The sequence below is a fragment of the Muscardinus avellanarius genome (genome assembly GCF_963383645.1).
Source record: "Muscardinus avellanarius genome assembly, chromosome: 14".
NCBI classification, from domain to species: domain Eukaryota; kingdom Metazoa; phylum Chordata; class Mammalia; order Rodentia; family Gliridae; genus Muscardinus; species Muscardinus avellanarius.
Genome location: NC_137800.1, coordinates 4,601,029 through 4,673,117, shown reverse-complemented (window position 1 = coordinate 4,673,117; position 72,089 = coordinate 4,601,029). Strand labels below are relative to the sequence as shown.

General features: G+C 46.7%; 1 protein-coding gene across 1 annotated transcript; it reads right to left on the bottom strand.

The window, feature by feature from the left end:
- Positions 1–26,144: 26,144 nt before the first annotated feature.
- On the bottom strand, positions 26,145–65,004 carry AGPAT5 (1-acylglycerol-3-phosphate O-acyltransferase 5; the record flags this gene model as incomplete). The annotated part of the gene is made up of 8 exons (XM_080710906.1): positions 26,145–26,370; positions 28,685–28,808; positions 33,376–33,531; positions 36,340–36,430; positions 41,281–41,370; positions 42,448–42,563; positions 49,830–49,899; positions 64,786–65,004. The coding sequence occupies 8 exons, from the start codon at positions 65,002–65,004 to the stop codon at positions 26,145–26,147; spliced, it is 1,092 nt and encodes a 363-aa protein (XP_080567032.1).
- Between the last annotated feature and the right edge of the window lie 7,085 nt (positions 65,005–72,089).

Sequence of the window (72,089 nt, the reverse complement as noted above, 5' to 3'; positions counted from 1 at the left end):
GTGGGAGGTCGAGACCGGAGGGTCGCAGGTTCCAGCACAGCCTCCGCAAGTAGCGAGACTGTCATCAACTTAGCGAGACCCCATTTCAAAATAAAAACAAAATAGGGCTGAGGGTGTAGCTCAGAGGTAGAATGCCCCTGGGATTCTAGTACTAGGTAGAATCCCTAGCACTACAAAGAAGGAAGGAAGGAAGGAAGGAAAAGAGAGAGAGAGAAAGGAAGAGGAAGAGGAGAAAAACAAAATAACACCTGCTCAAAGTCGCCAGGATGGAGTAGCCTGGACCCAATCTCCTTCGTGTTCACAGCTGTCCAGCCCCCACCTGGCTTCGCCACCGCAGGACCACCAGTGAGGGAGCTCTTTTTAAGTAAGATGCCACCAAATGGCACCTCCCAGCCTCATTGATCCCTCAGGCAGAGCCAGTTTCTCACCTTCTTTCACCCAGTTCTCTATCTCGAATTCTCTGGCTTGGGTCAATTTCCCCATCCCCAAGGTGCGGCCCCAGCACCCCACCGACTCTCCACTCCCCGTGAGCTCGCTCCCTTAGCCAACGCGCCCAGCCCTTCACTCCATCCTTGGAAAAGGTGGACGGGGGCACCGAGCCCATCAGGGCATCTCGGAAGTGGCGGAGGGTCGCTGCGCTCGCCGCACACTCTGTCCTACAAGTCTGGGCACAAATCCTCTGCTCTCCCTTTCCCAGGCTTTGCTCCTGAGATTCGGAGCCTAAGCACGGAGCCCTTCCTATCTCTCTGCAGGTCTGTAATCACCGTGGAGGGAATGTATACAGAAAGACCCATTGTTCCCGAAGAGCTTTTAAAACAACTCAGAATCCAATTATTAACTGGGCACACATGAACACTTTCATAATTCCCTTTAAATGGTGTCTAATCCGCTTTCCAGAGGGCAGATTCAGTAATCCTCATCAAATTCTTAGGCTTCCTTCTAACGTCCTGCGCACCCTGTTAGCTTTGGAGCTGGAGGAGACTTACCCGGTGCAGCAGAGTCTACTAACCAACACGAGTCAATCCTCGTGTGCCACCAGGTCAGTGGCATCTTTTTTTTTTTTAAGCCAACTCTCTTTCATGATGCTTATTTTTGCTTGGCTGCAGTACGGGTTCCCACTGTGGAATCTGGGGGCTTCTCTGTCTCGGGGAGCGGTCAGGGAAATCCTTTCCCACCAATCCCCACATAAGTCCTTATGCAAAAAAGAAAAAACAATTGCTGGACACGTTGCCGGGGTCCTAACAGATGGACAGCATGTTGACAGTGATCTGCAACGGTGTTAAGACCGTGTTTGTGATACACAACCTCACCTGCCTTCTAAGAAGAGTAGAGGTAAATATGGCCCCATTCCCCTGAAAGGCCCGGGTAGTCAGTTCTCTGGTCAGTTGGTAAGTAGTCCTGCAGGCTTTGATTTCCCACCATGTCCCCAATTTAAAAGACTTCTGAGTTTTTGCCAGAAAGACACACAAATAGGCCTTTGAGTTCCTTTCACAAAACCTAACCAAAACACCGTCCTGGTGTTTGGTGCGGGTGCTGCTGAGCTGCAGAGCACAGCTTCATTAGCAAGGACTGTAGCAGACCACAGGAAGCAGGTCCTGAGCCGGAAAAACTCTGCAAGGAGCCATCACCGTGCCAGATTGTGCAGCGGTGCCCCGAGGAGGCAGGAAGCAATGGCGGGCTTGGAAGGCGGCGCAGCAGGACGGCTCCCAAGTGGGCGTGAAGGTGCAGCCACGCCCGGCTTCCAGAGCCCTAACAGGCCTCAATGTGCATCCTGCCTTCCGTGGGCGGGAGGCGTGGCTTCGCGGCTGCTGTCTGCAGTTCTTCTGGTTCCTCTTGGCCTGGGAGATGGAAAATTGGAGCAGTAAAAACAGCGCAGGGCCTGGGTTTCGTGCCTCCGAGGTTGTACCGTGAGGAGCCTCGCGGGGTCAAGATGCGGGGGCGCTGGCTTGCATCCCAGTGGAGAGTTCATTAGTCCCCCTGGGGTAGGGGAGGAGGTGGTAAGAACAACCGCCCTTGCTTACTGTTTTGGAGGAAAAAAGGGCTCCATTACCCAGGTGGCTTAAACTACCTAGATGCAATCACGGCCATGGGTCGCGGCTTAAAGTCATCCTTGTACCTACCGCGGACTGAGCCAGGCGCTGCGCTGAGCGTACTGCACACGTCATCTTGAGGGATTTTACGCTGATCACACTGCGTCCATTTTACACATGATAACAAGGCTGCTCCTTAGAGGACTGAGGGACTCGCCCGGCATCGCAGGCACAATCGGTATCTGGCCCCGCCTGACGTCAGTTCCTGTTGCCGCCTGGACCCCCGGTGTCTCCTGGGTCCCCAAGTCACTTCCGGTGTCTCAGATACTTCTCCGAAGGCCAGGCCACCTCCAGGCCCCCACAGCCACTCTCTTCTCCAACGTCACCTGCACCTCCTCTGGCCGCAAGCACCGAGCTTTGCCTATCTTTGATGCTCCCTTAGGAGTCATCTCAACACACACTGAAGCTCCTGGCAGCCCCGATGCTCACTGCACCTGCGGCCTTCTGGGCCGCTGCCCCCACCCAGCAGGCCAAGCATGGTAGCAGGCCGCACACTAACAAAGGCCGCACAGAAGCGGGCTGTGTGTAGCCCAGGGCCACGGGCACTCTGCCTAGCAATTCTGGGATGGCCCCACTAGACACAAAGGGTGCTGGTTTCTCTCAGAAGGCTGAGGGCCCTGGGATCAACCCCAGCCTCTAACTATGCAACAGTCACTCAGCAAACCTCTCCCAAGCTTGCTGGAAGATGTTTGCTGAGTCTTACCCTGGGGTAAAGACAAATAAGACAGCCCTAACCTGAGAGGACCTCAGAGTCTACTGTGGATCGTAGATGAATAAACCAATAGTAATTGCAATACAGTTGGCCTTTCAACAGATAACAGGTGATCTACACCAAAGCCTTGGCTAACCAAAGAACTGACGAAGGCAGCTCCGTGCATTCACGCCCTTCTCCACACACCTCCAGAGAGGTCCCAAGAAAGACGGACTCCTAAGCTCACGCTGACGCCCCTCTGCATCGCAGGGCTTCACGTGAGGCCCATGGAGACAGAGGTAGCACTGGCGGGGGTCCTGCTCTGCACACCACGGTGTGTAAGGCTGGAGCTCGTCAAGAGAGCGGACCAAGCCCCAGAGGAGCGTGGGGAGAAGAGAAGCCATGCATGAAGCGGAAGGAGCAGCCACACGGCGGAAAGCCGGATCCCGTGGGCCCCAGGCACCCCAAAAAGAAAGGGCCTGGAAAGCCCTATCTGACCAGGTCAACATTGCAGCTGAGCCAAAGCACTGGGGCCAGCTGTGCAGGGGCCTTCCAGACCCCAGCAGAATGGCTAGTGCCAACCAACTTTGGGGTTGTGTGTGTGTGTGTGTGTGTGTGTGTGTGTGTGGTATTGGGGGTGAAACTCAGGGGCTTTTCTACCTCCAGGCTAAACTCCCAGACCTATTTTATACCTTATTTGGAAACAGGGTCTCACTAAGTTACTGAGAGCCTTACTAAGTAGCTGAGGCTGGCTTTGGACCTGTGTGAACCTCCTGTCTCAGCCTCCCAAGCGCTGGGGTTACAAGGTGCGCCACCACGCCCGGCTGGCGCCAACCAATTTTGGACGGTCTCAAGAACGAAGGGGAAGAGAGTGAAGTGGCCCTGGGCGGAGACAAGGTCAGGGAGATTTACATAAAGCAGGGGCAGCAGCTGCTTGGCGGGGCCAGAGAGCTTTGGGCTTTCTTCTGTTTTCAGTGTGGGGGAAGAGGTAGCCTGTGTGTGTAGATGGAGCCAGAAGAGGGTGACCAGGATCAGAGGAGAGGGGAGAGCTGCAGGACAGCCAGGGTGGCGGGAGACACACTGGAGCGGCTGGTCACTGGCCATCCACAGACCAGGCCAGGGCAGAGGACGCATGTGCGGGGAGGATGGGGCTGGCTGAGGGTTGAGGGAGTTCCTCTGCAATTGCAACAGTGTGGCAGCCGATTTTATGTGTCACTGACTGGGATGAAGGATGCTCAGATAGCCAGGGACACGTATGTCTGTGTGTCTGTGAGGGTGTTTCTGGCAGATTCGCCTCAGTTCCCTGAGAGGTCTGCCCTCCACCTTCTGAGGGCTGGAAGAGGGCGCAGAGGCAGAGGAAGGCCAAACGTTCCCCAGCTTGAGCGGGACATCCCCCTCCTGCCCGTGGCCCTCAGAGCTGGCTGCTCTCAGGCCTTTGGACCTGGACTGAACGACACCCAGCTCTCCTGGGTTTGTGGCCTGCACACAGCGAATCATAGGGCTGCTCGGCCCCCAGGTCATGCCGGCAAGTTCCCCTACTACATCTGGTACACGCATGAGTGTTTGTAGATGTGAACATGTTTTTGGTGAGTTGTAGGCGGGAATGTATGTATGTGAGTGGTGTATGTTTGTGTGTCTTAGTATGACGTGGTGTGTGTGTTAGAGTATTTGTGTGCACGAGTGTGTGTGTGTGTACATGACTGTGTTTGTTAGGTGTATGAGAGTATATGGGTGGTTGTGTGTGTGTCTATGACAGTGGCTAGTGGGGGTGAGGGTGTGTCTGTGTGTGCAGGTGTGTGTCAGCGTGAGTGTTTGGTGGTCCTCTGGACCACCAAAGCGTGGGTGTGCTGCAGAGTCTGTCTGGTGAAGTCAGGGCTCAGGCAGGGCTTCCCAGTGCAGAGCCGTGGGCCGTGCCTGGAGCCCACAAACATCTCACAAACAACGGGAAGGGCTGCTGCGGTGTTGCCCCAGAGCTGCCTGGGAGGATTGGGAGGTAATTAAGGAAAGGGAAAGGGAGAAAGTTTCCTGAGCCCTGGCCTTGCGTGGGCGCCCAGTGGGCCGGCCCTGGGCTCCAGGCAGCGGGCAGTGCCTTCCCAGGGCTTGGCCACCTCGGGCCAGGGCTGCCAGGGCCCTTGGCTCCCATGTGGGTGGCCACTAGTGGTCCCAAGGTCCCTGCTGGGCCAGACAGGGATATCCCAGGAAGACCCAGCAGGGTTTTACCACCGAGCCCGAGGCTCAGTGGCCAGGGAAGCAGGCGGCTTGCAGGAGGCAGCAGGGGGACGAGGCCAGGGTCAGGTCCGAGGGTGCTGGGTGAACCTGGCTCCGTGGGCCAGTGTCTGGACTCTGTTGCCTCCCATTCACACCGGTCTCAAAGTTGTGAAGCTGAAGTCAGCTGATCCTACATGGTATTTACAGGGATGTTAAGGTAATGTAGGAAAAAGGATGGCCGAGAGCACTCAGGGGTGCCCGCCACCCGCCTCCGTCAGCTCCCTGAAAGATCATGCTCTCGGGGATTGTTTAACACTCCCTCCATGTTGATCACGCTCTCGGGGATTGTTTAACACTCCCTCCGTGTTTGTCTCTTCTGGCTTCCATGAGTTAACATAACTTTAGGGTCGGCGGGGAGCACCATTTCTAGATGGCAACTTTAGACTAATAGCTATTCCTGCTCAGTTATGAGGACTAAATGCCCTGCGGCCTGGGGCTGGGTGAGCCTTCAGAAAGACGCACTCCAGCCAAAGGCCCGGCAGGCAGGTGCCTAGCACCACGGCATGGATTAGCATGGAACGGCATGTGGCCCTAAGAAGAGTGGAAATGCTGCTGCCCGCTATGGAAAGGACACAGATAGCAAAGGACAGAAGGCAGAGTCCCCTCAGTTCATCTTGAAGAACAAATAGAAGGTAGCCCAGCGTGGTGGCACATGTCTACAAGTCCAGTATTTGGGAGGCTGAGACAGTAGGATGGCAGGTCCAAGGCCAGCCTCAGCAGCTTACCAATATCCTCAGCAACTTGGTGAGGCTGTGTTTTAAAGAATAAAAGAGGCTGGGGCATAGCTTGGAGGTAGAATGTTCCTGGGTTCAATCCCCAGTACCACACACACACTCTTGATTGCTTCTTTTTGTTTGTTTTTTTTTTTTTTTTTTTTTTTTTGCTGTGGAACAATTTCAGAGCCTATACTAGTATGTTCACGATCTATGGGCATGTCTGTGAGTTGAGCTTTCCTGCTAACTGCATGTTGGTAAAGTCTGATCTAGTACAAATATTCTGTTTTCATAGAAAAGGTCACATTTTCATAGACAAAGCTGCACACAACATAAAGTGTTGTCTTCTCTGCAATTCATAAGAAAAGAAAACACAACCCTAAACGTGCATGGTAGACTGTCCAACCTGTTGCCTGTCATAAGCTAACTTCTTCGTCTGTAGCAAATGCTGCATTTAAAAAATGAAGTTTTATGTTGACTAGTACTTATAATAACTGGAACCTGACCAGTGACGTTTTCCCTTAGACCAGCACTTGAAGAGGATGAGCCTATAGACAGATGCAGAAAATGTCAAGGTTGACATGTTGAGCAAATTATCTCTCTGTCTGTCTGTCTGTCTGTCTGTCTGTTGTCTGTCTCTCTCTCCCCCTCCCTCTCTCTCTCTAACCCCCCCCCTTCTCTCTTTGTTCTTAGGGGAAATACTCAACAGATAACATACGTAGAGATCAACTATTAAGTGTAACAAAGTCATCTATAATTCTTTAGCAAACTCGAACCTTAAAAGCAGCCTATGTATTTTTAAAGTGAATGCCCAGTATAGACAGTAAGCAATAATTTTTAATTAATTAATTTGATTCACTAGAAAATGGTGCATGCATAACTTCTGTCACTATACAGCTTTTGGTCTGAAAGGTCAGCTTTCATGTGTTTATCTGTTTCTAGAAACACTACCTGAAAATCCAATTAACTGCATTAACATGTCTTTTCTTTGGTCTAACAAGTTTGCTACACAAAAGAATAGTTCACTGGAACTAAGAGGATCTCAACTCCCCCACTTAATTTTATTCTCAAAAGAGTCAGCATTCTTCCCAAAATTTGTATGCGTTTCCTAGGGCTGCGGTAACAACACCCAGCCAAGTGGGTGGCTTCAAGAAACAGAAGTGTATTGTCTTATAGTTCTAGAGACTAAAAGTCCCAAACCCAGGGGCTGGCAGGGCCACGCTCCCGCTGAGGCTCGCAGGAGGAGCCCTCTGGTTGCCTCTCGGCTCTTGTGGTTCCTGCAGGCTCCACTCCGGGATGCGTCTCTCCTGCCTGCCTGCTCAAAAGGTGTTCTGCCAGCGTGCCCCATATCACAGTCCCTTCCCGCGCCCGCACTGATGTGTGTGTGTGTGTGGGGGGGGACTGGGGATTGAACCAGGGGTATTTATTTTCTACCTCTGAGCTCCACCCTAGCACTATTTTTCTTTTTTATTAATTTTGAAACAGTCTCACCAAGTTGTGGAGGGCCTTGCTACGTTGCTAAGGCTGGCCGCGAACCTGAGATCCTCCTGCCTCAGCCTCCCAAGTACTGGGATTACAGGCATGTGCTGTCATGCCTGGCCAATTTTTTAAAAATATAGACACTACAAATAGAAGCCCTGTCAACACCTGCAGCTGCCGCGTGATGGGAGCCACTGTTTACACCCTGCCGCTTTCCTTCCTCAGACTGGACCAGCGTAGGTCTCCAAGGGGAGGCCACACACAGCCTCCCTCAAGAACGTCCCCCTCGGGCGGACCTCACCTCACACGTGCCCAGTGAGGTTCCGCGGGGCTGCTAGCTGCCTTGAGACAGGAGGGCTCCCATCAGCAAGGCGGGAACCAGGCCACCGAGCCCACTCGGCTCCCTCACCGAGTCTGCGCGTCCCGTCCCGAGGCTGCTTTGGTTGGGGCTTTTGTCTCCAGGGTCGCTGGCATCTGGTTTCTCCCAGGACACAGGACACTTTATGCAGGAAAGAAACTTGCTGATGCCCTCTCCCTCCCTCGCTCTCTCCCTCTCCCTCCTCTACAGACAACAAAAGTTTCTGAGAATTGACTAGAAGACTCTAGAAAACAGGTTACTTGTGCCATACAAACTATGTGGCCAGGTAGCAACCTTATGTAATAAAAAGGAATTGGGGTGTGTGCGCGTGCGCGCGCACGCGCGTGTGTGTGTGTGTGTGTGTGGTATTGGGGATTGAACCAGAGGCATTGTACCTCTGAGATACATCCCCAGCCCTATTTCATTCGTTTCTGTTTCGAAACAAGGTCTTACAAAGTGCAGAGGGCCTCACTAAGTTGCCGAGGCTGGTCATGAACCTGCCAATCCCAATCACTAGGATTACAAGCGTGTGTGCCATGCCTGGCCCTCTGCAATTTTTATGCCACCAATATCTCAACCTTTCCCACCCACAGACTCCGACGCAGTCTCTGTGTGGAGCTCCGCGTTCACTGCCTCATCTTTGAGGAATACCCGGAGACGAACAACAACTTTCCCAAGACCAGTCTGCAAACAGTATGTCAAGCCAGATCCGCTGACTCTGATCCCAGTGCTCCAAAACCACCGTGCCTGCACAAAGGCCGACTTGTACTGTTCCCCGAGCAACTGAGCCAACAGCACTAGTGAGTGGCCCCGCGCTTCCAAAGCTTTCTGACTTGAGTCAAAGGGCCGGGATGGGAAAATTCTAGTTAAACCAGGTTGACTTTGTGGCTGCATCAGGATAAATTCCTTGGTTGGACTTTGAAAAATAAACTAGGAATGCACCTGACAATCATGAGACGCATCGGGCCTGCAGCTGTGCTTTCCCCCAGCTCACCGGGGTTTTTCCGTGTGGAAATAGGTTTCGGGTTGGTGAGAGGCCCGGGGGAACTGCCATCCGGCACTGCTGACCTCACAGATGGAAACCCCACCAGCATCGCTCCATCCGGTCCCGGGAAGGGCATTCCCCAACGATTCCACCCCAGCCCCAGGAGGCCTAGCAATGTAATGACCCCGCGGACTTGGAAATTTCCTCTCATTTATTTGCTTGCTACACTTGGGAAAATTTTTATTTATGAAAAAAATACATAAAAAAATAAAAAAAATATCTCTTGCTTTGAGCCTAAAGATAGCAGTGTCCCATTCACAGAAAAACCTGCACTGATTCCCTTGCCTTTTTTGAATGAGTTCTAGTGTCTTCAGAGACTGGTAGGGGAAGTGAACACACTTTTGCCGAATGCACAGAGATCACACAGAAGATGTATTTGTGTGGGGCCGCACTAGGTTTTGGTAATATCCCATGATGCACTTCTTCAGATCCAGCTGTGTGTCTATGGTAGTATCTACCTCATTCTAAAAATGATGATCAAAGTATGACCAGAAGTATCATAGGATGGTCAGAAGTAGAGCTGCCGAGGGATGTATTCTGCACAGCTCCTGGTTCTGGGACCAAAGGGCCAGGGGCACCGCGACCCCCCACACTTTATAACTCTTAGAAAGGGACCTCTGGCTTTGTGTCTGTGGTGATTATCTTCCTTCGGATGCCCAAAGACATAGCAGACATACCTGTTTTTGCACAAATTAAATCCAGTCCCTGGAAGCTTGACTGAAGCCTATCATTGCCGGATGCCTTTTTTTTTTTTTTTTTTTTTTTTTTTTTTGGTGGTACTGGGGATGGAACCCAGGGGCCTTCTACCTCTGGGCTACACTTCCAGACCTATTTTATATTTTATTTGGAAACAGGGTCTCTGAGTCAGCTGAGGCTGGCTTCGAACCTGCGCGATCCTCCTGTCTCAGCCTCCCAAGCGCGGGGATTACAAGCGTGCGCCACCACGCCTGACCCGGATGCCCTTTTGAGAGAAGTCAGTCCTGAGCCCTCCAAGAGGCCATCCAGTCTTCATGGGAAGAGGTGGCCTGGAGCTACTGGTGTGTGCCATTGGGGAGACGCGCGGCGCTGGCAGAGAGCAGGGTCGGCCGCACCAACGCTCACACTCACGTGTGTGTCCTTTCCCCATCCACCAGGCCTCTTCCCTACGTCCAGCCGCCCCCTCTGTCAGAGCCACCTGCTAGTAGAGCAAGTCTGTAGGCTCCAGCAAGACCACTGACTTGTCTCAGGAGGAAGGAGCTGGAGAGTTAGCGCCAGGGACCAGGCCTCTGACTGTCCTCCGCTGTGGGGACTTGCATAGCATATGAGCTGCTCCCCGACAGAGCAGAGCATTCAGTTCTGTGCCCCCCACGGTTCCCCTGCCTGGCAAACGGAGAAGGCCAGAGTAACCCTGGAGCAACCACACACCCTACTCTAGCCTTTATTTAAAATAGGGCCCTGAGCCGGGGGTGTGGAATTGTGATTCCAGTACTTGTGGGGCTGAGACAGAAGGACCATAGAGTAGAGGCCAGCTCAGCAACTCAGCAAGACCCTGTTTAAAAACTGAAAACAAAATGGCTGGAATGTGGCTCAGAGGTAGAAGGACCCTGAGTTTAATCCCCAGTACCAACAGAAAGAAACAAAGGAAAGAAAGAGAGAAAAGAGGAAGGAAGGAAGGCAGGAAGGAAGGCAGGCAGGCAGGCAGGCTGACCCAACTTTTAGTCCTCCTGTCTCAGCCTCCGCATGTGCTTCTGTGACCAGTAAAACACACACACACACACACACACACACACACACACACACACACACACACACTATAAATATGTATGTGTGTGTACACAAGTAAAAATTAAAAATAAAAGGGCCTAGCCCAGGACTGAAGACTTCAGCTGAGGGTCTGGCCCAGTGGCCCCTGCAGCATCATCCCCAGAAAAGGCTCAGGGCCAACCACAGCGCCGCTGATACTGTGAGGTCCGGGTCTGTCTTCCCCGCTTTGGTTTAGTTCTGACCTTGGCCTTTGAACTGCTTATCCACAGGATGCACACCCACTCAGAACCGGCGCTGGCTGCTCGTCGCTGCCACTAGGTGGCGCCAAAGCCCCGGCCTGCAGAGGGGACCGTGGGGGGGGGGGCGCCGGAGGCCCCTCGCCGGAGGGAAGCCAAGGAGAGGAATCCAGAAGAGAATTTCAAAAAGAATGAGGGGCAAGGGCCAGTACCAAAGCACTAAATCCGGAAGCCAGTCTAGGAATGCTTTCAGTGAAAACTGTCACAATATCCCCCCCAAAGGAGCCCCCAGTCATTCGTGGGAGCCCACATGAGGGCTCCGCCTGACACCCCTCTCTCTCCGCTGGCCCCTGGCCCCCAGGGGTCACTGGCTTCTGGTTCCCATCACTGAGGCTTCTCAGGCCGCTCTGTCCCACAGGACGCTGGAGGTATTCAGTGCCTCTGAGTCCACACGGCCAGTCCTGCGGGGCCGGGCTGGGTTTATGAGGCTGGTGGTAAGTCCTTCAGGCTCACGGGGCTCCTTCCGTGGACAGAGCGCGGACAGCTCTTTGTAACTCATCCTGTGGAAAGTGACTTTTGACACGGGGCATTCCAGGGCGGATTGGGTCGGGGCTGTGGGGAGCTGGCCCAGAGCAGGTTTGTGGCTGACAGCCTCAGGATGCAGGCGGTGGGGGAGGGGGCACGAGAATTAAGGACGGCCAGCCCTGCTTTTCAAGAATGCGCTTGTCAAACAAATAACGAAGAGACACCTTCCCTCCTGCTGCCGCTCAGCTGGCAGCTAGCCCTGCCTCTGAGGGAGGCACAGTGAACAAAGACCCCCCAGGTCAAACAAGGATGCAGGGCGGCGGCCAGGGCGATGTCGTCCTGTCCCTGGCATTGGGTCATAGCCTCCAGGGAGGGGCCTGGGTCACTCAGGCAGCCAAAGACTCACTGAGCCCAGTACCTACTCAGTAATCCAGTTCTTGGGAGGCCAGGGCTGGAGGCCCGAGGTCAGCATGGAGTCACGGGGAGAGGCCGATTCTAAATAGAAAGTAAAAGGGGCTGGGGTGGGGGTGACGCAGAGGTAGAACGCCGTGGGCTTGAGCCCTCATAACACACGCACACGCACACGCACACGCACATGCACACGCTTTACATAACGTGGGAGATATCAGAAATGGAGACCCAAAGATCCAGGGAACCTGTCCGTTTGTGTGCGTGGGTCCAGTGAGGACTGAGCGTGCACCTGGAATGCCATGAGTGAGGGCCTCTGGAACGGGCCGGTGCCATGAGCGAGGGCCCTCAAGGCCGGTCTGTCTGGTTCTTCACGTCCTGACCTCTCCAGCTATCTGGCAGGACGCTGATTCGAGGGCTTCGAGGGAGAATGGAGAGGGTGTCCTGTCTGGTTTCTGCAACTTACCCCGGGGGAAGGAATTTTTTGTTTTTTATGACTCAGTCTGGGAAAGGAGAGAGGCAGCCGATGGGACACGGGAGGCCAGAAAGACCTCCTTTCTGGGGCCTTCCAGTCCCCTTGGGTTGGAAGCACTCATCACAAGACACTACACTCGGGTTCAGAGCTTGAGCCTACCGAGCTTCAACCCAACTGTGCCGGGGGAAAGCCGTCCGGAAGCCTCACTCTGACCACCTGCTGAGCATCAAGGGCCCTGGGTGCCGGTGAAACCCACCAGCAGCCTCCCAGGCAGCTCTGCTGCGGCGACAAGGAGCCACAGGCTGGGTGGCTTTCGCAGCAGAGACCTTGGGACTCTGGAGGTGGGAGCCGAGTGGGCAGGTTTCACAAATGCCCGCCTTCCTGGCGCCTTCACAGGACCCGGAGGAAGCCCTGGAGTCCCCTGTCTTGTAATAAGGGCATGAATCCTACTGTGGGATGGCCTCATCGAATCCTAATTCCCTCCAAAAGGACCCGCCTTTCATAATGCCACAGTAAGGGCCTGGCCTTCAACATAGGCCTCTGGGGAACACGTTCTGCCCATAGGACCCTGTCGGTGACTTCACCACGGAGGGATGGTTTTAAGGAAGCAGCCCAGCTTCAGGAGACAAGGACGTCTTTAAGGGAGACAACCCCTGAGGTGGGTTTTGAGAGGATTTGCCAAGAGAAAATGAATGCATCGCAGAAAAAGGAATCCCGCCCAAGAGTTTAGGTAGTATTCGTCTTCTTTATCTGTTCAGAGAGCAAAATAGTTAATGAGTGCTTCCAATAAATCATTCATTCAAAAAAGCATTTAGCCGTTACTGGCATCCCTCTGAGCAGCAGCCATCGTCTGCTGTGATTGATTTTAGATGTCTAGACAGGTGGGCGAACCCCGAGCTGCTTTTAGAATGTCTGTGATAAGAGGCTTATAGGTCCCGCAGTGTTGAGATGGAAGGTTGATTTACAGGTGTCTAGACCATCTCAGTCGCATTCTGCCTGCCACAGGCTCTGTGGAGACTTGCCCAGGACTGTGTCCTGAGCTGGGGTCCAAGTGCAGGTGTGGAGAAAGCAGCCCTGGGGCCCAGCATGCTCAGAGACGGTGGAGCACCGCAGCCACGTCCCTGCAGGAGCACGCCCTGTCCCTGTGCTGGTCTCCCTGCAGCAGTGTTCTCTGTGCTGGGGGCCAGTTCTTACTGAGTCCCGCGCTGGCTTGCTCAGGCTGCCCTAACATAAACCGGGAAGCCCACACAAAACAAATTTGTTTTTTTGAGTTCTGGATGCTGAGAGCCGGAGATCAGGGTGTCAGAGGGGCAGTTTCTCAGGACCTCGCTCTTGGCTTGCGCATGGCGTCTTCTTGTGTCCCTACGTGGACACCTCGGCGCTGGCCTGTGTCTGCAGCACCTCTTCTTACGAGGACCCCGTGCATGCTGGATTAGGGCCCACCCTGCGGACGTTATCTAACCTACTCGTCCCTGGACGGGCTTCACCTCCAACAACACACACACACACACACACACACACACACACACACACACACACACAGTTAAAAATAAATAAACTGGAGGGACGCTGTTCCTCCATTAACCATATCCGTGTCCCAGAGCCCAGCATGAGCACCAGGTCCATGTGGTGTTTGCTCACTTGGCCAACAGGTCTCACCTTCGCCGGGTGGGCACTTCGGCCCTTGGAGAGGGGGCTAGCTTATTAAGGGGGTTTGGAGACTGTGAGTTGTCGGGGCTAGGTGGGGACCGAGGCAGAGTTTGAGGGCTCCCTGGACTCCTGAAAACAGCTTCTTTCAGGGAAAAGCCTGGCCTGGGTCTGAGCAGCCGCTCCGCCGGGCTCGCTGGACAGGAGGAGGGCAACCCACAGGAGGCACTCAGGCCGTCTCCGACTCCTTCGTCCCTTAAACAGGCCACAGCCGGGATGTCACGCCTACACGAGTCTCATGTGACCTTTGCAGATAAGAACAGGCTGAGCCGCCCGCAGGGTCCGGGAGCCTGCCTGGGGGTGGGGGGTCCCAGCCAAAGGGAACAGGGAGCACGTGGGCACTACCCTCCCCTAGCTGGGCAAGGGATGATGAGGTCAAGCATGTCTGGAGGAAGACACTTGGTAAACAAAAGGAACTTAAGACAGCCCTGGGAGGAGTGGGTGGGAGGGCTGGCTCCTGCTGGGGCCCCCGAGTCTCTGCCAGCGTCCACCCTACCCTGCACAGACCCGGGAGTGGCCATCACAGGCCCGGCAGTGTCGTCGGGAGGCCCAATTTGCTCTCAGATGAAATCACCTGAAGATCCCTTTCAGCCACCTACGTGTCTGCAGCGAGAGCCGGTGCCCAGTGTGGAGGGGCCTTGCCAAGTGGAACAAGGACCAGGGCGGACCCACGTTCTCAGCCTCGGTGCTTCTGTAGACTGCACCAAGTCTATGGGGTTTGTAGGCTGGGGATTAGCAGGGTTTCAGCCCGGCTCAGCGAATTAGTCTTTCAGTGGCTTTGGGTGGGATTTTTTTTTTTTTTTTTTTTTTTTTTTTTTTTTTTTAGTACTGGGAATGGAGCCCGGGGGCATTCTCCCTTCAAGTTATACTCTCAGCCCTAATTTTTAATCCTTATTTTGAAACGGGGTCTCACTGAGTTGCAAAGGGCTTCACTAAGTAGTAGCTGAGGCTGGCCACGAACCGCGATCCTCCTGTCTCAGCCTCGCAGATGGTGGGATAACAAGTGTGCGCCACCATGCCTGGCTTTGGGTGACTTTTAATCTGGGTGGGCCTCATTTACTGTGGTCCCAATGTAAGATAGACTTCCCTCTCGCTGGGGTCGCCTAAGGAACGCAGAGCGACGTGTGTCAAGCATCCCAACAGCCCAGGAGGAGGCGGGTGCACCAGCCTGGACCACCTCCTGGCCTCTGCATCCCCCCCTTCTCATCAGCACACCCTGCCAGTGTCCTCACCGCACTGGGGCACGTCCCAGCAGGACCAGGTGCTGCGCTCCCTCCTCCCAGCCTCAGAACACTCTCCTCTGGCCTCCCTTCCAGCTCTGAACGTGGACAGATGTGCCTGGTGTGGTGGCACACTCCTGTCGGGCCATGCCTGTGATCCCAGTGCGTGGGAGTCTGAGACAGGAGGGTCGCAGGTTCAAGGCCAGCCTCAGCAACTTCACGAGACCCTATTTAAAAAAATATATAAATAAATAAATAAATAAATAAATAAATAAATAAATAAATAAAATAGGACTAGGGGTGGAGCTCAGAGGTTGAACACTTCTGGATTCAATTTCCAATACAAGGAAGGAAGGAAGGAAGGAAGATGGGGCTCTCCTCGTGGGTTGGCTTTATGCCTGGACTCCTTCACCTGCTGCAACACTTAATTTTCTTGTCTGCTGAGTGGGATTAACAATGCCTACTTTACAGAATCATGAGGATACAGGACAGGGCACCCTGGCACCCAGAGCACGCACACACGAAATGAGGGCAGCAAGCTCATTTCTGAGCCTCAACCCATAAGAACAAGGACGCTGACACAGGCCCTTAGCTGTCTGCGCAGAGGGCACAGGCAGGCCTGGGGGAGCTTGCCCAGAGGTCAGGCGGGGCCAGGGCATCGCTCCTTGTGCAGGGCTGGGGTGAGGGGCGCAGAGCCCGCCAGATGCTCAGCAGCCCTTAGGCTCCGTAGCACCCCTGGGCAGGCGTCCACCTGTGAGCGGCGGCTTGTCTGTCATTCAGCCGCTGCAGCTTGCAGGTCAGAAACCGGGCTCCCCAGGTTACTCCCCCACCTGGTCTCAGAGTCCTGGGCCTTCCTGCTGTGCCATGCAAGACTAAGTCAGGGGCCTCAGAGGACTGTGTGCCGCCTCCAACTGGGGCCCCTCTCACCTTGCACTCTCTCGCCCACTCTAAGGCCCAAGTTCCCAGGGACCAGAGAGAGAGCTCAGTTCCCAAGGGGCCTGCAGCGATTCCCACAGCACTCTGTCAGGTGTGTACTGACTTGCCCAGGGAGCACTACCTCACCTAAGAGCAGCTGAAACATCTCACAGGAGCCTCAAACATTTGAAAGAGACACTGATACTTGGAAACGCTTCAGCTGCACCACGGTGGACTCTGGGCTGTCTCCAGCCTGACTGAGCCTGGCTTGAAAGCAGTGCTCCCTGCCTAGGTTACCTAGAAGACAGTGCAGCCAGAGGGCACGGGCCAGCAGCCTACGGGCTGTCTCAGAGCTGACAGCTGCACTGCGTTTGTGGCTGGCAAGCACGGTCCAACAGGGGGACATTTTCGTGACAGGACCGAGGTGCAGAGGCGCGGGAGGGTGCTGGTGACGCTCTCAGCTCTGAGTTGAGCTAAGCCCAGTCTCTCCAGCAACCCGAGCATGAATTGGAGGTTCCCCTCTGAGGCCTCGCTCCCCTCCTGAGCGCTTCTCTGCCATTAAGTGGCTAACAGGAATGGTGTTTAGTCCTGGCACAGGGGCTACCCCAGGGCTTCCAGCCTTGAAGGCTCCAACTTCCATCGCAAGGTGCCATAAAGTAGGGAACCACACAAAAAAGAGAATTGTTTTAGATTTGAGGACTAAAAAGTCTGGGCAAAAAGGTGCCTGGCCTTTGTCATCTGGTACACCAGGTAATGCCAAGCACATGCAGAATTAAAACTTCTAATAGCTACATTAAAAGAGTAAAATAGGTGAAATTCATTTTCATATATCTTATTGAACACATTTCCAAAATATCATTATAATATCTAATCAATATAAAGATTAAAGAACTATTTGACATTTTGTGTACCTATTTTTTTTCCCCCAAAATCCAGTATGTAACTCACATTTAGAACCTGTCTAGCCAGGCATGGTGGCGCACGCTGTAATCCCAGCATTGAGGAGGCTGAGACAGGAGGATCGCGGTTCGTGGACAGCCTCAGCTACTTAGTGAGGTCCTCTACAACTTAGTGAGACCATTTCAAAATAAAAAATAAAAATAAAAATAGGGCTGGGGATAGAGCTCAGAGGTACATGCCTCTGGGTTCCATCCCCAGGCAAAAATAAATAAATAAATAAATAAATAAATAAATAAATAAAGAGAACCAACCTCACATTTCAAGGGACCGGCAGGACCATGGCTGCCACACTGGAAAGGCTGGTGTGGAGGGGGAGCTTATGGCCCCGGCAGAGCAGCTGGGGCGGCTGTAAGTCTCAGGAGCACAGACTCAGTGGAGAGACTGTGGGTGAAGGGCCGAAGGTGAGAGGGGAGGTGCAGATGGGAAGAAGCCATCAGGTGGACTTGCTGGGGTGGGTGAGGGTGAGCCCGGCGTCAGGCCAGGCGGCTGAGAAGACCTGGGGACTGTGCAGGAAGGACGAGGTAGCAGCGGTGCCTCCCCTGCGCCGTGGCGGATGCAGGGTCCCGGGAGCAGTGATCCGAGTCAGGGGACCTGGCCTGACTCCGGCTGTCCCGACCACACAGCAGTATCTTACGCGCAGTGCCGAGACTGAGCTTGGGGGTGCTCCGTTGCCGGTCAGTTTCCGCAGCCAGCCACAAAACAGACTGGAAGCAGAGCAGCTCCATAGAGCACAGTGGAAACCCCCAGGCAACCAGATGGACGGGGTGTGGGTCAGGCCGTAGGAGAGGAGCGCCAGGCCCGCTGTGCCCACAGGCAGGGCGCACGCCTCGCCTCAGTTTGGTTCTCCTCCCGTATCCTTTGTTCATTTCAGTTATTTATTTTTTTGTACTGGGGATTGAACCCAGAGGCATTCTACCTCCGAGCGACACCTCCAGCCCTACTTTTTATTCTTTATTTCAAAACAGGGTCCTAGTTGCAAAGGGCCTCACTAAGTAGCTGAGGCTGTCCACGAACCATGATCCTCCTGTCTCAGCCTCCCAGGTACTGGGATTACAAACGTGCGCCACCACGCCCGGCTTCATTTCAGCTGTTAGCAACAGTGGAGGAGATACAGAAACAAAAAGAACAGCAGAGGTGGCGCAGACCTTTGAAGAGGGGACACACGTTGGGAATTGTGGTGGTGAGTGCAATTCACTTCACAACATCTGGTTTGTGTTTCCCACCTGCTACGTTAGAGCAACACATTAAACCTAACACACAGATTGTGCCAGTACTGGGAAGAGGCGTCAAAATGTATTCATGTGCCGGTATTAGGGAATTGCTTTGATAATTTCCAAAGTGTAAAATAGTCTGAGCCTAGGTGCTGTGCAGGCACTCGGGCACAGAGGGGGCTGCAGCTGTTCCAATGCAGAGCTCCTCTCTGTCTTTGCCCTTCATTCTAATCATTAACCTATAGTAAAAGCCTTAGAATCAACTGAAGCCTTTAGCTCTAAAACTACAATAGAGGCAACCGGTGCCTCTGTTTACCTCCTCTCCTCTGGGATCCGGCCTGGGCATAGGAAAGGTAAACTTGGTGTGTGACCTCAAAGCACCCTAGTTGATGAGCAACTAATACTGCCCAATACAATAGAGCTGAGGGCCAGTAGATTCTTGACCCTTGCACTTGGGAAGTACACTGTCCAGAGACACAGAGGCACCACCTGGCTAAGGAATAAGTAACTAGCCCATTGTCTTGGTAACGCTGATGAGAAAGATACCAGTGTAAAATCTATTTAAAGGTTGGGGTCCCCAAAGGGAGCAGAGTTCCATTTTCGGGTTCTTCAGCATGCGGGTCAGCATGCTGCTTTTTCCTTCTCTATTTCCTACTGCTCTGTTTCCTACTGATGTTGTAATAAAGATTTGTTAAAGCTGCACTGAGCTGCTCCTTAGTTTTTATTTTTCTATTCAACCAATCTTCGTTGAATAAGAAAAAGAACCCCCACCATTCAAACATGACACAGATGTTATTAGCTCTAGGCTAAGGCGGAGTCCATTATGGACACACACATCAAGGAAGTGAAGCGGTCTGCAACGGAAGGCACAGACAACCGTAAGAGAACTTCAGATCGTGAGCCACCTAGTTTCCTTCTGGATTCCTGGGGCACGGGCACCACCATCACAGCACAGAATTGTTGAGCAGCCAACACCTGGGTGATCAGAATGGGCGTGGGTGTAAATGGTTTCATTTCATCCCCAGGACATCCTGATGAGCTCGACACCATGATCACCACCTCCCTTCTACAGCAAAGGAAACTTCCAGCGGGCTGGCTGGAGACCCGGCTGGCCTCTTCCCTCCACACGCTGCCCAGCGGTCCTCCACCGTCTCCTTCACAAACAGGAGACACTGAAAGAAAGGAACTATAAAGACCCTTAAATGACTATCTCGACAACAGAAAGCCACTATTTAAGAGATGCCCACGTGCCCTGGTGATAGGACCCCAGGTCCTCAACTCGCCCAAACAGCAGCAGCAACTGCTTCCACCCCGGCTGGGCTCAGCTGCTCGCCCCATCATGAAGCACAAGCTGCCAGTGGAGCCCGCACAGAGCACCGCTGTACCGTCTCCATGGAGTGTGGACGAGGAACAGAAACCAGGGTGTGTGCCTAACTGTCCTTGGAGAGAGAAGGCGGAGATGGCAGATCGGCCCCTACCGTGCGGCTCTGCTAGCCTTGCGTGGCTTGCTTTACACTGCAAGAAGGATCCCCTGGAAAAAACCGTCCGGTTCAGCACTTAAAGCAAAGCATTCGATGGATATTTGTAAAGTGAACGCACAGTTCTGGGTGCACTTGGGACAGTAACTCAATCGCAGCTCCAGTCATCTTTTTTAAAAAAGGACAACAGCTATGCTATTTGTTTTATCTGACTTTCTACTAAAGGTCAAACTTCAACTACAATTCTATACTGAAGATTATTTAGAGCAAAACCAAACCAACCTAAACAAGCCAACACGACATCATAATAAAAATCCGGCAATACTTGAGCTTATAGATGTGTTCCAGGATTTGGGATACGTGATCTTATCTTCTGCTCGTATTAGGCAAGAGTTTGAGATGAAAATTCTCCTCTAGTTATAGTTCTCCTCCACTGGTATTTGATTTGAAGCTAGGAACCCAATACATCAGTTCTTTGATGTAAACTGGGTTCTTTCCTGTTTCCATTATAGAGACAAGGATCTGCCGCAGTAGTCTAGCCAGGGACGAAACCCTGGATGCCGCTGGCTAGTAGGAAGGATATTATTCTGCTGTCTTCCTTGAAATAGACAGAAAAGACTTATAAAGGATGCATGGAGGTAAGACAAGAGAACGAAGGTGGTTTTGGAACAAAAACAACAACAATAACAACAACAACAAAAACCTAGTTAATCGTCCATAAAGTTATTAAGAAACTGACCTCTGACTGAGGTAGAAAGTAATCCAAGCACCGCCAGGGTAGAACCTGTAAGAATATGGTCCTGGGCAACGAGAAAAGTGCTTAATAACTAACTATTCCTGATAACCATGTGTTTAAGTTCCAAAACACATAGCAAATAATGAACACAACCTTGCAAACTTCAGACGAGTTTGAAATGAGGAATAATAATCTCTCGCACTTTGTTGACATTATTTATGTGACTGCACCTCCACACCTGGGGTCCTGGACTCTAGTGAGAGTCCTCTCGCTGACTTCTAGGTGGGAGATAAATATTCTCTCCGGTTATGGACAAAGGAGGCTCCACAGGGGCTCCTGAGGATGGAGTGGCACGGCACAGGCCGTCTCAGTCTGGGATTTCTCTCAGCAATGTATCCCAGGAGGGGCGATTCCGAGCAAGAATTCCTCTGATTCTGCCACAACACGTCCCCTTGCTCCCAAGGACAGGACTGCAGGTCCTCAGCCCGAGCTTCCAGTCGGTGTGGAAAGACCTGGAGATTTCCTTATAAAAGATGGGGACATCTTTCCTTTTGTAATCGCCACATTGCTTAAATTAGAAGCGAAACCTATACTCCAATTTGAAAGGCACTTAGCATGTTTGAAATACTGTGCTGCACCTTTGCTCAAACAGAAGGAAGGAGAGTTCATCGAGAGCTGTGTTACGTGGTGTGTTTTATTTGATTTCCTCCTCTGTGAAACTGGGAGAACGAGCTTTACTTGGTGTCTGCCAGGCTCTGTGCCCTGCACACAGTGCCAGCCTCTGCCAACTCATTTGTCTTCCACAATTTCTTAGAGTTAGTGTGATTATTGATATTTTACAGGTGATAAACTCAGGGTACAGAAAGTTTAAACAAACTTCTCAAAATCAAACAGCCAACTGGTGGTAGAAGCAGGACGTGGGGCCTGGCAGGCGCATGCAGACCTTAGCCCTCGGAGGCGCATGGTGGGGACCTGGGGGGGTCACGGTGGGCAGGTGGGGGCTCTGCAAGTTGCCCCACGTTAGCACATGCTTCCATACAAAACACGTCTTTAAAAGAACGGCAGTGCAAGCCAGGTGTGGTGGCGCACACTTGTAATCCCTGCGCTTGGGAGGCTGAGACAGGAGGATCACACAGGTTTGAAGCCAGCCGTGGGCGCTGGCTTAGGAGACAGTTTCCAAATAAAAATGTAAAAATAGGTCTGGGAGTGTAGCCTGGAGGTAGAAAAGCCCTTGGGTTCCACCCCCAGTACCATACACACACACACACACACACACACACACACACACACACACACACAGAGAACAGGCAGTGCTATATAGCTATCTTTGGCAATAAAACACATATACATACAAAAATGCACATTTTTATCACATATACAAAATATCTTTTATTACCAAATAACTACCTGCTGAGGTTCAGTTTCCCTTTCTGCTGAATGAAGCACCAATAAACTCAATATCATTAAGTCAGAATTTATTCTGAAAATACCATAAAGAAATAAAATTAGCAGCTATTTCACATAATTTAGACAAAGAGAATTATCAGTACCATCTTTGGTTTTTTTTAGATGTGAAGATTTACAAAATTATATAACAGATATTTCTTATACATTCACATAAAACTAATAATAATCTGGATGGAAAACTGACCTGTCTTGTCATCATCCTTAAACAATTTATTGGGAGTTTGCTGTAGTATCTGATTGCCTTCAATGCATTAGAAGAACGTGGGCTTTCTCTGCAGAATGGAATTCTTCAAAATAACCTTTCTGCTCAGGATAATAGCAGGAGTTATTAAATTATATGTTTATGTGTACACACACACGCACACAAAACAGGGGTCTCTCTCTGATCTCTGGCATGATAACCTCATGTCTTGACTCTTCAGTTGCTAAAGTACGGGATTTATTTCTTACAAATTAAAAACATGTGCTGGGCGTGGTGGCGCACACTTGTAATCCCCGCGCTTGGGAGGCGGAGACAGGAGGATCGCGCTGGTTTGGAGCCAGCTGCGCTGGCTTAAGAGACCCTGTTTCCACATAAAAAAGTTAAAAAATAGGTCTGGGAGTGTAGCCCGTGGGAGTGTCTCCCGGAGGTAGAAGGGCTTCCAGGAACCCCAGTACCACCAAAAAAAAAAAAAAAGTCAATCCTGATGGCAAATGTCATTGAGTCCTAACTAAAGTGAAATTGGTGACTTGAATATACAGGCAGTCCATACTACTTGAATAAAAAAGGTTTAAATTCAATTCCATGGATATTTTACCTGAGAACATCCAGTTTCTGACCGCCCCGAGTGTTAGTCTGGCCACAGTGCTGGTTTCCATCCCCCTCAGGAGTCAGACTGTGCACTCTGCCAGTTAGACTAGAGGGTAACGATGGTTAATCTAAAAACCTTGTACTACTCATGATGAAAACCAGCCTGAAAGGAAGGGAAACAATTCTGCTTATAAATCTTCGATCCAAACACCTCAAAACCAAGCTAGGCAGGGTGGCACAGGCCTATAATCCCAGCAGCACAAGAGGCTGAAGCAGGAGGATCGTAACTTCCAGGCAATAAATAAATGGCGAGGACGTAGCATAGTGGCAGCAGAGCATCTTTGGGTTTGATCCCCAGCGCTGCACAAATCAATTTAAAAGCAAAACCTAAACACTCTTGAAAAACTTGTATTATTAAAGATTCATTTTTACTATACACTTGTAATTGTACCCATTATGATTGAACCCGGGGCATTCTACATGTGAGCTAGATAGAACCCACCCCAGACCTATTTTTATTATTTATTTATTTAGGTGGTACTGGGGGTGGAACCTAGGGGCTTTTCTACCTCTGGGCTATACTCCCCAACCTATCTTATATTTTATTTGGAAACTGGGTCTAAGTTGTTGAGAGCCTCAGTAGTTGAGGCTGGCTTCGAACCTGTGCGATCCACCTGTCTCTGCCTCCCAAGCACGGGGATTACAAGCGTGCGCCCATGCCCAGCTTATATTTTATTTTGAAGCAAGGTTTAGCTAAGTTGCTGAGGCTGGCCTCGAGCCTACGATCCTCCTGTCTCAGCCTCCCAAGTACTAGCATTACAGGCATGTGCCATCATGTCTGGCTCTGAAGTATTATTTTGAAAGACATTTCTGTTTTCTCAAATGTGTTACTCAAATCTAGGAGTTGGCAAATTTTACAATATTTCCATTTTTTGTGTGAATAGAGATTCTGGTTAGGTCATTTGAGTGACACAGACTTATTCATAAAAGTATTAATCATCCAATGTATGAAGAAAAAATGTTTATGTAGTCTGTACAAAGAAAAATTGGTATAATTCTTAAGTGAAAAAAATCAGAAAATAAAATGAAAGAAGCCATTAGTACTAGTAAGAATTGGCCAGACTGGCACGTTTCCATGCTGACCTGGCTAATTTTAGGCAGCTGATATTTTTTGCTTAGTTCACTTACTAACTAGAGAATTGGCCAGCAATGAGTACTGGCCATACCCCTAGTAGAGTTGAGTTTACACAGCCAACTATTTTACCACTTCACAATTTGGGGTATTTTATGAAGTTTTAAAATATTTTGCTTAATACTTAAGAAAAAGTTATGGTTTTATAAATTCAGAATGCAAGGCCAATCACTAAGTCTATCTTATGTCATAGAAAACTGTTGGTAAATTTTGGTCGCAAAATGTTAAAACAGCATAGACATCATGGACAGTGAATGGTTTTATTATTTTTTTTTTTACTTTCATCCCAAAACACCCTTTGCTGAAAAACATAAAAGCATGCACAATGATGGCGTTCTTATAAAGAAAAATTGAGTAATAACGAAGCTGCAATCAACAATACAAACAAAAGCTTAAATGATATTATGGAAAAGATGTACAGGTAGGCACAGGGCTTGTAATTTTAGAAAAGAGTTAACTCAAGTCAGAATCAGTACATGTTAAAGAGAAACTTCTAGTTTTTCATACAGTTTGATAAAAATTTTCCTAAGTACCATATTCTCTAGACCTTTGTGAGAAGACTCTTAAGTGCAGCCCTCCACGTCCCAGTGGCCTTATGAAGGTCACTTCGCCTTCCTATAATTCCATAATTCCAATGGTATTGACTCTTAAAATTTAAATCTGAATATTAAAAATATATTTCATGAAAACATGAGACTGATCTAAATTCACTTTGCAACACATCATGGGAAAGGGGTCACAAGTTTGGCCTCTTCTCCATCTGTAGCTAGGCTAGCTGTACTCTGTGGGAATATGGGCAGGTGAAGGCCGCAGGTGTCTGCGTACTGCTGAACAGAAACCAAATATGACAATCACGGCTCCTCCAGGTTGACAGCTACAGCTTATTTTCTGGTTTTGCAAAAGTGATGTAACTAGACAAATGCCCCTCAGGTTTTTTTTGCATTGTTTATCATGATTCAATTGGTGTGTTTTATCTGAGTCACTGATACCATTTTGTGACAAAAATCCATAAATAGTAAGCAGAAATGCTATTTCGTAGGACTAATAGGGAATCCTGTTTGAATTATGACATAAAAATAGTGCAGATCACACTTTAAAAAAGTCTTCCATGGGATCTGCGGCTCCCTGAGGGAACACTGTGGCGGGGTTCCTGGAAGGCAGCGCTTGTGCTCCGGGGAAACACACTAGCCGTGGAGCCACTGGAACTCACGGCAAAGAAACAAAGCCACGCAGTCCAGCGAATGAGCGTGCTTCCCGGACCGAGGAAGGTGCAGTCTTGACACCAGACCACCGCAGAATGGGCTGTCTAGCAAGGGACGCTCACTCACAGAGCCCCCCGGGGTCAACCGGGGTCTGCACAGTCACACGCGGGCTCCGCGTCCCGCTGCTAGTCTACGTGCAAGCACTGGAGTAGCACCACTGAGGATCCAGGGGCCAAGGCCGAGAAGACATGGGGAACTGCGTGACAGTATAAACGACTTACACATCAGGCACTTCGCTAAATCAGAGAGACACAGGCAAAAGGCACGCACTAGTGATCGAGTCAGGATGTTTGCAGGCTCCCAGCATCTCAGACAGCTCTGGACTCAGGGTCCAGACCTAGGCTCACACTGATTATTCTGATATAAAAAGTGACTGCAAACCTTCACGTTTTCAAGCACTTATGGCACGGATGTTGCGAAGTATAATAATGTAGCTTAAACCTAAACTTCTCCTACAATGAAATCAGAGCCACGTTTTCAACCTGAACTTCATTCTGACATTTGATATATGATTCCTTTGTATAGAGTACAGAGTATAAAATTAAGTCACTTTCATTACTATTGAAAATGTCAATTGTTTTGCAAATATAGAGTAAAATCAGCTAATAATACAATACAGTAAAAACATGCACTAAACAGAGAATCTTCCCCACAAGCATTTCTTGCCCTCTTCTTTGAACATCTTAATACATAAAGACATTTTTTCAATGATTTGCAGAAATCAAGAAAAAGCCAAATGTTGCATAGCTGCAAGATACTAAATACTGATAAAGTCTGGAGATGTCAGGTTGTAAAAAAATCGAAAGTAACAAATATAGTGGAATATGCTGCAAATTAATCATTAAGAATACAACCATCAGAATTACAGAACAGTAGCAAATTACATGATCCTAATCATCTTCAGAAACTGACGTTAGTTCATGGGAGACATCGGGAATAAAGGAAGTTCCACTGAGCTTTTTCCCTTTCCAGAAGCTCCTACAGTAAAATTAAAAACCACATATGTTTGCCTAAGATCAACAGCCTATCAACCTTAGACACAAATTCTGTTTTATCCAATGTTCAATCAAAAGACTTTATTTACACTTCTCATTAAATTCAGGAGACAAGTGGATGTGATGTGCGGCCACAGCAGGAGACAGGGTGGCGCGTCTCTGACTCGAGGCAGCCTCTGCTCAGGATCTGATCGTGACCCACAGGCAGCCAAGCAGGCTTCCATATATCCACGTGTTCACATAGAGTTTCCTTCCAGCCTCAGTCATAAGCAGGCCAGCAGTCAAACCACCCAAGATCAATACTGACGGTAAAGTCTTCATGACACTTAGTTTGGAATGAACACATTTCCCAGGAAATTTGTTTCTTCTTTCTGGATCCGGTGAATCATAAAATTCCATAAGCAACCTATGGCCAGAATGAAAACCAGTAAGATTGAAAGCTTCTGTCATTTTAGTATTTATGTTCCACAAATTACAGGTCCACGGGAAATAAGGACGAATAAAAACATCCTGAGAAATTTGGTATCCTAGAAGCTTCTAGTCTTTCAAAACCTTTCCAGTATGCCTACCATGGCTGAGCCACTGGTGAGGATTCTTGTTAAGCTTCAGTGCACACTGTTTTCTGCTCGTGGCCTGGCGCGCACATGGCCGTGACTCATCGCAGCTTCTCTTTCCCTTCCCTACAGCTCCCACTCCACTGGACATCAAAGACCAGCAAGCAGTTCTCCTGACATGCACGGAGCCGCCCCCCAATCCTGTATTCCGATGGAATTGTAAAAGAAGGAAAACAAGAGGGTAGTTCATTCATTTTCCTATCTTACTTAAAAATACAAGGTTATAACAGTGGAACGTAACCTCAAATACAGAAGTACACAAGGGAAAATGCTTCTATGACCTTATAAATTGCATCCTTAGAGAAAAATTTAAAATGTCCAGACTCATTCTAAGTGCATAAATATCTATACTATAAAATAAGTGGGATATTAAACATTGTCCAGTCTTTTTTCTGGAAACAGATTTTCCTATCAATACACAAAGATCTTCCTTTTACAATTTCCTCCATAAACAAAGTGGCCCTGAATGGCTGGCTTAATAAATTATGTCTTAAAAAATTGTGAGTCAATGAAATATAGAAATTTAGCAGTTTCATCTTTTGTTTTTTTTTTTTGGTGGTACTGGGGTTCCTGGAAACCCTTCTACCTCCGGATTACACTCCCAGACCTATTTTTACATTTTTATTTGGAAACAGGGTCTCTTAAGCCAGCACGGCTGTCTTCGAACCTGCACGATCCTCCTGTCTCTGCCTCCCAAGCAGTTTCATCTTTTAACGGTTATACTTTTTGTAAGTTTCACTTATGTAACCCGAGAGGCTTAATTATGAAATATTTTACTCTAATACAAAAGAGGAAGAAGAATAGAGTCTCCTAGGAAGCAAGAAGAGGAGGAATAAAATGCTTGGATAAAGCTGCTCAAACATTCTGCAAGTTTTTAAAATATAAAGAATTTTTTTCTTTCTTCCTTTCTTTTTCCAGTGCTAGGGATTGAATCCAGGGTCTCTGGTATGCTGAGAAAATACTCTTCCACTAAGCCACATACCCCCAAAAAAGACTTTTCAATGTGGTCTTAGTAAATGGTACATCCTATAGCTAGTGAATCCATTTTTTTTAAACAGAGGTTGAAAAGTATACATGTCTAAAACATATTTAAAAAGATATGATTCAGTAAGTATAAAACTTGAATTAATAGCAAAACAAACAGCAAATACTTGAAGTTTTCACCCAAGAAAATACTTTGATATAAAAAAAATGCAATGTCTAAACATCATACCTAAACCTAAGACGTACTTTCGGCGGGGTAGGGGCAGGAATTAGCCCAGGAGCATTCTACCTCTGAGCTAACCCACCCCAGGCTCCCCACCTCTTTTTTCTTTTTCTTTTTTTGGAAACAGGGTCTTCCTAAGTTGCTGAGGCTAGCCTTGAAGCTGTAATTCTCCTGTCTCAGCCTCCCAAGCCTGGGGTTATAGGCCTGTGTCACCACGCCTGGCTAACATTCACTTTTTATCTCCTAAAAAGAAAAGGAAATCCTTACATCCCTTGCATTAGACCCAAGGTGCGGACAGACTCGCTGCTGACCCTGCACAAGGCCCCCTCGTAAGAGGCTGCTCGCCTGCTCTCAGGGCGACTCGAGGCTTCACCGAGTCTCCACACTCGCCCGCACCGCACTGCCGGGCCTCAGTGAGATTCAACTGTGTCGTTTCTCCAGAGTGCTGCTAGCAAGAACGACAACCGGTTACGAGAGCGACCGCGGGGAGCCAGCAGACCAGGGGCAGAGGGCGTTTCCACCAGAGATGTCAAGCGCCCCTTCCTCTTCCAACAGACTCGCTGGCACTCCGTCCGCCGCAGTCAGACCTGGTGCCCACTCCTGCGGCCTGGCTGCCTGGCATAGCGGCGCGTCCTTCGAGCAGCAGCATGCGGAGCAGGGAAGGCAGACGCAGGGATCTTACATATAAAAAGGGTTTTCCTCCACCCTCTTAAATTTTGTATCTTACGACAGTACTGTCCAGGAAATACTGTCCACAGGCCCACCATAGCAAGTTCTCTGAAGTGATGTAGAAAGCATTCTTAAGACAATAAAACCGTTTAAATTAGCTTCAAGTTGTCTACTACAGTGAAACTCATCTGAACCCAACTTTCCGAAGGGCTGGCGCTATTGTTACTCACCTGTCTTTTATTTCAAACCGCTCGTGAAGCCATCTCTTCATGGATGCCTGCTCTTCTGGAATATCATTTTTGTCTACACGAGCAATGTGAATGTGGATTGTTGGACATTCTCTGCAGAGAAATTCTAGGAAAGAACAAAAATATTTTACTTTTTACTATTTTGGAACTCAGTTATATACAGTGACTTACAAAGAAAATAAGACAACAGACCAAAAAAAAAAAAAAAAAAAAAAAAAAAAAGCATTGAAAAAAGTAGAGATTATAAACCGGGCCTGGTGGCGCGCATTTGTAATCCCAGTACTTGGGAGGCTGAGACAGGAGGATGGCGGGTTCGCAATCGGCCTCAGCTACTTAGTGAGACTCTCCGCAACTTAGCGAGACCTTGTTTCAAAATAAAGAATAAAACAAAGGTGGGGTGGAAGGGGCCGGGTAGCTCGGAGGTAGAATGTCCTTGGGGTTCAATCCCCAGTACTGAAAAAAAAAAAAAGTAGAGATTATAAACTTGGTGGTTTGGACTTCCATGCTGAAGGGAAGAATACAGAATATGCTATAATTATGAAGTCTATTATAATTATATGTCATTAAGTTAAATCAACAGCACCAAATGTTGCTTTGAGTTCTCTAGGCAGTTCAGCAGCAGGACGCGCCTAGTGAGACATCCATAGCCTCCCTCTAAAGGGCCCCGAAGATGCTGACCACCGGCAGACACACCTCCACCTCCGTTCGGAGCACCGACCCCACGGCGCGGCACAGTGCTCGTTCCTCAGGGCTGCTGCTGCAGCCCCACAGGCTGCGAGCTCGAGGCAGCATGCACAGGGGCGCCCAGCACCCTGACGCTGCCTCCCCGGGGTCGGCACACACCAGCTCCTCGTCACAGCCGCGGCAGCCCCGCAGACTGCCTCTCCTCCCTCACTGTGCAACTGGTTCTGATCACTGGCACGCCAGGCTTTCCTGATCCTCGCCACCTGTGAACACGCACAGCTGATCTGGAACCCAACTTCTCACTGGGACGGCTGGGCGCTGAGGCATGCTGCTATGGAAGACGGGCTTTTCCTGCCTGGGATGCACAGGGATGAGGCCAGCATTTGCTGCAAGGAAGAATCCAGGCCTGAAGACCCCCTCGGAAGGCGAGCACAGCAACAGCCAAGTCCCCAGGACAAGGAGATCACCCTCGGACACTTACGAGAAGCCCATGTCCCCTGGCCAGGTCCTAAGGAGGAGGCTGGGGCCTTTTATCTCCAGCTGAGAATGTGCTCAAAGACATGTTCTAAGAAACTGACTACTGCGTTTACGGCGTGAAGGAGGCTTGAAGCTTAACCTCACAGAAACCCTGGCCCTCCTGGCTCCGCACACCTCCCTTCCCGCACCGGCGGGGCTGGGCTTTACATGTGTGCCACGCCTTGGCCACACGTGCACTTAGGTGGTCGTGAACACCCTACTTTCCTACCACGTTCAGGAGTGCGCTGGCTTTGATGGTAAGTGAAATGAGCCGATCACTAAAACAGAGAAGATTTTAATTTTTCAATATTTTTGCTTCATTTTCTTCCAGTTCCATTTTTATCTAAGTCACCAAAGAGCTGCTTAAGAAGTGCTCTAGTACAGAACTGCTTGGCTGAGAGCATGGCGGTGCTGCCAGGGAGCTGGTCTCGGTGCTGCGTGCGCCCGAGCCTGTGAACGAGAGAGGGTACCGATGGCGCCGCCCGCCAGGGTCGCGGTGAGGAAGACGCCAAGCACCGGAGCAGTGCCCGCGGCAGTGCGCTGCGTGTTAGCGCTGATCGTTTCTCACCCGTGCTCTTCTTCTGCCCTGTACTGTCAGAGACTGACTAAACGCAGATGGCATACCATTCTCGAGTTCCATGCTGCTTGCAAAGGAGATGATTTCCCTCTTTTGACAGTGTGTTACTTATCCATTTGTCTGCTGACAGCCATCTGGGTTGGCCCCATAATTTGGCTACTGTGAACCGTGCTGCTATAGACATGGGTATGCATGTACCCTTAGAGCGCTCTGACTTTGCTTCTTTTGGACGAATCCCAAGGAGTGCTACAGCTGGGTGACATGGCGGTAGGTACCATTCCTCTCTGGACTCTCCACAGGGGTCATGGCCATTTGCAGCCCCGCCCACAGCGTGCGAGCCTTCCTACTTCCCCACATCCTCTCCACTTTGACGCCAGCGTTCCCACCTCACTTAGCTCTATCTCTACCTCAACACCTCCATATTAAGCAGCTACCCAGCCAAGATGGAATTTCATTCCTGGCATTCCTGGTGCTGGCACACAACTGTGCAGTCCACGGGAACGTAAGAGACAGCGTCCCCAGTGTCAAAGGAGGCTCTGTGACCCGGAGCACTCGGGAGGTGCAGCCACAGCTCTACCAAGACTCCTGTTTCGATGGAGAGGCACCAATGCCGTGGGAAAAGGGCTGCAGTTTACACAGCTACGAATTCGTTTTTCCTAAGACTTACATGTACTCTCGTGCTTACAGCACACTGCCATGTGTATTATTTGTTGACCTTCATAATTATTTTCATGATTATCTTCCTGCACGGATGAAAAAGTAAATCTCACAGAGGGCCTGTGCAGTGGAGTAGGATCTGCCAGCTGCTTGTGGTGAAGTGGACTGCAAGGGCATCATATATAACGCAGAGGCATTAAATGTCCAACAGGTGGCAGAGATATTTTCCTAAGCATTTAATAAAGCTCTTGTATCTGTGTTTGCATAAACTGCTTTAGCTGGAGCACACTTCAAATTATGTGAGTAAAGAGTATCCTCTAATACCTTAGGATATCGAGAAAAGTGCTGAAATTAAGGTCTGATGTCTTCCAGCTCTTCATTTTGTAGGAGCACGCTGATAGGCCAGAGGGATACAGAAAGTCCTCCGAGTACTCCTGCCTGAGCCCAGCCTGCACCAGTGCCCGCTGCCTGCACAAAGCCGTGAGGCTCAGGGCTAGACGCAGGTCTTGGCTGGCTACTGTAGGAATTATACTTGGATTTTAAAAAAAGTAATAATAGAGTTGTTTATTTGTAAACAATACTTAATAATGTAACACTCCTGCTGCACAACTAAATGCATGTCTGCTTTTAAATATAAAAGTAGACCAATGATACCTGCAGTGGTTAAAGAGAGAAAAATATAATATACCACCTTCTTACAGAAGGGAGGATGGTATAGTGAGATCTGTACCTACCCACATTTACAGTACACGAGAAGCTGAGAGGAGCGGTTACGTCTGCGGAGGGGCAGGGGAGCCAGAAAAACAAGATGTTTCACTTACATCTTACACAGTTTTATTTCAAACTCATGTGTTATATATCCAAAAAAATCACATTTAAAGTGAAAGATAGTTAGCTTCTTACTCAACAGTTCCTCTGGGTTAAAGGCAATTAGGACAGTAATCATTCTTAACACATTTCAGATTTTTCCTCTGGCAACCTGTTCAGTCCCTCTGCTTCTCAATTCTCTTTCTTTCTAACTTTCTGTTCTAGGCACCGATAGGGACATCTGTCAAAGAGCTCGTCTTCCCAGGCTGGAGAGAGATGCATCTTATCACTAAGTAACAGATGAGCCATTTTACATCTGAACTCTCAGTTGGAAAAATCCCTGGCACCTAAAAAATGCACACAACGTAGTACTCAATGGCTAACGGCGCCAGCACCCTGCCCAGACAGCGAGGCGAAAGGCTGAAGGAATTCCGTCCTCCCTAACTCCTCGGTGCTCTGCTGACGTTTACTTCTGCAAACGTTTCTCTGCGGTTAAGAGTGCCTGTCAAGTCCTAAGGCGCATCAGCAGGACAAGTGTCAGGCGGGCTGGGGGCACACAGGGGGGCACTGGCCTCAGGCGGGGCTGCTGACCCCCACACTGACCCCCGCCGCCACCAAAGGCAACGGCAGGCACAGGCAGTGTCCTCTCTCGTCCCGCTCAAGTGGCTGCTCTGAACAGGCGGCAGCTCCCATGCACCCTGGCTGGCCTGTTTCCAAGTGCAAATCTCTCAAGAGTCACGAGAGTCTTTGGTTGTGGTTACCTACGCTGTAGCTCTAAGTACTTAAGACCTAGCATGTTGAAAAAGAAAGAAGTCACGTTTCTTCTTGCCAGACAGTGACAATACACTTCGTAAGTAACCATGAAAAACCCATGTGTGGAGTAGCACTGACTGCGGCGCACACCTCAGTGCGGCTGGCTGAGTGCTCCCCACCTCTGATCTGTATGCTTCTCATTTTTATATGTGAACTTCAACTAGAAAGACACTGGATTAAAGCCTCCCAAAGACATACATGGAGCCAAAAAGTACCAGACGTAAAAGGATTAATTGAGTTCTAACTGAGACAGATTAATACATCTTAAAATACATGCCAAGTGAATGCAATGAAGGAATACACACACACACACACACACATAATTTTTTTTTTTTTGTGGTACTGAGGATGGAACCCTTCTACCTCCGGGCTACACTCCCAGACCTATTTTATATTTTATATTTTATTTGGAAACAGGGTCTCTTAAGCCAGCGAAGCTGGCTTCAAATCTGCACGATCCTCCTGTCTCCACCACCCAAGCGCAGAGATTACAAGCGTTGCCACCACGCCCAGCACACGCATCTATTTTTGAAGCGTGAATTATGCACTCATCAAGTAGTCATGACATGACGTGTGTCGTATAGTACTAGTTTCTAGTACACAAAAACTTCAAACTCACCAGTCATGGACGGTGACTCTTTTCGCTGCCCTCTGTCTTTTGATTCGTAGACCACTGTAACGTCATAAATTGCATCTAGGTAGCTCTTCATAGAATCAAAAGCAACATAAGTCGCCTTTATTCTTGGCGTCAGTACATATTTTAATACTGGAAGGCCTGGAAAGGAAGTCATTCAGTGGCCGTGAGTTGGGAACAGGTATGTTGGAAAGTGTTTTTAAGTCTCCATGACTGAACAAGGTAGGAGTAGCAAAGCCCACACCGCCCAGCTGCAGGCCCCTCACAGGCCTTCCCCTACTGCGTCGACATTCATTTCTAAACATCTACTGTATAAGACACCACGCTGGAGCCGTCGAACACTGGCCTGCAGGCAGCCTACGGTGCCCTCTGCTTTAGCAAGCCTCGCCCGGGCAGCTGCAGGAAAGGGGCAGCATCTCGCCTGTGATCACTCAACATCTGGGAGCACAGCTGGTCATTTTGACTCCTCGTCCATTCCTCCCTAAGGCCGAGTAATACTCCACCATGTGGATGGACATTTTCTTCGCCTGTTCATCAGCTGATGGACACGCGGGCTGTTTCACCCTCTGGCCAGTGTGACCAGTGGGGCTGCACATTCAGACAGTGTGTGTGAATACTGCAGATGAACAGGCAGAAGAGAAACTTGACTCCAATCCCTGTGGATGTACTGCCTAAAAGCTTCCTTAGGCAAATACTGCCCCTTCACAGAGCTAACGTGTGCACTCGCGCTCCTTCGTGCAGCGTCAGTGGTAAACAAACTAAGGCAACAGCCCCGCTGAGGAGCACACACTACTCTGAGTAGCTCTAATCAGATTCTCTGCGTTAAATACGTATCTCCCAGCTCTCAACAAAGAACAGCCAGAGAGTAAGGAAGGGACCAAGGAGCCTCCAGGGCCCAGATGCGCAGAGAACGGAGCACTCGAGGAGGAGCGCCAGCACGCTGGAAGGCACCGGCAGGCCAGGGACCGAGAAGCAGCTCCTGGAACATGCCACCAACTTCCGAGGACTATAATAATATGAGCTATGCTTACCAAATTCTCTCTTTTTTTTTTTTTTTTTTTTGTGGGTCTGGGGATGGAACCCAGGGGCATTCGACCTCTGAGCTACATCTCCTGCCCTATTTTTTATTCTTTATCTTGAAATCGGGTCTCACTGAGTTGCAGAGGGCCTCACTAAGCAGCCGAGGCTGCCTGCGAACTGCGATCCTCCTGTCTCAGCCTCCCGAATGCTGGGATTCCAAGCATGCGCCACCACGCCCGGCTTAAATTCTCTTCCCTCCCTCCCTCCCTCCCTCAGAATCGAACCCAAGGGCATTCTACCTGTGAGCTACACCTCCAGCTCTCTATTTTCTTCCTTCCTGCCTGCCTTCCTGTCTTCCTTCCTTCCCTCCCTCCCTTGGAATCGAACCCAAAGGCATTCTACCTGTGAGCTACACTTCTAGCCCTTTTTTATTTTTTGTTTTGAACAGGTCTCCCTAGGCTGCGGAGGGCCTCACAGGCTGAGGCTGGCTGCGAACCCGCAACCCTCCTGCCTCAGCCTTCCAGTGCTGGGATCACAGGCACAGGCCCTTGCTTGGCTCTGGCTCTTCTTGGGACTCAGAAGGAGCTTCCTCACCTGAGGTCAGAGCTGCTCAACCCTAGTTCACACGTGGAATCCTTTACCATTCTGACCATGTGAGCTCCATTTCCAAAAGGTAACTTGGTACTCACTATCATGAAACACTGAGTCAGTATTATAAAAAACAATTTCAAAATAATCATGTGGACCAATTAGAATGCCAGTGGAAAAACCCAAATAACAGGTAATCTTTTATTTTTCTTGGTTTATATTTGTGTTTATATTGAGTTTATATTGTGATGAACATGAGTGGGCAATGGCCACTGTGCTACAGAGGATTTTTTTAAACCTCTCACAACAGGAATGGTGCACTTACCAGTAAAGGATTTCTGATGTTGGGCATGTTTACTGACAAAACAGAGAGGGGTCCTAGGGCAGGTACTTTTTTTTTTTTTTTTTTTTTGGTGGTACTGGGGTTCCTGGAAGCCCTTCTACCTCCGGGCTACACTCCCAGACCTATTTTTACATTTTTATTTGGAAACAGGGTCTCCTAAGCCAGCGTGCACGGCTGGCTTCGAACCTGCGCAATCCTCCTGTCTCTGCCTCCCAAGCGCGGGGATTACAAGCGTGCACCACCACGCCCGGCAAGGGTAGGTTCTTATGCAGATGTTTTAAATATACTTTATTGGTACTCTAAGTACTATGACTAAACTTTGTGAAATATTCTCCAGAAGAAACTTTACATATCTTCTAATTTAATTCTTAACAGATTTAAGTCTACCCATAAGGTATATATATTTTTAAAAGATAAGAAACTGAAATTTGGTAATACTAGGCAACCGGAAATCATAGTTGATAGAAGTCAGAATGTGGAATGTGACATAGGTCTATAAACCTACAAAATAGAAATTCTTTCCATCACACATAACTCAAACTTTAGAAAGAGATTTTACTCACATAATCATATAAATTACATTTTAATTAAATCCACAGTATTTGAAGTTAATCTCAGAAAAATGCAATAACATAGAAATGAATAAAGAAACTACTACCTAAAAGATAAGCCATCCATGCATTCATTCAATTATAAAATATAATCACCTTTTCCAAAAAGAAAAAACTAAAAAGACCATTATCTTTACAAATTATTTTTCTGTCAGACATGGTGGCACAGGCTTGTACCAGGAATTGGGAGGCTGAGACAGGAGGATTGTAGGTTCTTGGCCAGCCACAGCTACTTAGTGAGACCCTCTGCAACTCAGTGAGACCCTGTTTCAAAATAAAGGATAAAAAATAGGGCCGGGGGTGTAGCTCAGAGGCAGAACGCCCCTGGGCTCCACCTGGCAGCAATATATATATATATATATTTCAGACATTCACGTTTCTACTTACCATGTTGAGCAGCAAACGCCTGACTAGCTAAAAGGAGGTTTGTTTGTCCTGGATTATATCTTGTTCCTTCTGGAAAAATCACAAGATACATCTGTAGGGTATAAAGGAAATTCAGTTTGCTTTTCGTGAGTTTGGTTGGTATCAGTGGTTTACTGCTAACCCTAGTGATGCTAGGATAACAGCTCCCGAGGCAGGGGGAACGCAGACTGATCTAAACAGTGTTTGTTTCAAGCAGAGTGAGCAAACGGCAAACTTGAAATTCAGTGTGATCGTGAACTAAATCCAAACGGAGCCCGACGCCCATGGCAGGCCAGTCACTGAGAATCTGAAACACTGCTGATGGCATGCTGCCCCCACTAAACAGCTGCCCACGAAGTGCTGACTGCACTTAAACACTTTGCTCCCTAAGAACCTGTAATGCTTTGCATTTTATTTGATTTCTGCATTAGTTTTCATTCTCAGACACTAAGTGTGCATGTTAAGGAGTTCAGTGTATATCTCGACCGTGTGCCCAGATCACATGCAACCACCCTTCTTCCACTCTTGGTCCTCATCCCCTACAGAATACTATAAAAAATGCAAAGTTTAGAAATCAATATCCTTAAGTATCAAAACTAAAAGTACATTGCATTCAAGAAAAATCATATAAGTACTTAAATTTCCATTACACAAAAGGTAGTACTTATATTTCAAAAGCTTCATCCAGCAGTCCTATTTTATAGAGTTCCCCTAATGAATCCATGATTTAAGAAAAAACAATTTTATTATTTTTTATTTTTTGCAGTTCTGGGGATGGAACCCAGAGGCATTCTACCTCCGAGCTACACCCCCAGCCTCATTTTTATTCTTTATTTTGAAACAGGGTCTCACTGAGCTGCAAAGGGTGCCACTAAGTAGTAGCCGAGGTTGTCCTCGAACCACGATCCTCCTATCTTGGCCTCCCAAATGCTGGGATTACAAGCAGGTGCCACCATGCCTGGCTAGAAAAACATTTTGAAAGTAAAGACTAAATGTAAACACAACTATACCAGATTTCAAGATTTATTTCAAAGCTAGAGAAATCCTAAAAAACGGTATTGGTATGAGGATAGAGCACTGGACAGAATAAGTGACTCGTGATGCACGGCTAACAGGCCTGTGTGTATTACATTTCAAGCAACCGGGGAAGGCCAGACTTTTTGATAAATGGTGATGGGTATCATGCTAAAAACAGAGACTGTGACCTTGCGTCATACAGCAATAGACTGAAATGACTCACAGACCCAAGCATAAAGGCAAAACCTCCAGAGGAAAGTAGAAAGCCTTGAGTTTGACAAAGATTCTTCTTAAATAGGTCACAAAAAGTAGAAATTATGAATGAGGAAAGAAATCAATAAAAAATGAAAATTACAATGGTACCTACACTTATAGAGATTGTGAAAATAAATTATCACCTTCCTCTGGAAGGTGATAATTAAAACTTCCTCTGGAAGTTCTGCCTTTATGCTTGGGTCTGTGAGTCATTTCAGTCTATTGCTGTATGACGCAAGGTCACAGTCTCTGTTTTAGCATGATACCCATCACATCGCATCCTGATATTCATCATCTACTTAGTATGGTGGTTGGTACAAAACAGTATTTCAATTTGCTGCTGCTCCATTAGAATACAGATCTGCATTAGGAGCCTGGGGCGGGCGGCTGGGTGGAGGAAGAGCATCGGGCCCTGAGTGGCTCAGCTCCCGACCCCGGGCCTGCCCCCCACGGTCACGCTGGCGTGATGCCTGCCTAGGAATGACTTTTCCAAAGGCAACAACGAAGCAGTACTCCTGGTCCTCTTCTCAGGACAGCCACGCATGGCAGAGCGCACAGACGGAAAGTCAAGATCTTAAACCTTTTTCCCCTTCAGGTGTTCTCATCTGATAACTTCTTTACTATTGGTTTCAAACTGCTGGCAAAAAAAGTGGCTATCCTCTACGGTTCCCTGGGACAGGGAAAAGGTGGCCACCGGGGAGCGAAAATGAACCGGAGCACTGAGGCAAGAAAAGAAGTGACTACGGGCCAGCCTAGTGTCTCTGGACCCTGTCCTAAATTGAGCAGAATGTGAATAAAACTCCTGCTCAGAGACAGACAGGAATGAGAATTATAGAAAAAACAGAAATTATTACAAATAATGTTGAGGGTTTTTGCTATTATACACATAAATCAAATCTCCAAGTCTGCTCAATTTTTTTTTTTTTTTTTTTTGGTGGTACTGGGGTTCCTGGAAACCCTTCTACCTTCGGGCTACACTCCCAGACCTATTTTTTTATACTTTTTTATTTGGAAACAGGGTCCCTTAAGCCAGAGTTCCTGGCTGGCTTTGAACCTGCGCGATCCTCCTGTCTCCGCCTCCCAAGCGTGTGGATTACAAGCGTGCGCCACCATGCCCAGCTCCAAGTCTGCTAAATTTTCATTGAAAGAACTAGGGATTCTGTTTCCTTCTGTACTGACTTTCCATATTTGAGAAAGTATCTATATTTAAGATGTCATATACCATTTGAAAAAAAAAGCTGCTTTATTAGCCTCTAATAGAAAATTAACAAGTTACTTATATCAAAACCCACTGAAGAGTTTTAAATATACTCAACTTACAATCAACTATTAAACTGATGACTTTCTACTAAAAATAGTTTTCCTCCACACACCAAATAAGTTAATTATTACAGGAAATAAGTGAAAATAATAAGCAATAAATGGCAGGCTCTTAGTAAATATTAATTTTTTTCTCTCGTTTTCAAAAATTCTAATTTATTAAAGTTTTCAAAGTAATAGTTTTCAAAGTTGCTCATTTATATAGCAATAATATCTTAAAACCTAAAAAAACCCTTGATTAGCTATATACTTTGCAAATACTATCTTTTCTTTCATCTCTGCTTTCTGCCTCCCAAGTTCATTTAATCTAGCAAAATGATTCCAATCAGAAACACTCCAGTCCTTCAAAGTCCCCTACGCGTTTCCAGAAAGACAAAGTGCAGGATGTGGCAGGACACAGGTGCCGGCTCTCCTCCTAGGCTCACTGTACTTAACTATGGAGGTGCTCTGCGTGTGGTCAGGAAACAATGGCAGCGGCACAGGAGCACACACACGAGCGCGGCAGGGAGGACTGTGCGCCTGTCAGTGTGCCACAGGGCACGCGAGAGGAGGCTGCGCTGCCTGGCTGCTGGACCCTCGGGAGCAAACAGCAGTGACACCGGATCAGAACTAGGAGCCGCGGAACAGACTGCGAGGGGACATGTAAGCCACGAGAAAGCGACTCAGTCTACTCCGCCATGTTGGTGACTTCATTCACTCTCAGAAACAAGAGTAGAATGAAGAGTAGGAGCAAAGCATCTCTGCTTACATGAGCCTTATGCATTAAAAACAAAACCACCATCCAGCTTCTCAGAAACCAGGCCTCGGACACACAGTGACTTCACCACAGCAACGACCAGCCTCGCGTCAGGGCCACCGCCTGAATCATGCGGGCAGGTAGAGGGAGCGAGGATGAGCCCACTGGGAGCACCGCAACGCGGCTCCTCTCCTGACCTAGACACTCCTAGGTTACACTTTACTTCAAAGGCAGAGGAGCGCCTCCTGCTCAGTATGCAGGATGCTGAAAGAGCGCGACTCCCAGTCCTAGACCACCACCACCAATACTGCAGCCGCCATTCACAGCTCTTCTTGCAGCCTCAGAGAGGTGGAGGGTTGCAAAGCAACCGATCAGCTAAAATCTCAAGGAAAGAAAGAAAATTCAGTTGAGATAAGAGATGCAAGAACTCGTGTAATGCTTCAGACTAAAGAGCCCAGTGCCAAGATGCCACGCTTGCTCTGCAGAGTGCGTGGGGACAGGACGAGGGGCCGCTGCTCACGTCCTTACGTTGCGTTCCCATCGGCCTCCAGATGGATAAGATCTGCTGTCAAAATACCCAGAAACGCTAGGAGGAGACAAAGTCCACACTGGGCACTTCAGCAGCCGTGAGCAGTTCTTTCAACGTGAGCTCAGGTGACTGCCTACGATTCCTGGTGAGGGGAGAACAGGAAAGCAGGAGGGAAGCAAGAAGGAGCACGAAGAAAAGAACGTGTGTGTGTGTCAGCTAGATTTTGGAGTGCTTGGAATGCACAGAAACAGCTCCTGCGTGGTCATTACAATCCTACTTGCTACTTGTCCAGGGCGGAAGTCATGGGAAAAAGTCAGCTGGCAGTCATCAACATTCTTCAAATTTAAGATTGAGCCAGGCGTGGTGGCGCACGCTTGTCATCCCAGCATTCGGGAGGCTAAGACCGGAGGATTGCAGTTTGCGGACAGCCTCAGCTACTTAGTGAGGCCCCTGCAACTCAGTGAGACCCTGTTTCAAAATAAAGAATAAAAAATATGGCTAGGGGTGTAGCTCGGAGGTCGAATGCCCCTGGGTTCCATCCCCAGAGCCGCAAAAAAAAAAAAAAAAAAAAAAAAAAAAGCAAATATAAGATTGAGCTTCTTTTTTGAGGAAAGGCAAAGTTTTGGAAAATAATATTCCACACTGAATTATTTTCACTTGTAAATAGTCAGACTCTTCATTTTTCAAACAACTCAGTGTCTGCAAGAAATCCAAAATGAAAGAGAACAGGTGCTTCTTCTAGAACTAAATCTGATAAAAAAAAAAAAGACCGGAGCTTGGTGAGCTCTGAGAGGCTCAAGAACCCGATTCCCGGAACAGGCCTATTTTCTCTTTGTGGACTGTGAAAGACATCGGCACATTCTTTTTATTCCTCCTTAGGTCAGCACTGACGGCCACCATGAAAGGGTCCCAATGGCTGCAGCAACCTCTCTGATGGCTAAAGAGAACTACTCACCGATAGTTAGAGGGCTATGGTGCCTCAACAAAACACGGAGTTACTTATTACGCACACATTCTGGTTCTTAAACTGCTGAGAACTGACAAGGAACTAACTGAGAGCCCTTACTGGAGTCCCTGCGTGCACGTATCTCTGTAGCTTGCGTCTCATCTCCTTTTCATCGAATTTGGCACTTCGCTTGACATAGATTCCTCCATGCTGGCACATAAAAAAATCAAGGAAAAGAGCATTTACTTTTAAAATAACCCGCAACCATAGTCATCAAAGGAGCAACTTATTCCCAAAGAGTAATAATAAAACTGTATTTCAGAAGTTAAGCTACACTTAATATATTCAAATGTTAGTACCTAAACAGGTAGCTAACAACTGTTTCAACATACTATATTAGAAAATACATGAACATTTAGCTTGACAAAAATTAAAAGAAAAATGCTTTCTTAAAAATACTTTAGACCCCAAACTTAATTGATCTGATGGATCTTAACTCCCAGTATCTCTACTGACTCACTGCAGAATCAAGAAAATAGTATCCTTAATGTATCTCCAGGGACTTGAAAAGTCAGTCCAGCTATAGATACATATGTAGCACTATTATGGACTACATTTTGTCCCCATCCCCATAGACTGAAGCCCTAACTTTCACAGTGACTGTATATGGAACCAGGTCTTCTAAGGCTGTAATTAGGCTTCAATAAAATGAGGTCATTAGGGTGGGGCCCTGATCCGATGTGACTGGCATCCTTCTAAGAAGGGGAGCAGACCCCGGAGCACGGTGCACAACAGAAGACGCTGTGAGGAGGCGGCAGCGGCGCGTCCGCAGCCAAGGAGAGGCCCCAGGGCAGCCGGCCCCCCGAGCCTGCACATCCAGCCTTCAGAAAGCAGAGCTCTTCATGCTGAAGACTTCACTCATCTACGGCTCATCCATCAGTCTATCGCCTACAGAATGCCAATCACTTTTATCACTAGTTTATTAAAGTAACTGGCTATCAAATTCTAGGCCATTTACCTTCCTATTTGACTAATGTACAATTGTCTGTTTACTATTTAACTATATAATCAGACATGTATGTATACATGCATCATTAAGAACATCAAATACAAATATTTCTATTCAGAATAAGCTATTAACATATAAAAATTCATACATCTGGGCTGGGGTCCTGGGTTCAATCCTCAGCACCACAAAACAAACACAAAGCCCATGTATTTATATTAAGTATACGTTAAATTTTAAAACATATATATGAGGGGGGAAAAAGCAGAGAAAAAAGTTACCCGAGAAAAATAACACCCGTACAGCGGAAGCCACTTCAACCCGTCTTTCAGCACATAGCGCACATGCCCAAGAGCATTCTGCCTGATAGCCAGGATGTCAGCAACGATCCAGTCAACTGCAAAGACAGAATGCAATCAGTACCGCTGCCACCCATACGTCAGCTCAGGATTTCCTGTACAGAAACAGAAACGCCTCTGCATACAAGCACATTAGCAAGATGCTTTGAAAATATTATTACAATATTTAAAAGTACTTTAAGTAAACTACAGATATTTAAAAATTTAAATGGGGGGCTGGCTTTTTTTCCATTTCTTGGAAGGCTTTTCATTTCAAGGATAAAGCATAAGTCACAAAATATCAAATAATCCAACAGCAGCATTGATAAGAGTAAAATGATTTTTTAATTAAGGCTAGAAAACAAAAGTGCTCTTATTTAATGAAAAATTATAAGTAAAAATGCTTAGAAGAAAACTATTAAGTACAACTAAATATTCTGTGTGTATGTACATGTGTATGTTCACATGTATATGTTCTAAGGCATAAGAATATATACATGTATTCAACAAAAGACAAGGGTTTTATTAATAATGTTTTAAACACATTATTAGGTTATAATGACATTCAAACAAAAGTCTCAGGAGTCTTAAAACTAGGTTGGGTAGATATGTGTTCTTTTATTTATTATTTATTTATTTTTATTTTTTATTTTTGGTGGTACTGGGGTTCCTGGAAACCCTTCTACCTCCGGGCTACACCCCCAGATCTATTTTATATTTTTGAAACAGGGTCTCTTAAGCCAGCTCGGCTGGGTTTGAACCTGCGCGATCCTCCTGTCTCCGCTTCCCAAGCAAGGGGCGTGTGCAACCACGCCCGGCTAGATATGTGTCCTTACATAACCAAGGGCCAAGGTCCCAGGATGCTAATGACTATGACTTTATGGGCATCTCATCACCAGAAGAAGGCAGGAGTGAGCTGGAATACAATGAGCACCTCCTACAAGTCAGGCTGGCAGCTGAGCTTCCCAGCAGAAGACGCCCTAGACGGAGGGAGTGGTGCTTGCCAAAACAAAGAAAGGGAGAGCCTGCGCAGCAGGTACAGAGATGGTGAGCAGAGGAGGAGATGCTTTAAACAGAGCAAGGAAAGAAGTGAGAGGACAAGTAAGTGCATGAGAAGCAGAGAAACTCGGACTTGAAAGTAAATGCTGCAAACTGCCCCTCTTGATGAGAGTGAAAATACAGAAGTGAAGCCTGAGGGCAACGCTCCGGGCACTGAGATGAATTCGGGGATGTGAGCGCTGAAAACAAAACTGCCTTCCCAGCACCGTTTGTGGAAAGGCTGCCTTTCTCCGGTTATGTTTTTGTTCCTTCATCAAAAGCCAAGAGGCTCTCAGTATGCGGATCTGTCCCTGTAATTTCCCTTCTACCCCGCACTCCGCCCGTCTGTGCCAGTGCCGTACGGTTTTCGTGCCATAGCTCTGTGTGCTGTGTGATACTGTACTGAGGTGTGTCCAGCATGGCTCTTGTTGCTCAAAACTGCGCTGGCCGTTGTGGGTTTTGTTCTTCCACATGAACGACAGGACTGTTCCTTCTAGCACTATGCAGGATCTCACTGGTTCTCTGATTGGACTGCACTCAATCTACAGACTGTTTTGGCAGTATGGCCATTTAGACAACATTTATTCTGCCTTAGACCACAGGAGCTCTCCCCATCTTCTAAGGTCTTCTTGTTTTCTTCAGTGTTCCATAATTTTCATTGTAGAGGTCTTTCATTTCCTTGGTTAGGATTTTTTTTTCCCTTGAGGCTATTGTGAATAGAACTGTTTTCTGTTTTTTTTCAGTGGATTCATAGTTGGTGTGGAGAAAAACTACTGATTTTTGTAAGTTTATTTTATGAGTTCTTTGGCTACTATGCTGAATTTACTGGAAAAACATGGATATCCTTATACAGAAAAACAAAATTAAACCCCTAGCTCTCATTCCACACAAGAGCGCACTGAAGATGGATAAAAGGCCTAGAATTAAACCAGAAACTAGAAGAAATTGCAATTACTAGAAGAAAACCAACTCTCGAACAGGTAGGCCCTGGTAGAGTCTTCATCAACAAGACTCCCAAGGGTTAGGAAATAAAACAAAAAAATCAATATATGGAATAGCATCAAATTAAAAAGATTCCATGCAGCTAACACAAGAATATCTAAAGAGAGCCTACAGAATGAGAGAAAATCTTTGACAACTATTCCTCTGATACAGGACTGATACCTATAATATATAAAAAATTTAAAAAATGTAACACCAAAAAACAAATAACCCAATCAAAAAGAGGGCAATTGAACTGGATAGTTCACAAAAGAAGAAATACAAATGGCAAATACTTGAAAAAAAATTTAACATCATTAGTGATCAGGAAAATAAAAATCAAAGCTTCCCTGAGATTCCATCTAACTCCAGTTAGAGTAACAATCAACAACAATAGAAACAAAGCTAGGAGTAAGGGCACATGGTAATCCCAGTACTCAGGGCTAGGACTAGAGGATCCCAGGTTCAAATCCAGCCTCAGCAACTAAACAAGAGCCTCAACAACTGAGCAAAACCTTGTGTCAAAATAAAAATAAAAAGGGCTGGGGGTGTAGCTGAGAGGTAGAATAATGCCCTAAGGTTCAATCCCCAGTACAAAAAAAAAAAGTATACAACAAAGAATAAATGCTGGTTGCTGGTGGTATATGAGGAAACAAACTCATATATTTGTTGGTAAGGTTGCAAATTAGTACCAAAGAAAAAAATATTTTTAAAGAAAATTAGAAAATAGAAGCCTGGAATTTAAAAGAATCCTAATAAAGTTTTAACAAAAGGAGGCAGCATCCCAGAGATTTCAGGATGATTACCTCTTAGTCCTGTGGAATCCTTTGGACAATGTACAAATTAGATGGACTATCCCAAAGGTTTAGCCAAATGTGAAGTCAACACCAAAAATTAACCTAAAGAGAAAAACCTCACCAATGATTCTCTATCTCCCTTCATTAGCGAGTCTGACTCACAGGTTAGCTTTTCTGTATGACAGCTCTCTGTAAGCTGACGGTGTCTGTGAAGACTCCCCTACACTGCCCGGCCCCTGCAGGTTGTGTGTACCAGTAGACACCCGTGCTGACTGGGGCCATCAGCAGTCACTTTTGTCTAAAGTAACTCCTCATGAAAGCCGCCTCCTCACCCATGTCCAATTCAGATCTCAGTCACTATTGGTAAACACAGGTCTTTGTAATATATCCTAGAAACATAACCATGCCTGGGATAGCTACTTAATACTTTTATTTACTCAATACTTAATTCTCGGCATTTACTCAACGCTGAGAATGAATTCCAAATGGTTCTCAGACTAAAGTGCATCCTGGTACCTATTTAGGGTATAAAGTTAAAAATCAGATTTGGGGGCTCTTCCTGCAACAATTATGTTTTAACATTTGGGGAATAATAAATACATTTTATACTAAAACAAGCATGGTTATATTGTGACCTCACACATAAGAACGTTAGGAGAAAGTTTAAGATTTCCAAAATACACTGTATCATAATAAACTGCTCTGAGCTATCTCTTTAAACTTGAAAATTTTAGTGGCAAAGTTTAAGAACTTACTGAAGCAGTCAAGACACAAGCTTAGTGCCATCCATCTTTGCTACTGCATTATCTCTTTTTTAGTCTCAGCTAGGCTTCAGATAGGAGTTACTCGGTTACAACTGAGGTGGTGATATATTCTGTCAACAGTAACTATTCGTAGTCTGTGTTCTGGTACAACAAATGCAATTTGGTTAAGTCCAAATTCTTCATAGTGACCTAGACAAAGCAGGGCCATGCTTCCTTAACTGGAAGAGAGGGGTAGAGAGGGGCAAGGAGAGGTAGCAAGCTTTGTTGTCCTTGTCTTCGTTGTTATGTAGAGCTAGATGCTAATTCCTAAGCTGGCTGTGTAGTCTAAAGGTGCTGCACCTGAAGTGCTGACCTATAGTGGGCTAGTGCTCATCGCCATCACCCCAGCTACTGCGTGCCTCCCAGGAGCCAGGCATTCTGCCAGCACGATGAGGCAGCCTGAGTGTAAGCTGCGGGACACTCACCGGTAGGAGTCACACCTGAGCAACACGCTTTGAGAGGTTAACTTGCTAATGAACACACATGGACCGTGCCTGTCTATGACAGTTCACACTCACCACACATGCAGTCAGGCAAGAAAATGACCACGTAAGTCCAAAAAAGAAGTGTTCGTGAGATTAAAAAGATAGTGTCAAAAGCAGATAGTTAGGTGTGGTGGCAACGCTTGTAATCCCAGTACCTGGGAGGCTGAGACAGGAGGATTGTGGTTTAGAGACTAGCCTGGGGCAGCTTAGTAAGGCTGTAATAACATAAAAAATAAAAAGGGCTGGGGGTGTAGCTTGGAGGTAGAATATCCCTGGGTTCAAGCCCCAGTATCAAAGAAAATAAAAAATAAAATAATGAGAGAGACAGACAGACAGATCAAGAAGGATCTCTCTTTGCTAACTTTGGAGAGAATAAGTTAACAGAAACTAGGAATGCAGAGAGCAAGAAAATGCCAAGTGGAGAAGGGAGGAGAGAGGCTAATTTAAATGTCGATTCTATTTGAACGTCAAGCCAGCAAACTCATTTATTCCGGCAGGCCTGCCAGGGGGCGAACTAGAAAGTTTAAGCCGAACAGAAGCCCCTGAAATGTTCTTTCTGCTAATTACATTTCAGAGACATTCTACTGTGACTTTTAATGTCTCAAAACAGTTCTTAAAAGGGTACAAAAAACCAAGTCCAGGACTAGGCTTTGGAAATCTGTGGAACCCTAAACTATTTGCAAGTTTTTTTGGTTTTCAGTTCTTTTGTTTTGGTTTTTGTGCTGGTTTTTGTTTTGTATTCTGTACTGGGGATGGAACCCAGGGGCATCCTACCTCTGAGCTACACTCCAGCCCTTTTTAATTTTGGAGTAGCATCTTGCTAAGTTGCTGATGATCTCAGTACACTGGCCTCAAATCTATGACCTCCTGTCTCAGCCTCCCAAGTACTGGGATTGCAGGTGGGTATCACCATGCCCAGCTATATGCAAATTAACCTGTGCATTTCTCTGAGAGAAGACTCCATACCTTTCATCACAGCCCGCAGTTCTCAAGTAACTAAAATCCCTCTCCCGGTATGCCCCCAAATTGTGGCTTTTACAAGGCATTTATAAAGTAGGCTCCCGTACCGCCAAGGCTGGATGGCATCGGGATCCAGCGCTAACGCAGCACAGGAGGTGGGGAGAAAGGGGCGCTCTAAACAGCTGTCCAGGTCAGCGTGGGCCCAGGACAGAGCTCACCTTCCACAATACCTTCAAATCCTACACGCAAAGTGGGAGACTTTTTTTACTCTGCCATTTTTCACAAGTGGTTGCCCAGAAATTCTCGCTCTGAAGGAACATGCACAGGCCAACGCAGCAAGCAGGAAAGTGACTGGAGCAGCTCACTGGGGTCACTACTGCCGCCACCTCGATGCTCAGCACTCTATTCCATGTGTCAGTGCTAGGACCATGGCTGTTAAGTACTTCCACTAAAACCTGAAAACAGGAAAACTGGCAAGATATAGGATTCTGTAAGAGAATCCTATAAAGCAGACAGAGAACTCTAAACTCCTGGGCCAACATAACGGAAATGTGGAGTAAATGATGCTATCAGGAGCCATTCCTTGTCCTAGCCCGGGAATGCTTTTTATTTGGAAACCTGAGGCCTGGAAGCAGTTCTCCCTCGGCAACAGGACAAGCGCGGCAGGGCTGTGCTCCTGGCAAGAAGGCTTGGCGTCTGGACAGGCCCCCGTGGTAAGCAGCTGCCCCCGTGGGCCGCCTGTTTTGCCACATCTGCATAAAGGCACATGTTAATTAGATTAAATAATCTGAGCCAGTCCGTCCTTATATAAAGGATTATAAAGCCAATCCTCAAGATCCATCAAAATTCCTATTAACCCTCGTAGCTTCAACCCTCGCCCTACCAATCGGAGTGTAATCATCAAACGCAAGGTTGACAAAATGCATTCAAACTTCTTTCACCTTCTATACTTATCTACAGCAACAAAACGTGAACATGGCCGACACAACAGAAAAGCCACAGGCCTAAGTGAGTTTTCACTAGGAGCATCATCACCGATCAGACTGTTTTAGCTTCCAGCTTCTAGATACTCTATTTTTAAAAGTAATAAAGATGGAATTGAAGAAGTACACATCAAAAACAAATACAGGTCTGCTGGGCGTGGTGGCGCACACCTGTAATCCCCGCGCTTGGAAGGCGGAAACAGGAGGCTCGCACAGGTTCCAAGCCAGCCGCGCTGGCGTAAGAGACCCTGTTTCCAAATAAAGTATAAAAATAGGTCTGGGAGTGTAGCCCGGAGGTAGAAGGGTTTCCAGGAACCCCAGTACCACCAAAAACAAAAACAAAAACAAATACAGGTCTAAAAAATGTCAGATTTTTTTTTTTGGCTTAACTACTTGGAAATTGAAAAAGTGCTTTAATCAATGTCAATTTATTGGTTTTGATAGAAAATTATACTAATTTAACACCATTGGGAGAAATTTAGTGAAGGAGTCAGAACTCACTGTTCTTTTTTCCCCCAAATTCCTGATAATTATTTTAAGATAAATCATTTTGGGGATTGAACCTAGGGGCATTCTACTGCTGAGCTACAGCCCCAGCGCCCCCTTTTTTTCTTCAAATAGGGTCTCACTAAATTGCTGAAGCTGGCCTCAAACCTGTGATCCTCCTGTCACAGCCTCCCAAGTACTAGGATTATATGAGTGCCCCACTGCTCATGGCTAAAATATCTTTCAAAAAGTACCTTAACCTAATTCAGTCTACTGGAGACCAGTGTCCTCTGCTTCCTCTGATGGAAGACTAGCAAGCCTGAGTTCAACCAAGTACACGTGAAGAGGCAGAAGGAGCCGGAGACACTGGAACTAATCAGAACACTAACAGCACGTGTTGCAAACAAGTGCTCACGTACTGGCCCCACCAAATACACAGCTCAACGACCGAAACAGAAAGTGATTAAACATGTTGACCCGCCGATTCTATTTCTAGAAATATAGAAAAAGAAGAATGAGGAGCCTAAAGAGCTATTCCAAGAAACAGAAAAGAAACAGCAGGAAACTGGCTTATTTACACCCAATGAAGGAAGAAATTAGGAAAAAGGGTAACTTCCACTTACTTTCCAAAATGTAAAATCACAAAAATAGAAAGTCGGGTATAAAATCTGCGTAGGAAATTCATGTTTTAACAATTTTTTTAAAAAACCCATTTCATTTAAATAGTATTATTTTGAATGCCCATTTACCATTTGTAGAAAAACCTAAGTCCCATGCAAATGAAATACAAACCTGTGCTTTGATGATTTGCTAAATATATTATATTTTCTTTATTTTTTGGCAAATCTCCATATAGCAATATCTAAAAGACAAAAAGAAACATTACTTTGATATTTTAAAAATACACTCTTGTAATATACAAAGACAATATGAAAAAACTGACGAACACACGATGCTGTAAATTTCTCTCTCCAGGATAAACAAAACTTAGATTTCTCTTAGAAGCCGCAGAGGCCATAAACAGCTCACATTTACAAAGCAGTTAAACGTAGAGCAGGTAAATGGCCGTGGAGTAAAATAGCACGATCGATATCTTCACGAGAAAACACCGCGAGCATTTATTGATTGCTGACAATATGTAAAACTGTTCAGAAGACACATCTCCCTTCAAGGCCTAGAGCGGGTAGAAGAGACCGACGTGCACAGGGCACCTCGATAGACGCAAGGCCGCAGATGAAGACAGTACGCCTTGTTTCAAAGCTCTGTCAATGCAGAGCTGGCGCGTTCACTAGGTGAGTTCAGCAGATGAGACAAAGGACAAATGTTCACGAGCACTCAGGGAAGCAGGAGTGACGTTTTGATCAGGACACCATTCATTAATATCTTAACACTGGAGCAAATTAAGCCTATAGACGATGCTTATTTGAAGTCATCTCTGCAACCCCTTTTTAAGAAAAATATGGAACGCTTCACGAATTTGCGTGTCATCCTTGCGCAGGGGCCATGTTAATCCTCTCTGTATCGTTCCAATTTTAGTGTATGTGCTGCCCAAGTGAGCACCTCTGCAACCTTTTCAAGTACTGATGTCCCCCACCTTGAAATGGCTTCCAAACCACTCCTATTCTTAGTAAGAATTCCGTGTGATTAGCTCCGTAACAAAGTTAAGTCTGCCAAATATTTAAAAACTGGAGTCAGGTGTGGTCGCACATGCCTGTAACACCAGTACTTGGGAGGCCGAGGCAGGAGGACCACAGCTCATGGCCAGCCGCGGCAATGTAGCCAGATTCTCAGCACCCTAGTGAGATCTCGTCTCAAAAAACAAAAACAGAAATAGATCTTTAATGGTATCTAAAAGAAGTACAAGCAATCAGTTCTACTGGATAAAATGAATGGGGGGAGCAGTTCAACTGCTAGGTCACTTAAAATAGGAAAAAGGCAACATTCAGACCTTAATCTACAGCTCTGGAAGGGATTTGATATGCACACCAGTATATCCTTTTAAAGTGTCCTCCCATGCACATAGTATCATATTGAAAGAAATACTATTTCCAACTGAAATGCAAAAGGAGATAGCAAACCTCTGACAAAATATAACTAAAGTAGGTTTCTGATAGTCTCTTTACCAAGAATTTTAATTCATATTCCGTTAGAAATTCAAGAAATAACAAGTTAAAAATAGACTAACTCAGCCTATCTAAAACTGTAAATACCTAAGAACAACTAAGCGAATTGATAAACTAAACCTCAAGGTGACACGGAAATCATCACTAGGTACTCTGAACAGACATCGACAGAGCAAGAAGGCATCCTTTCAGTGTTTAAATATCAAATAAACACACTGAAGAGCCGACATTTCTGAGACTCCAGGGATAAACAAGCATTGCACTCTAACAATTATCCATTCAACGGAATGCAGAGGTTGGGTGTTTGCTTTTATATTTACCAAAAATATGAAGGAAAAGAAAATGTTTTCATTTTATAATACAGATTTTCAAAACTCTTCAGTAAAGTTGTTACTACCTTATAAACAAGCGACTAATGAAACAACGGTAGCTACTTGATCTTTCCGGCCCCCAGAGTCTAGCACTCAGATGATCTTCAACACTTACTGAACCATTAAATATGTACTTCTATTTTCACGAGAACAAAGAGCTGTGCCCATTTCCAACATAAAAGCAGTTTGGAAATAACGAGGCAATTTAAACGCACCAGTGACTTTCTACAGGCATAACTTTGTGAACCTCCCAGGACTCAAACTCCACTCACACAGTTGCTTTTGGAAATGTGTTTTATATAGAATCTGTACCTTCAAACAAGGTACAAGAAAACATGAGCCTTTTTGTTTTAAAATAAATATTTAGGTAATTTTAGATTATAATTATTTCTTCATAAATTGTCTGATTTTTAGGTTCATCCAGTCTTTAAAAATTTATCAGAGTCAGAAGTGGTGGTCCACACTTATAATCCCAGCATTTTGGAGGCTGAGACAGGAGGATGGTGGTTTGCGAACAGCCTCAGCTACTACCTAGTTAGTGAAGCCCTTTGCAACTCAGTGAGACTGTTTTTATTTTTTTTTTTTTTTTTTTTTTTTTTTTTTTAAATTTTATTTTATTGGTGCACTGTATTCATACATCATAGTGGGATACAAACTTTTGTAGACATACATGCACACATCGCCCAGTCAGCCCCCACCCGATCCCCACCCCATTCTCTCCCCATCCCTCCTTCCCATGCTTGGCTTAGTAGTTGACATCTAGTATTATAGCAATTTATCCAGAATTAAAAATGATAATCTCACATAACAGTTTCATTTGTCTGATACCAAGCGTTTGATGATTTAAAGATAGCATTTCAATATTTCTTTTTGCTTTCTTTCTTACTAGAGCATATTTTTTTCTGTTTTTTTAGGTGAAACTATCATATATTTATATATTTTTCAGAAAAAAATCTATCCTAATATGGAATATGAATTCTAGATACCCAAAACGATCTTGAAAAAGAACAAAGCTAGCAGATATATATTTTCTTATTTCAAACCATATAAAGCTACAATAATTGAAACAGTGTAGAACTGTTCTAAAGGCAGATATATAGACCATTGGAGTTAAATACAAGCCTAGAGCTAAATTCTTCCCTATATTGTCAAGTTATTTTTGACAAGGTTTCCACGAACATTTGGTGGTGGAAATAATAATCTTTTAACTAAATATTGTTGAAAAATAATAATTACATGGAAAAGAATAAAATTGGACCTTTACCTAATCCCATATACAAGTATTAACTCAAAATAGATAAAAGACCTAAATATAAATCTTAAGACTATAAACTTTTAGGAGAAAATCTGGGTCATAAAACCTCACAACATTGAAATTGGCAGTGATTTCTTGGATATGATTTCAATGGCACAGGCAACAGAAGAATATACAAACTCCCTAAAAAATAAAAGATAATATTGTATATCCAAAGACAATGTAAACAGAGTTAAAAGTTACTATTAGAATTGGATAAAATATTTCCAAATGCTATATCTGAAGGTATATTAATATTCCAACTAGAAATCCTAAAAATTAACAACAATAAAGGCAAACAATACAACTTAGAGATAGGTAAAAGACTAACATAAATAATGAATCTCCACAGATAACCAATCTTAGTTGTCTGTTGGATGGAAACTCTTGTTTCTCTGGTTCTGGTGAGTGTTACCTATTTCTTCTTTGTAGTTAATTTCTTTGAGTATTTTCTCTAGCACTGGTTTTGAAGACATAAATTCCTTCAGTTTCTGTTTGTCATGGAAGCTTCTTATTTCTCCATCTAATTTGATAGAAAGTTTTGCTGGGTAGGAAATTTTTGGCTGGAAGTTGTTTTCTTTCAGAGTTTGGAATATGTTACTCCAAGCCCTTCTGGCTTTCATGACTTGGTTTGGGAAGTCTGGAGTGATTCTAATTGGTTTGCCTCTGAATGTCAGTTGGCCCTTTGTTTTTGTTGCCTTTAAGATTCTCTGCTTGGCTTCCACATTGATCATTTTGACAATTATATGGCGTGGGGATCCTCTTCTCGGATCCTGTCTAAAGGGAGTTCTATAAGTTTCCTGGATCTGAGTATCAACCTCTTGCTCTATATTTGGAAAATTTTCTGCTATTACTTCCTTGAAGAGATTGTTGATCCCTTTGGTATCACTTTCTTTTCCCTCCTCTATTCCAATTATTCTTAGGTTAGCTCTCTTAAGATGGGCCCATATTTCTTCAATGTCAGATTCCTGCTGTTGGATATTTTTTTCTAGATTAGAAACTATGCATTCATTTTTGGATTGCTCATCTTCTAAGAGCGAGATTCTGTTCTCCATGTGGTCTAATCGGTTGTTTGTGCTTTGAATTGAGGCCTTTACTTCATTAATTGCATCCTTTATCTCTTTTTGGCTCTCTCTGAGTTCTTTTCGAAGCACCTCTATTATTTCTACAGTTATTTTCCTGATTTGATCTTCTAGAAATCTCTGATTTTCTGTTTTATCAGGTTCTGATGTTGTGGGGTTGTGCACATTCATTACTCCAGTGTTATTTCTCTTTCCCATGATTTCGGAGGTTTGTGCCTTCTCTGGGTTCTTCCCTTGGGTCACTATGGCTTCACTTAAGGTGCTCTGGATCTCGAGTCTGTATTATCTCAGACCCCACTACTCCTTTACTGGGTTGTATTACAGAGTCTCCGACCCAGGGAGTCGATAGAGGCTGCTTTAAACTATGGGGGGTGCCAGGTTGCACGTTCTCCTATGGTGTGATATCTCTGCCACCACCACTCCCTCACTGGGTCAAGTCCCAGGAGGCACAATACTGCGATTTCTCCTCTGTGGCCCGCAATTTGACTCACTGTTCTTGAGTACGCAGATGTAGCTGTACTGGACTCGGTGAATTCACTGCTGCTGCCGCCGCCGGTGGCAATATGGCGCCTCTGCCACGCCCTTGGCCATGAGGCTGGTGTATTTTTTCTTCTCTGGTTTTGATTTCCACTCTGAATCCCTGCAGCGTGTGCTGAGCTCAGCCACTGGGAGCTTTAAATGCTGTCTGCGCCGAAAGATCCCGCCTGGCTGTTCCGCAGCGGCTCACCTGGCTTGCTGTAGCCGTCCGTTGCGTTCGCCGCTGCCGCCGGCAGTATGGCGCTGCTCGAGACTGTTTTTAAATAAAGAATACAAAATAGGGCTGGGAGTATAGCATCCCCAGTACTGCAAAAAAAAAAAAAAAAAAAAAAAAATCAAAAAATCTTTTTCTAGTCGGGCGTGGTGGCGCACGCTTCTAATCCCAGCATTTGGGAGGCTGGGACAGGAGGATCACATAGGTTCAAAACCAGCCTCAGCTACTTAGTGAGGCTCTCAGCAACCTAGTGAGACCCTGGTTCCAAATAAAATATAAAATAGGTCTGGGAGTGCAGGCCAGAGGTAGGAAGTCCCTGGGGTCCACCCCCAGTACCACACACACACACACAAAATCTTTTTTGAGAAAAGAAAAATTATCTCTTTTCATTTAATTAAGTCAGAGGCAGACACTAAAATGCTCCTTGAATAATGACTGTCATTGCAACAGGCACACTGTTCTCCTATAGTCAGACACACTTGTGATCTTACAGACTGGCTCTCACAAGAAGGCCTGTCTGGATGTGGACTACTTTCACTCCAGTTTGATGGTGTCTTTGCAGTGTTTTTGATTTTCTCCTATGATGTGTAGACTACTTGAGGACTCTTGGCTCCAACAACAGTCAGGAACGTGGAATCTAAGGTGTTCAAGGCATAGCAGTGCAGGGACATAAATAGTTTTATTTTGTGAAAAAATATATTCTTCATTTATCTCAAGAAAGTCCATTTGCCTCCCTCCAGCAAGCAAACCTTGAAATATGTTGATACACATTTAGGGGGAAAAAAAACATTGTAGTGTCCTTAAATGTAGACAGGGCTATTGAATCAAAATCATAATATGCCACCCCAAAATACCCTCTTTGGGCTTCAGATTCCTTCTTACTGAGGAAACCTGACAAAACAGTATAGACACAGGAGGCATGTGTGACAAAAGGCACAGCACGTGCACTGGCCCTAAGTGTCCCCTCTTCCTCCCTGGAAGACCTGACACTGCCTTCCCAAGTCTGCACAACAAACCCCTATCCACAGCCCCTACACAGCTACACCTTGGTCACCTTCCCAAGTTCACCAGCTCCAGGACCCCAACCATCCTTTTCCTTTTGACTGGTCACTTCGCAACTTAGAGCCCTTTGTTACGACCATATACAAGCCCCTCGATCGGGGTTTCACTTCTCTTTCTTCCTCCCCCCCCAAACACTGGAGACTTAGCCCAGGGGTACTCTACCACTGAGCTACATCCCCAGCACTTTTTCTATTTTATTTGGAGATGCGTCTCACTAAATTGCTGAGGATGGCCTTGAACTTGCCACCCCTTGCCTCAACCTCCCAAGTAGCAGGATTACAGCTTGTAAAACTACTGTCATCAATAAAATCCGCATGCCCTCTCCCTGTTGGTCTTTGTCCATTCAGTTCGCAGGCCCTCGGCATCCAGCCTGTGTGGTAGAGGGAGGGCTTCCCTCCATGGACCGTGGGGTAACCGTCACTAGGAGCGCAGGCTTAAAAGTATCAGACTTGGACTGAGACTTGTTCCTGAAGCCTTACCATGAAAACTGAATCAAGTCTAACCTTTCCACAGCCATCTCATAGCCTATAAGATGACTGTAATAATAGTTACTACTCATAGGGCTGTGGTGAAATAAATGAGACTACGTAAACTATTCCACACAATATCTGGAATGTAAGAACTATTTTTTGAGAAGCATCTATTATTATCCAGTAATGTAACTCACTACATTGCCCCAACTTCCAGGAAAATCACCTGTTAATACAAGTGACAGCTCCCACTCAGTTAAATTAAGTTTGGGATTCAGTTCACCCTTTTCTTCCAAAGTACTTTGCTAATTTATGTGGGTTTTATCTCATACATTCAGGATTTTTTCTTTTAACTCAACATCTGTATGCACTGCAAAATAATGTGCTAGTGGGGTAGAGACTCGTTCATCAGTCTGAACATTAGCATCCACCCGTGTGGTTGGTTAGCACCTTGTGTGAGGCTGGAACTTTAAAGCTCTCCTCGGGTCTCCTCACCCTCATTTTTTCTCTGATACAGGTGGTAACAAAGCCGTCTTCCAAATACCATATTTATGCAGACACACTGTCCTCCGTAATACCCACACAACACTTCGTGTTGGCTTTTCATTGCTAGTTTCTACAGAGGATGAGAGGAAACAAAATCAACTTTGGAAAACTGCACAGGTCCCCAAGTCACAAAACTACAGACTTTTATTGACAAGTAAACAGAGGTTCCTCTGTTTCCTGGCGGCCCCAGAATCCCTTCTTTCACAGTGTCCCTGACCTCATTCCTGAGAGTGGTGTTCAGGTTTCTTCCCTCTTTACCTATTTAGGTAAAGAAGGAGATGACTCACTAAACCTGTAGATCCTGTCAGATGAAAACTTAGCTGGTAGGGCCATTCAAGTGGGATTCGCCTACATATCCACAGAAACTCAGACTGGCCTTCCCTGTAGAGTTCTCTGCCCTTTCTGTTAAAAGCCAAAAGCCCGGAGGAGTCATTCTCCCCTTTATTGCTAACTCCCAGAGGTTACAATCACATAGCGCGCACGGTACGTACATGAGAAGATGCTAATTTCATGTCAAAACTCCCTATGATGTCATGGATGTGATGCCAAGATGGGGTGAGGGCATGGAGGAGCAGCTGGAGCTCGAGCAGAGCAAGTTCGCAGAGGGGCGTCCCAGACACTGCACAGAGGTCTTTTTTGGGGAGGGCAGTACTGGGGATTGAACCCAGGGGCATTCTACCTCCGAGCTATACCTCTACTTCCTTTTTTATTCTTTATTTTTGAAATGGGGTCTCACTAAGTTGCAGAGGGCTTCACTAAGTAGCTGAGGCTGGCCGTGAATCTGCGATCCTCCTGTCTCAGCCTCCCAAGTACTGGTACTGCAAGTGTGTGTCACAGTGCCTGGAAGAGTATTCTGATGACTGGGAGACAGGGAGAGAGCAGAGGACGGGGCAGTAGTCTAGAGCAACCCAAGGAGCAGGAGTTAGACAGCGTGGGAGCCGTGCGTAGAAGTCTTCACCTGAGCCTCTTTTCCCTAGTATACTCACTGTGCTACTGGTACTTGAAGCAAACATTCAGAGTAGTTCAACATAACTAATATTCTTAAGTAAACAAAGCACTTAAAGAGTTCCTCTATTTGCACCCAGAGCTCTAAGCACAATGCTCCTAACTTCAGGTGGGGCCGTCCCTCTGCCTGTCCTCTTTTCTCTGGCATTCCATCTAACCACGCCCCTGTCAAGGCACCTTCCAGAGCAGGCCCCACGTGGGAACCACCTGGCCTCAGCTTCCTCAGCTGTAATGGGCGACAACAGTATCTCACTTGTAGGGACGAAATGACCTACGTAAAGACCAATACTGCAGACAGTGCTCCAAATGCTAAGCCACAGGCTCCTTTTACCTCAATATGCAATCACAGAGCCCTGTCAGCTGCTTCTAGCACACCTGGGATTCTGTGCGGTCCTGCAAGGCCACTCTTCCCATGGCCCTGAGCACCACTTCTCCCCTGGATCACGACAGTAGCTTCCAGAATGGCCCCCAGAGTTCCACACGCACACAACAGGTCATGTGCTCAAGGAAGCTGTGCCGAGGACCTCCACCACCAGTGACCGCCACCACTGGGGACCTCCAGCGCCGGGGACTTCCACCATCAGGGACCTCCACCACCGGTGACCTCCAGCACCGGGGACCTCCACCACTGAGGACCTCCAGCACCACCTCCACCACCGGAGACCTCCAGCACCACCTCCAGCGCCGGGGACCTCCACCACCGGGGACCTCCAGCGCCGGGGACCTCCAGCGCCGGCTCCACCTCAAAGCACAGTGGATTTGAATCTTGCTGTCGCTGTCTTTACCACTAGAAGAGCAACTACTACGTCTACTCTTTTCTCATCCCTTAGTAACCAGCACAGCACCTACAACAATGTGCACACACAGATACTGGCTGGCTGGCTGGCCACCAGGACCCGGGGCTCCATTACTGACCAGTCACTACTTGGCACTCAGCTGTCTAACTATTAGTATCGACCTCCATTTAAGAAAACACAATAAGAAAATACTAAAGGAAAAATTAACTTCTAATTCCATTTAACATGCATCAGTCCTGTTTCTTCAACTCAAAACTAGGCAAATCTACCCAAGGAAGAACTGAACACACAGAACCATCTTTCCTCTGTTTCCCCTCATAAAGGCACAGAGGTGTGCCTATAGGCACACAGGCCTATGCAGTGCTACTATGAAGCCAGCTGAGGGGTTATGAAGGAGTCTTTGCACAACTCAAACATTTAAAAGCTCTTGGGAGAAATTAATGTCACACACCTAAAAGAGGTAGTATAAGACAAGAGTAGGGGAACCTTAGCTTTCTGAAAATAGTTTGGGAGTGTTTGAATGTTTTTATTGTATCTGTGATTTAAAATAGGAAATTGTGCCAGGCATGGTAGTGCACCCTTGTAATCCCAGAACTTGGGAGGCTGAGACAGGAGTGCAGGTTCATGGCCAGCTCCTTAGTGAGGCCCTCCACAACTTAGTAAGACCTTCAAAATAAAGAATAAAAAATAGGGCTGGGGTGTGGCTCAGAGGTAGAATGCCCCTGGGTTCAATCTCCAGTACAGCATAAATAAATAGATAAATAAATAAATAAATAAATAAGAAAACTGAAAATTAAGGCATTAAAACTTTACACAAACACAACCTAAAATAACTAGTCTGTACACAGAGACTTATATCTAACAAACTAAACCCATAAGTTAACCATTGTTACCTGGTTATTGTATGCATGTGACTGGGAAATATTTAGTTCCTGTATCAATGTCCTTATCATTCTGCGTCAGCAAGCAAATGCCAAGGCTCACCCAGTCTGCCAGTACCACCACTCACTCCAGATAAACTGAAAGAATTAGCTCAGAGCTTTCTAAGGTCTTCACTAGGATGGATGATTAGCAGAAAATAGCACTGAGGACACAAACAATTCACATCTGTTTACTGATAATGAGAAACTCTGGACATTTGGGCAAAATGCAGAAGGAATTCAGAAAAGAGATAAGAGGGGTTGAATAGATGATTTGAAAACTGTCTTCCAATTCTAAACAAAGAAGTTTGATTTCAAGCTTAGCTGCTTTTACAGGAACATACAGAATGCACATTTAACTCATTAAGAGTTTGACGTGAGCCGGGCGTGGTGGCGCACGCTTGTAATCTCAGCATTTGGGAGGCTGAGACCTGGAGGATCACGGTTCATGGCCAGCCTCAGCTACTTAGTGAGGCCCTCTGCAACTCAGTGAGACCCGGTTTCAAAATAAAGAATAAAAAATAGGGCAGGGGGTGTAGCTCGGAGGTCAAATGCCCCTGGGTTCCATCCTCAGACCTTCAAAAAGAAAAAAGGAAAAAGAGTTTGACGTGTGTGTGAGCATGTACTCGCAGTATTAGGGGATGGAACCCAGGAGCATTCTGCTTTCATGTTACACACTCAGCCCAATTTTTTAGTTTTTGCTCAAACAGGGTCTTTCTAGATTGGTGAGGGTCTCACTACGTTGCTGAGGCTGATGGCAAACCTGTGATCCCCCAGGTACTGGGATCATAGGCCTGCACCACTATGCCTAGCTTCTTCTAAGACTCTCCGAAGAGATACTGCTACAGAAAGAAGCAGTTTTAAGTGGTTTCTAGATAAGAAAGCTTCTACATTTCTTGAGGATCTTGAAATGTTTAGGTCAAAAGTATGAATCAGTAGAGAAGTTAGGAGTATCCTAAGTGAGCACATTATACAAACATCAAAATTCTAAATTAACTATTTTTTGCTTATAGGAGGTCAGTTGAAAAGCTGTTTATTTCATATAAACTAAGAATTTTGCATTTAATTGTTATGTTAGCATTTGGAAAAGAGAGGTTTAGCAGTGAGAACCATTAGTAGAAAAATATATCAAAGTAAAATCCAAGTGTTCCCAGCTGTCTTGAGCAGGAATAGACAGGAGGTGAAAATGTTCTCTGGTGTGGCCCAGGAGGACTGTGTTATACCAACAAACTGCTGGACTGTGAATATTAATGATCAGTTTTGAGGGCATTTTACCCGGAATAAGAAGAGACAATTTTAAAAAAATAAAGTCTTTATATTCATATACTTGTAAAATTTGTGGCAATTATTTTATTTTACTTTTTTGTCACATTGGAGATTGAGCCCAGGGGCGCTCTACCACTGAGCTGCACCCCCAGCCCCTTTTCACATTTCTTTAAGACAGGATCTCTCACTAAGTTGCTGAGGGTAGCCTGAACTTTTGATCCTCCTGCCTCAGCCTCTCAAGAACTAGCATCACAGCCAGGCACCAGCAGGCCAGACTTGCAGTAACTTTTGTACGCTTCACAAACACACTTAGAAGATTGCTTGTTCTTTAAAAGTATTCCATTTACTGCCCATACAGCCTCTCCACGTCAGGATCCATCTAGAATTCTACCAGGGCAGCCAGGTGGATCTAGCGTCACCTCACCTAAAGGCAGCAGAAGGTAACTGCCTGCACTCCTTGCCGAGTCCTGATCTCCCCTTCGTCATTCCACCGGCTCCTGTCTCCATTTGCACCGTGGCCTTCAGCTGGGGCTCAAGGACATACACGGGCTCTCACTGAGTCTCCAAGCACCCACATTCAATTTCCTTCCTATCCTAGACAATTATGAGGGGAGCAAACCCAAATGCTAATGTCTTCACCACCACGGTATACATAATTAATTTCACGAACCATTTTTGCGTGTGTGGACCCGGGGATCAAACCCAGGGCCTCACTCGTGCTAAGCAAGCACCCTCCTGAGCTGCGTTTCAAGCCCTTGCTATACATAGCAGTCTCAAAATGGAATTTATATGACCTCTAATTTATTAGCTTCCCAGTTCTCTTTTTAGTCGAGGTGGTGAGGAGTTGTTATACCATCAGAAGATGGTAATTTCAGAATCAATTAGGAATTAACAGAAAATAAAAACATGAATAAAAAAGGGTTATTATGTAGAATGCATACTGATTCTGAAAGTAAGATAACTGAATTTTCTATGGGATATGTGAAGGCAAATTAATATATAAAAAACTAAAATATGGAAGACTATTTTAAAGTAACCTTAGCATAGAAAACCAGGCTCTTTTTATTTTAGCATGGTAAAGAAAACAAAGACCAAAATGTCTTTAAATGTAAATACCTAAAGAAACTAGGCAAAGTTAAACTAAGAAATAACAACACATACTGAAGAGGTGAAAATGACGGTGTTCAATACCATAATGGGCTGACTGTCCACATCTGAAGACTTGGAACTCGAGACTGCTTCTTTATTTTGAAAACTGGTCTTTGCAGATATAATTAAACATCTTGAGGAGATCATCCTGGATTATCCATGTGGGCGCTTAGCCCAATGACCAGTATCCTCATAAGAAAAAGGGACAGGGAGGCCTGAAAGGGACAGAGGAGAAGGCAAGGGTACCTACACCTGTGGGGTGGATTGGAGAGATGTGACCCTGAGTCAGGGAATGCTGACAGCCACAGAAGAGAAGAGACAAGGCACAGATGCTCCTACAGCCCTCCAGAGAGACTACAGCCCAGTCTGCGTCTTGACTTCAGCCTTCTGGCCTCCAGAATTGTGAGGATAAATTGTTTAAGCAACTAAGTTTAAGGTGATCTGCTCTGACAGCCACATAAAATAGTTTCTTGAATTAAAAAAAAATTTTTTTTTTTGACAGTACTGGAGATCAAATCCAGAGCCCAATTTATACCAGGCAAGCTCTCTAGCACTGACCTACATCCCCAGATCCCTTTTTAATTTTATATTTTATTTTGGGACAGGGTTTCCCAATATGCCCAGGCAGAACTCCAACTTGCAATCCCCCTGTCTCACGCCACCACACCAGGCTGAATCAGTGCCTCTCACAAGAGTTCATGTTGATTTTCAAGAGGTCTTAAATTACGTGGAATACACAAAACTTATAAAGTTCATATTTCTTATTCTAAAGGAATAAATGGTGATGGTGCACTCAGTGGTGCTCCAGTACTAATGCGAGACACCTGATGATTTTCACTTATTTAAATACTTATATCCTCTTAAATTTCCTTCTGAAATGAATCAACAATATTTTACACAGAACAAATAAAAGGATGATCACTAGCCTGGTAAATGGAAGCTGACAATGAGGCAAGTGTGGTGGCGCAGGCTTGTAATCCCAGCGCTTGGGAGGCTGAGACAGGAGGATCGCACAGGTTCGAAGCCAGCCTCGGCTACTGAGTGAGGCTCTCAGCAACTCGGTGAGACCCTGTTTCCAATAAAATATAAAAATAGGTCTGGGGGTGTAGCCTGGAGGTAGAAAGCCCCTGGATTCCATCCCCATTACCACACACAAAATAAATAAATAAATAAATGAATAAATAAAAAATGGAAGCTGACAGGTAAAAAAGGAAAGACAAGCTAAACCTTTAACCAAACGTCTCAATGACAGTTAATGATGAAAACAATAAAAACAGAATAAAATGAAAAATGTTCCTATCGATCTTTTTCCTTTGGGTTTTATATTTGGAGATAGTTATTTATTCCCTTATTGATTTATTCTTAAAGGAAAACACCAAAAATATCAGAAGGTGGCCTTGTCTACACAGGAAACCCGGATTCTAAAAAAAAAAAAAAAAAAGACTAACTTTCAATAGTCTCTGCTCTCTGATACTAAATAGCAAATAACTCCTTCCACAACAACAAAAAGCAGAAATAAGTTCTGGGATCTTTACCAAACTTATCAAGAGACACCCATTATGTAAAAGTTTTGAATTAGACTGAAGGCTCAACAAAAGTTCTTCCACAAACGCATTATCAATCGATGCTGGCCTCTTATCAGAGTAACAGAAAAGGGAAATCATTAGGTCAAATGTTTTAAAAGCCACTAGCTAGGAAATCAAGAACTGGGCATCCCAAGTCAGCAGTGTATATGGTGTGTCATTTCAGAAACACTGTGAAGTTTTATAGTTAAGTTTAAAAATAAGAAATTGCTGAGCACAAAACACTCCAAAGCATATTCTACATTATACTGTGTAGAACATACTAACTTCAATTTTTGGACAAAAATAATAGAATCTATCACAGGAAGAGTAATTATTCTAAGAGGTGACAAGTTGTGTTCTGGGTTGTTTTATGATGTGAAACTAAGTTCTTAGGATAAAGTCATACACTGATACTGACTTGGTGAAGTAAAATCACGGGGGGGGGTGATAACCCCAAATTAGTGAAAAATTTAAATAAAGCCCATTCTAAAAGTCGATTACCAAGAAAACATAATCCAGAACACCAATTTTTCTTTTTCTCTTAGGAAACACTTTCGGGGCCGTGGACTTACCTAGTTCTCTTTCTCACATATAACCTCCAATTAGAGCTAACTCAATCATTCAACCCCAAACTCAATCCAGGCCAGGTAACCACCGGGTGAAAGCAGCTTCTTTATGCGAAAAAAGGTATAGAAGACAAATAAATAAATAAAATAAAATAAAATACCATCCCATTCTCTGCACATTAAGAATAACCAAGTCTTCCTGCAAACTGAGAAATGAGAGGAAAATTCAAAATAGCTTTTTCATACACGTCAACTAAGTAATGTCTTAGGTCGTTCCACTTTTGTTTTTCGAGTTTAATCTACAAATCCAATCTCTACGGAGAAAGAAACAGTAGCAGGAAGTAAGCAATCGGACAGAAGATCAGACACACATTTGAGCCCCCACAAAGTTGGCAAGAGTTGTATCCAGAGCGAGGCTCCTACGGTAACAAATGTATTAATTTCCTCGACCTGCTCTCGCTGGTGCGGGCCAGAACTTAAGACGGAGTCGGACTTCTTCTCCCAACAGTAACATCACTTGCAAGAGAGGTCCTTTTTAAAGGCGCACTTCTGAGTGCAAATGAGTCCTGCCCCGGCATTACCACTTTCTTGGACCAAACACCCAAGCTGTCAAATGCCTGCCCTACTTAGCGCGCTCCCCTCGGCGCCCGCTGCCAGGCGCCAGGCAGATGGGCACGGCCAGGCGGGGACGGGGCGGAGGGCGCACGGGTCGCCGCCGAACTTCCCCGCGGCTCCCCAAAGACCTCCGCGGACCTGCGGGGCCCCTCGGGCCGGGCCTCACCTGCACCCCCGTGTAGTTCTCAAAGAAGAAGAGCACCATGCTCTGGTAGACGCAGTAGATCCGGTCGTCCACCGCCTGGTAGAAGCGGGCGGGCAGGAGGGCGGACAGCAGCCGCCACAGCCCCCAGGCCAGCACGTAGGTGGGCGCCGAGCCCAGCAGCACGACGCCGGGCAGCAGGTAGCGCATGGAGTACGAGTGGAGCACCAGGGACAGCAGCATCTTCCCCGCCGCGCCGCCCGGCCGGCCCCGGCCGCCGCCGGCGTGCAGCCAATCCCCGCGCGGGCCCGGCGCGCCGCCGCCCCCCTCCGCCCGCCCGGCCCGGCCGCCCGGCCTCCGCGCCCGCCTCGCGCTGCCGGCCGCCGCCCCGGCCGCATGGGCCGCGCCGCCGCGCTGCTGCGGCCGCGGGCGAGGGGACGCCGCGGCGCTGCCGGGCTGGGGCGCTCAGGCGGGCTGACACCCCATGACCCGCGCCCGTCACCAGGTTCCCCGCCGGGGGCGGAGCTCCGCGGCAACAAGGCGCCTCCCGATTGGCCGCCGGTCGCCATGGTCCCGTTGGGGGCGGGGCCGCGCGCAGTAACGCGCCTTCCGATTGGTCAATGCCGTTCGACAGTTGGCCTGAAACTGCCGCCGGGGCGCATGCTCAGCAGCGGGGAGTGCGGACGCGCGAAGGGAGCTGGAGACGGACGCTGCGGGACCCGGTGGGTTCGGGATGCAGGGGAGGGTCTGATGGCGCCCGCCCGCCTCAATGGCGCCGACGAGCACCTTCTTGCTTGCGCGCCGAGCGGCGCGCGTGCTTTTGGGGAGCGCGGGGCCCCGGCCAGGATCAGGGCGGCCAGTGTCTGTCGGGCTCGTGGTGGGAAGGCCCTCGATCCAAGCAGTCACAGTCGCCATCGCGGGTTGCAGGCCTCTCCCGAGCCCTTGGCCACCTGGACGCCCCTCCTCAGCCTGGCGCGAGGAGTGCAGGCGCCCCCCTTCTCCCCTCGCCCGGGGTCTCCGATGGACGGCCCCCCTCCCACCGCAGTGCCCGGGACAGCCACGCGGGTGTGCGGACCGGGCGGCCTTGGCCGAGCGCGTTTCCACCCTCGATTTACTAGACTTTTGAAGACTTAATTCACTCTTGCCGGGCTTCCCCAGGGCCCTGCCATTTGACTTGTTCCTGCTTGTCTTGCTATCCCTGTTAGCGGGAGGCCTCCCTTCTTATGTGTGGGACTTGAAGGTCTTACCTGTTTATGGGGAATCATAAATATTTTTATAGAATACTGGGAAGGCAGGGTAGCTATTTTATGGATATAAAAACATATCGACAGACCTGGATGCTTCTTCATTAGAAAAGTTATAAAGAAATAAAGCAGGTCTGGGTTCTCTTTAGGATGTATATCTAAAGTGAATAAATGGGCGTATAGATGCAAGTATGTTGATTTGTGTGAATTACCACCTTTGTTCTTTGTTTTCTCCCTTTCCTATCTTAATCACCAACCCGGCCTCCAACTCTGCCTTCTTATCTTGTTCTTTTGCTTTGCAGTCCCCGTTCCTTCTCCAACACTGCTGAGATGTGCTTCAGAGGGAGTATGGCTGCCTTTGCAGACTGCTGGACACCCGGATGTAACCAGGAAAACACCCCCAGATTCCCTTAAGGCTTCCTGGTGCAGCTTTGAACAAGGAGTTCCATGTGGGCTGAAAAGGAGAATCCGTGGTACCATGGGAACGTAGCAAGGAGATCTCATTGAGTCTGGGGACAGAGAAGGCTTCTCCTAAGGTGATAATTAGAATGAAGATTGAGGTGGTATTAGCGAACCTCGAGCTAGAGCGAAAGGAAAGCCCTCCACGCCAGAGCGGTGGGTGTGGAGGTCTGGAGCCGAGAGGGCAGGAGTACCCATGTGATGGGACACTTTAAAACTTTCGTTTTATTTCATTATCCCCTGAAAGAATGCTGTATATTCCCCTAACAAATTCTTAAGTTGCTCTCTAAGGGCTTTTTTAATAATAAATTTTGTTATTAAAGGAGTAGGTCCTGATGATTTTTTAAATAACTTTAAAAAAAATGAATTAACTAAAAAATTATTTTAAAAACTATAAAAATCTTTTCTTTTTTTTTTTTTAATATTTTGCAGCCGGGCTTGGTGGTATACGCTTGTAACCCCCGCGCTTGGGAGGCAGAGACAGGAGGATCGCGCTGGTTCGGAGCCAGCCTCACTGGCTTAAGAGACCCTGTTTCGAAATAAAACTATAAAATAGGTCTGGGAGTGTAGCCTGGAGATAGAAGGGCTTCCAGGAACCCCAATACCACAAAAAATAAATAAATAAATAAATAAATAAATAAATAAATAAATAAAATAAATAAAAAAATATTTTGCAGTACTGGGAGTGGAACCCAGGAACATTCTACCTCCGAGCTACCCCAGCCCTATTTTTTATTCTTTATTTTAAAACAAGGTCTAAGTTGCAGAGGGCCTCACTAAGTAGCTGAGGCTGTCTGCGGATCCATGATCTTCCTGTCTCAGCCTCTCAAGTACTGGGATTACAAGTGTGTGTCACCATGCCTAGCTATAAAAATCTTTTAAATGGACCCAGTAGGTTTAAGGACAGTGATGCTTTTATACCCACCATGATCCATTTTAAACAAAAATGCTTTTTACCAGTTGGTAAAAATTTTACATTTGATCATTTTTCTCCTCAAAAACTTGTTATTCCACTTCTACCCCAGGACTCTACCTTGGTGGAATGTGCCTTTATACATCAAAGCCTTATCAGATTTTATATTAGTGTTCTGAGATTTCTTTTGTATCAAAGTATTATCGTTAGCAGTACAGTTTAATCATGTTGTGACAGAATCTGATAAGGAATTATAAGTAAAAATTTTACTGAGAGTGAATCTCTCGATGGTGCCGGTCATGTGTTGGTGAGATTCAGCCCCCAGGAGTGTTCTCAGACACGTCGGATTTAGGAAGGCTAGGCACCTAACAATTGAGTCCCTTGAAACGATATATATATATATATTTATTTTTTTTTTTTTGTGGTACTGGGGTTCCTGGAAACCCTTCTACCTCCGGGCTACACTCTCAGCCCTCTTTTATATTTTTATTTGGAAACAGGGTCTCTTAAGCCAGCGCGGCTAGCTTTGAACCTGCGGGATGCTCCTGTCTCCGCCTCCCAAGCGCGGGGATGACGAGCGTGCCCACTGCGCCCGGCGTGAGCACATCCTTTTTTAAAGTGGTTTTACTGGTGCACCGCAATTATAAATCCTAGTGAGGATCCGTGTGTTAAGAACATACCTGCACACAGCTCTTGGTGTGTCTCCCTCCTCACCCCACTGTGATCTCCTCCCGCACAAGTCAGGGAGAGCGCACCAATAATGTCACAGGTGGCCACAGTCGCATTTGAACTGTTTCCGTGTTCAGCCCTCCCTCTCTTCCCTCACCCTCTCCAGCTACTCTACAGATCTCTTTCTTCACATCTTTACAGATCTTTACTGATAGTCCCAGGCACACACCAAAATAAAAGCCCGATGGGATTTGAGTATAAAAATGTAAAGTGCAAATATCCTGAAAGAAATACACTAGGAAATAGAAGAAATTTTACTTGGGATGATACTAAGGCGAATAGGTATAATAACTACTCGTTCTCAAAGGATACTGGAATCCACAGAGTTTAACAAAGAGTTGAAAAGCTTGTGTCCAGCAAACCTCAGCATTCAGCGGGGTGCCGTGAGATCTCAGTGTGCTGCTCAGGGCGTGGGGAACACCCAAATTTAATCTGTGTGAAGAAAGCTGTAGCCTTCAAGTGTATCATGAAGTGATCTCCCAAGTGAGAACAGAGGGTGCTGATCGGAACCTCATACCCTTAGAAGCCAAGGGAAACTGCTCATCTCAGCGCAAGAGTGGAGAGATCGCGAACTACGATACCTTTCATCTATTCGCTAACAGCTTCATTACACGGTAGCTCGTACTCTGCCTCTCTCTGGCCAATTTCCACTCGAGTTTGTTTTTCTACTTGTACAAATAAAACAAGAAGGCATTCTTATGCTAAAGGATATAGACAAGCCAGGCGTGGTGCCGCACACTTGTAATCCCTGCGCTTGGGAGGCTGAGACAGGAGGATCGCACAGGTTCAAAGCCAGCCTCAGCTACTTAATGAGGCTCTCGGCAACTTAGTGAGACCCTGTTTCCAAATAAAATTTAAAAAAGGTCTGGGAGTATAGCCCAGAGGTAGAAAGCCTCTGGGTTCCACCCCAGTACCACACACACACACAAAAAAAGATTTAGACAATAGTCTCTCTGAATATTAGATGAAATGGGAAGCCCTTCTCACTTCTGTCCCACTTTCTTACCCCAGAGGCTGTATACTTTTCTAGTGGTTTGTGTAGTCGATGTTTGGCAATCCATAGCCTCTGCTCCCCTCTTGAGATCACTCAGGTTTTCATTGAGTTAAGTATTCCTCCTAACGTATCCCAAATGCTTTAGGGGGAAGTTGACCCCTGCCTTCCTGGGGTGAGCCAAGATCAGCCTAGCACAATCTTTTTTTTTCTTTTTTTGTAGTACTGGGGATGGAACCCAGCGGCATTCTACCTCTGAGCTACAACCCCAGCCCTATTTTTTATTCTTTATTTTGAAACGGTCTTGCTAAATTCTGTCGGGCCTCACTAAGTAGCTGTGGCTAGCTATGAACCTGTAATCCATCTGTCTCAGTCTCCCAAGTTCTAAGATTACAAGTGTGCATCACCATGCTTGGCTAGCACAGTCTTTTTTTTAATATGGATTTTGAATCTCTCAAGCTCCTCAAGGCCCTTACAGGAGGTCCAAGCTACAGAATATTTTAACAGTGACACTGAAATGCCATCTGCCTTTTTTGTTGTGCTAAATTACACTGGTGATACAAGAACGATGGTGGGGAAACTGCTGGCACCTTCAACGTAGCAACACCAAAGGGGTCATCGTGTTTGCCACTTGCTCATGACAAAAAATACAAAAACCCATATCTCACTTGAGAATGCTCCCAGTGAAGCAGTAAAAACCTTTCATCTTATCAGCTCTCATCCTTAGCCACACGCCTTTTGAGTAGTCTGTGCGCTAAGTGGAGCATGCAGGAAGGGCCTGTGGTGCTCTGGAAGAACGAGGCTCTGGAGGAAGGAGCCTCTGTGTGAGCTGAGCCCGCTGCTCTTCATGGAGCACCATTTTACTTGAAAGAATAACCAACTAGAATGATAAAAGTGTGGTTATTCAGACAGATACTTTCTTAAAAATGACAAAATGATTCTTTCCATGTAAGGAAAACAGATGACACTTCAAGTAAAATTCCCAGGTGAATATTTGCGTTTTGGAAAACTTACATTGGCTCCTATGATCTGGACGTCTTCCCCCCACTGGAACGTTTTTAATGAAATACGTGGACCGGACCATCACTCTTTCAAGATTGCATGATGATGTGTTAAGGTCCAGATCTGCGTGACTCAGTTTCTATTTTCTAAAAACACAAGGTGTTTGCAAATCATACTTATGTAAATGTGTCTTTCCAGATAGCATGTAACAGGGCCAGAATTTCACTGATACAGTTCTAAACTCTACAAGTACTACTTACTTTGAAGAAAGTATGAGTTCCTGGCTTTTAGTGTGATAGGTGGGAAAAATTGCATTACCTGAAAAGACTATTAAAATGCTTCAACCAAAAAAGAAACAGCATGGCAGTAGGTGACTCAAGCAGGAGTGAGAATCCAGCCATTTGCCTCGATAGAAAACATTAAAATCAACCAACGTAAAAAATCAGGGCAGTAATACTCTTTTTACTATGGTTCAGTTTTGAAGGTATAATTATTTTAGGTAAATATGTTAGTTGACAATATAATGAGCTCTTGGCATTGTTTTTAGAGAGCTCTCGTTTTGAACAATACTGACCACAGGTGCACAGACGAAAGGCCTGTGAGCCGGCTCTGTAATGGTACTCCCAGACAGTGGTACAGACAGGCCTTGGTAACCGGTTCCTGTCGTCTGTCCAGCCATCCCTGTGAATGACCTAAGGTGCTCCTGTGTGTGCCTTCGCACAGGCACCCAGACATTTGCCCCCGCGCTGGCTGTCACCCTGTGCCACCCCGGACCTGGGGTCCCTGATTCAGTTGCAAACAGGTCAACTAAGGTGTCGCTTAAGGTGACGCTTAAGGCTTAAGGTGTCTAGTGACGCTTAAGGTGTCGGCAGTGGGAGACAGTGCGAGATGCGTTGAGTGATATGGGCGGCTGGGTACAGAGCTGGGCGTGGCCGGGAAGTGCCTCAGGAGCGGGCATCTCAGTTGCAAGGATAAAGCAGCTGGGAAGATCTGAGGCGAGAGCCTGTCAGGCTGTGGAAATGGCCAGCACAGAGGCCCCAACCCGGGAAGGAGCTCTGCCCTAGCAGCAGGCTTCCTCTGGGGGCTAAAACCTCTTCATCGTCCTTCACTCTCCCTTCCCCATCCTGTACACAGCCCCTCCATAAGATCCATGGGCCTCTCCACAGGGTGCATCCAGCACCTGCCCACTCTGCTCTGAGGTCACCACATGCAGTAGGTCACCTCTTGCATACTATGGTCACCTCTGGGTCTCCGTTTACACACACACACACACACACACACACACACACACACCACGTCCCATTTGCGCCCACAGCAGCTGTGAGGGTTGAGGCATGTTCCCCCAAGTTCATGGGGCAAAGGCCTGCTCCCTGCACCTTGCGAGGCAGCCTTGTGTGGCTGCGCAGCCTTCGGCGTTAGAATGAGGTCATTAGGGTAAGCCCACGCCTTCAGGAAGAGGACACCTGGACACAGATTCCCAAGTGGGAGGAGACAGCAGGCTGCAAGCCGAGGAGCAAGGGCCCGCAGTCACCAGGTGCATAGTGGCACAGCTTGATTTCAAATCTCCACTTCCCAGGACCCTGACATCACGTCCCCTCGGGGTGCGGGCCCTCGCAGGACTTGTGACCAGCTGAAACTGCACGTCCCCAGGTGTTTAGCAAAGTACCATTTGTGTATTGGTTGCTCCGCATGGAACCCCAGGCCTGCCAGTGTCCACCAGGCATTTGACCAATCCTCGCAGCCCACGCTCAGCCCGTGTGCCCGAGAGAACAGGAACAGGAGGGAGGGAGAGGGAAGGAAAGGCCGCCCGCCATCTTCCTGTGCAGGGCGGCTGACTTCCAGCAAGGGGCCCCGTAGGAGCTGCTGGGTGCTTTGCATACACTGCCCTTGCCCTGGCGATTGAGAAGTCTGTGCTTTTCCTTGGGGAACAATCCCTGGCGAAGGCAGGCTCCGTGACCCACACTCACCCCTCGCCATCCTGGCCCAGCCT